This window comes from Phragmites australis, chromosome 21 (genome assembly GCF_958298935.1).
Source record: "Phragmites australis chromosome 21, lpPhrAust1.1, whole genome shotgun sequence".
NCBI lineage: Eukaryota > Viridiplantae > Streptophyta > Magnoliopsida > Poales > Poaceae > Phragmites > Phragmites australis.
In genome coordinates this window covers 24329040-24400847 of record NC_084941.1, presented here as the reverse complement: position 1 = coordinate 24400847, position 71808 = coordinate 24329040, and the positions used below count along the sequence as shown (strand labels likewise).

Below are 71808 nucleotides of genomic sequence, written 5' to 3'. Positions count from 1 at the left end.
GTCGATTGAAAACTTGCATTTATCTCAATTAACATTTTATACCGTTCGATCTGCATCCAACCATCCAGATCCATCCACTCCTTTAACCTTATCCCCAACCTACGTGCCCACTCCCCACGTCTCTTGTTTCCTCGTCATCCCCGACGTGCGCCGCCTCCAGCCGCCGCCTCGCCGGCGCACCTCCTCCCTTCCAAGGTGCTCCTCTTCCCTTCTATCTCACCGGCAAGCCCTTCTTCGTCACCTCCGGCGAGGCTCCCCGCCCCGTACTCCTCGTCCGCCGCCTCGTAAACCACAGCGATGTTCGACGCCCCCGCCGACCTTCACCGCCTCACCATCCCACCCGCCACCACCGTCGGCCCGCGAACCTCCCCGGCGACCCCTCTAAGCCCACCGGCACAGGTAATCCGCGCCTCCAAACCCCAAATCCCCAAACCCCAAACCCAAACCCAAACCCTCTAACTCTAACCCCTAAATCCTATGGAATCTAGTTCAAATTTATTTGACTGAGACATTTATTTGTCGTTATATGCTGGCTTTTACTGTGAAATTACTTCGTTTGAGCTATCAAAGTTGGTCGGGCACCCCCCGGGGGTAGGGATTTATAGTTTGGCTTGTTTTTGGTCAATATGGTGTCCCTAAGTGTGATGTATTGACTCTCATAGATTGTGTTTCATCAACTTCAGGGTTGGAAAGATGCAGAAAACCAAGGGCGTGTTTGGTTTTCGCCCAAGGCAGCCCCGCCAAATCAAAGGTGATCCAATTTTTTGGCGGAGGAATTGGCCGCTGATGTTTTCGCCCAGCCTGGGTGTGAAAATGAACTGGGCTCGCGCGTGGGCTCGAGGGCACGCCAAACCTTGGCTACGATCCAAACGAAACGCCAGCGCGTGGTCAATGGCCAAAAAATTGGCAGGGTTGCCATCGGATGCAATCCAAACGCGCCCCAAGTGCAAGCGAAGAGGCAAGGACACAGGACGCTTGAATGAAGAGAAAAAGGCTTTCAAAGTAGCACTTAGGCTAAGTGAGTCATTGATACCAAATTTCCCATGCTAGTTCTTCCTCCTTTCTTTTCCCTGCAAGTATTTACAAAGCTGTATTGTTGTTGATTGTAACATGCTTCTTTAATTAACTAGGCCTTGGATTTGGTAACTTGAGTAAACTTGGTGAAAGTTCCTCCAGTGAACTCAGCAAACAAGTTGCTTCAGGAGTATCTGAAAGTGTTGTCTCCATTGCCTCATTAATTGGTAATTATACTGTTATATGCCCATTAATTTTCATATTTGTATTTAATTGTCGGCAATTTATGGTGGAAATTATGGTCATCTGTAGGAGATACAGTGATATACGAATGCACAGGCATATTTATTGAAAACTCATGTGCTGATGCCACAAGTATTCTGACTGTAGCTAGTTTTGTTGGAACTCCAGAAATGGCGATCACTGATGACTTGACGGTTGGTGCTGCCAACTTCTCTGTACTTCTTTTCTTGCTTAATATATCATCCTGTTCACATGTTCTTGACTTACTGTTGCAGATTAAAGTGCGCCTTCCCAATGATCGAGTTGTCATTGGCTGGTTACACAATCGCTATTTAAATTACGATCTTGCTGTTGTCAACATCAGGCATGCCCGTGGTTTTCAGACAGTACATCTCAGTCCTAGCCATCACGTGCAGTTTGAGTCCAATCATAAGGTAGTAGCTGTGGGGCGTTGTTTTAACTCAGGCATGTTAAAGTCCACAAATGGGATAGTGATTAGCAGTCCAACCGATGGACACTCTGAGCTTATGAGAGCCACATGTAAAATCAATCAGGTGAGCTGTTGATTTTTATCTTACTTTTCTGCATGGTGGAAATGATTAACCCTATGACAGTAGGAATGGCTTAACCATCATATGCACACTGAACTATATCAATTGAGGCGTTATTAGTTCCATTTTTCCCGTGTAACTATCTTCATTGTCACTTCAATTTGGTGCTAGGCTTGGATTGGTGGTCCTCTTGTTGATTTTGAGGGGAACTTTGTTGGAATGAACTTCCGATGTGGCGAAAGTACTGCATTCCTACCAAAGAATAAAATTCTTAAATGCTTGGGGCTTTTGAGGTTTGTATTTCTCGATTCTAGTGTTCCCTTGGCATATCTGCACTGATTGGCTTTTCCATACTTGTCCTCCCACTGTCCTATCCTGCACCCCCTCTTAAAAACTACTGGTATTTGAATGTCAAACAGATTTCAAGGTTAATTTGTTTAACCTAGTGGCCCATGTGATATCCTATGCTATTTGGTATTTCTTATATTTCTGGTGTTTCTAGTTACTTTGCATTTGTGAAGTTTCTCCCTGTAGCCCAATAAGTGTGGTACTACCTGGACATGTATTGTAGACTAGAGCTCACACTTCACATGATTTCAATCATCTTCCTCATGGGGTGTTTGTCCTTGCTCTAGTTTATACCCCATCGGCTTACAAATACTTATGTTTTGGACATGTGAAACTTTGCCTATCAATAGCTTTTAAAATATTTCATTTCGAAACATTAAAATCATGCATGTAGATTTGTCTTGAAAAATACTTCCACTTCCATAATCTCATAAATTTGTTGGATTTTATAAATATATTACAATAGAAAATAATGGTCAAAGTACTTGTTGGAGATCATGTCATGTCCAAAATGCAATTATTTTTGACTGGAGGGAGTTTGTTAACTTAGGGGCTCATTATAGAGCCTGCCTTGTGGCCTCAAACCTCAAATTGTGATGTACACCTTACTGAGTATTATAAGCCATAGGTAATTGAAACGCAGGAGTATGAGAAGCACAGGAGTGTTACGTTCTAGCTAGTGAAATAAAGAATTGATTAAATGTGGAAAAGCTTAAGAAATTTAAAGGAAAATGCATCTTAAAGTCAAGTGGAGACAATGTGAAATTGGTGTAATGCATCTTAAATGAAGGATTTCTATAGGAAACTTTGGAGCCCATTCCAGCAATTCAAATGGCTTCCTAGGAAAAATTTCTCTAGGGTTCCAATCCTGTGATATTTCTAAAATTCTATGGCCCTTGATAGTTGGAAGCTAAAGCCATTTGTTGAAATATTGTTTTTTTAGGAACGATGCTGCTGTCACTGTTGATAATGGTGCTTTGAACAGGTTTGGGCACATTTCAATACTGTTTCTTTACATGGTTTCATGCAAATTTACTCAAATTACTTATTATTATTTTTTATAGATTGTTCCATGAAAGTTGGCCTCCGCCAGGTGGTATGACTGCCGATGTTATGAATGCTGTTAAGAAGAAGTTCTTGGATTCGATTTTTCAGGTAGAATGATTTGAAGCTGATTGATGCTGAACAACCTCCTCTTTGGTTTACTAATGCTTTTAGCCTATGTAATGTAAATTGTACTGCTTTGTATCCCATGTTTTGGTGATACATGAATTGCGATATTGTGTTATCCTGGGCAATGCTAGGCATTTTCACTTCATGGTAGTCCAACACACACACATTTCAGTTGTATTTCGTTGTCCCTATGTTTTTTCTGTTGTTCCTTCCATCCTCGGGATATCCGGATACATATTATTCGCAGACCTCATCGTCACAGTATCGTTCTGAAATCAAATCCTCGTAGTTAGGGTGTGTTTGGTTTAGGGGATGGAATGGGAGGGAGCGATATTTGATATTTGTTTTTTTTTTAACAGGGATGAGCCTATCTCTTTTAGGAAGGGATGAGCCTATCTCTTTTAGGGAATATTCTCTTAATATACTGAATGAAGCTATAAATTAGTAGGATGAAGCTATTCACTTTACTAATTATATTCATTAGTAAAATAATTAGTGATATTAGTATGTTGTATTACTAATTAGTATATATTACTGTGATATTAGAGTTTGTAAGTATTAATGTGCTAATTAGTATCAATTAATGAGCAAATTAGAGTATGATTAGTGTTAACTAGCATATATTGTTGTTAATTAGTAATGACTAGGTAAGAGTAGCATTAATATGCACTAGTGTGTGAGTGTATTATCAATTATTATTATTTAAAATTGAAATAATTCTATTTTACTCTCAAACTATCATGTTTGTCCAGATAACTTTATGAATTTTTAAATTGTCCTATTTACTCTCCTGAACTATCAATACTGTCTATTTTACCTCTCGGATTGGTTTTTCTCGATGATTTTGATAACGTGGTGACGATTTCGTCACGTGGCAGCCCTAGTCACCGTGTCCAGTCAGCGTGCTGACATCAATGTTGCACAGTAATTCAATTTTTCTTTAGAAAAATAATTCATGAAAATAGATTATTATAAAAAATAGGTTTTATGTTTAGAAAAAAATCAAAATAATATAAAATGATTTAGATAAATGTTTTAATATGTTTTTATCTCTGTTTTTACTTTTGTAAATAATATTTAATGTTTTTCTAGTGTAAAAAATATTCCAAAATGTTAGAATAAATGTTTTAATTTGAAGAATAGTTTAAAAATATAGATTAATTTTGATGAAGTTTAAATTTTTTTCTTTGATAAAATAAATGCTCTGACTATAGCTTAGTTGTAACACCTTTTATTACATATAGGAACAACTATTATGTGCGACAATAGATCTTACCGTAGTAACATATGCAACAAGGACACATATCAAATATGTTACTATAAATCTCAATAACACATTTATTAATATATAGTAACACATACGTGTGTTACTACATTCATGTCCTGACGTAGTGTCCCCAGTAGAATAGTCTCTGACAGAGGTACCCAATTTACCTCAAGGTTTTGGAAGAGTTTGCACACAGCCTTGGGAACCAAGCTGAACTTCAGCATTGCTTACCACCCTAAGACTGATGGCCAGACAAAAAGAGTCAATCAAATCCTTGAAGACATGTTGAGAGCTTGTGCCTTAACCTATGGAAAGGATTGGGAGGCAAGCCTAGCCTATGCAGAGTTTTCGTACAACAACAGTTATCAAACCAGCTTGAAGATGTCCTCGTTTGAAGCTCTTTATGGCAGAAAGTGCAAAACACCCTTAATGTGGTCAAAAGTTGGAGAACGTACCTTGCTTGGGCCAGCCGTCATAAAAAAAGCAGAAGACCGTGTTGCAGAAATAAGAGAAAAGCTAAAGGCAGCTCAATCCCGTCAGAAGAGCTATGTAGACAAAAGAAGAAGAGATTTGGACTTCAAAGTTGGATAGTTTGTGTACCTTAAGGTCTCACCAATACAGGAAACCCAAAGGTTCAGGGTTCATGGAAAGTTGGCTCCCTGGTATATTTGACCTTATGAAGTTCTGAGAAAAGTCGGTACAGTGGCCTACCAGATACAGTTACCACAAGAGTTGGCAGATGTTCATAATGTCTTCCATGTCTCCCAGCTCAAGAAGTGTTTGAGAGTACTGGAAGAATATGTCGCAGTGGAAACACTGGATCTACAAGATGACCTCCGGTATCAAGAAGTTCTAGTGAAGATCTTAGATGTTGTCTCCCGTTAGACTAGAGGATCAACAGTTCATCTATGCCGTGCGCGGTGGAGCAGGCACACCGAAGCAGAAGCTACCTGGGAACGTGAGGATGCCCTGAGGAAAGAGTTTCCCTTTCTGTTCGAGGAAGATCCCAAATCTCGAGGATGAGATTCTTTCTAAGTGGGGTAGGTTTGTAACATCCCAGTTTAGAAAAAAATTGAATTTCAAAATCTTCTTAAAAATATGTTCAAACCTATATTCAAAACTATTTCAAATATATCTTCAAATCCATTTCCAAAAGTCTAAATCTTTTTCTCCTTCTTGGGCTCAATCTTCTTTTTCTTCCTTCCGGTCCGACTCTCTCTTTTCCTTTTCTCCGACCCGGTTCCTTTTTCTCTCTCTCTCTCTCTCTGGGTTGCTCCCTCCCCGACCCACTCTCTCTTTCTCTTTTGCTCTACCACACTGTGCGCCAGCCCAGCCCACCTCTCGCTCTCCTTCTTCCTCCTCGCGCACGCGCATGCATGCCCAAGCACGCACGACAGCCGTACCCTGCCGATCCCATGCCTCTGCCGCCTCCTACCGCGCGTCGTCCTCACCGCCCTATCTCCTTTGCCCCTCCCCGCTCTGCCAGTTGCCGCGCGCTACACTGGCGATGACCGCGCAGGGTAAGGCCAACCGCCGGTTATCTCCAACCATCGCCATGTCTTCCCCTCTCTCCACCCTTCTCTCTCATGCTCCCTTCGTACCTGCACACCTCCACGAAGCCACTATGGCCATTAACGCCAGAAGCCTACATTTACACCACCTGAGTCGAGCCATTCCTCGCCGCACGTCACCGTCCCCACCGCTACACCGGTGATGTCCTTCCTCCTCCGCTTATAAAAGCCAGTGCCCGAGCTCCGTCGCACTCCACCGCGGTCCACTCGAGCTTAAGGTGCTCAGTTCCCTCTCTCCCTTGCTCTGCTCGCTACCTCACTCCTTCCGCCGATGGCGCTTGCCGTTGATCCACTAGCCAGAGCCGCCGCTGGTCAAATTGACCTCACAGCGAACTCCACATGACCCTACTCTACTTCCCTAGCCCAACGGCCTAGCCTTTCCATCTCTAGCCTGAGCCCTCACCGAGCCACCATGGCAGCCGGAGCTCCGCCTCCATCGCTAGCCACCGTCGGTGCCCCACCGGCCAAATTGAGCACAAGGACAGTTTCCCCGTACCACATATAAGCCTCCAGTGCCCCCAAACCTGAGCCAAACAGCGTCCTCGCACGTAACCCGTGTCGATCGTCGTCCTCTCCAATGTTGGCATGCAATTAGCATTGCTCTGGCCACCGCCATCGACAACGTGCCACACCACCACCTTCGCCGAGTCGTGAGGATCACCAAGAGCCCTTTCCCATCCCAAACTGAGGCCAGAAGCTGTTGGCGGCGAACTTCCGCCGAGGGACCCCTCGGCGCCGCTGTCTTGCACCGCCCTGACAATTCTGCCGCCTCACGCCGTCAGCCCGAGCTGCCATTGTCATCCCTCTCTCTCTGTGTAAACCTGACTTGCAGGCCCGGCCGCTGACGCTGTCGCCCCCCTATTACTGCCCTCGCCCGGGCTGAACTGGGCCATCTCAGCCCACAAGTGGGCCCAATGGCCGAAGCCCGCTTCCTCAGTAGCCAGCCCACATACGCAGTAGCCTTTCTCTTTTTCCTGTGAACCAAAATTTCCAGAGAATATTCCAGGAATATTCCCCCTTTTCCTTTTCCGATTTATTTTGCCGATCAACTTCCAAAGCCCATATCTCCTTTGTTTCAACTCCATTTTTGACGATTCTTCCATCGATATTCATCTAAATTCAAACTCTATCTATTCATACAAGTTTCATATTTATTTCAAATTTATTTATATTATATTTATATTTATATTTATTTGTGTGTCTATTTTGTTATGGGTCGTGTTTCGAAACCATGAGTTCGTTGAGGAGGAGGGGGAGGTGCCAGGAACGCAAGAGTTCGAGCAGGATCCTCTCGAGGACTTCAACGAAGACAAGTCTCAATTCGTTTCCTTTTTGATCATATTGAACCCAGATTTATCACCACGACCCGTAGCAGTCGTTTTCCACCAAATGTTTGCATGATATATTACTAGCTGGCATTATTTCAAACTGTTGATCTAGTTATGACCTAATGTTGATTCACTAGCCAATTTGTGATATCCTGGATATATCTTGGTAACCCTAGGACTTTCCTCTTGGCTACTCGATTTACGCTGAGACAATTACCTTGTTACTAGTGTGCTTTGGATGATAATCTTCACTGATACTTCATGCTTAATCACATTTAGCTTTTTTGAAATGTGTAAAGCTTGGTGCTCGGTGCTGCGTGAATTGTGGGATGGGAAAACCTTGTCGGATAATAATAAACAGCTGAGATCGGGTTAGAGCTAGGGCAAATCAGGATTCTGTTGGGAATGCCTGGGGAGTCTAAGTGCTGCCTGTGTGGTAGGCTTAGTGGTTGGAGCGCTGCCTGTGTGGCAGGCTTCATGTGTAGATGTTTGCCTTGGCTCGATTAAGGACCAAGCTGATGTGACATCCTACCTAGTCTTTACAGTACAATCACTCGACCCTGTATGGGCAGGGCTTAGTCTAAACCCCGCCAGCTGGTCTAGTGATCGCCCAGAGGCAGGTGTGAAATGAGAAGCCATGGAGCAGGTGCAGGCAGATGTAGGCTTGGCGACCCGGTTCGAGGCCTAGTTAAAGGTCTGGAACCCTTGGTTAGCTCCCTTGGGCGATTAGTGAGAGGATATTGTGATGGGTAACAGCTTTGTTGAGTCGCACTGCTACGACCATGGTATGTTGCTGAACTCAGCTTGTGGGTTAAGTGTACCACTCTGCAGAGGTAAATCTATTCGAATAGCTGTGTCCATAGTCATGGACGAACTACGGTTCAGTCATAGGAACTAGCATGGGTTGTGTGTGTTTCTTTGGAGTATGAGTGGGCAAGTGTGCCTGTTTTTGGAAGATAGGTCCGGTAGAGCCGCGTGGGTTTCCATGGATGGGGTGTCCGGCAACATTAAAACTTGAGCCTTGGTGACTTTCCACCATAGCGGAAACCTCCCTTCATTTAATAATAATGTTAAGATATTTTGTATAAACCTTGCCTTATGAAAATAAAACCTTGCATGTGTAGACTTGGCATTTCCGTAAAGTTAACCTTACAGCTTATCCCTTGTTGTTATCATGTGCATGTATTCGTACCCCTGCCATAGGGCAAGGGTTGGGACTTGCTGAGTACTTTTGTATTCACCCTTGCTTGTACTTTCAGAGGACGACCCTGATTTCATCGACGCAGACGGTGAGGCCGACAAGTAGGCTTGGTCGTGCCACACCCGAGTTGCCTATGGAGTGGCATGTTCATCATGTTGTCCTTGCTGTGCACTCTGATGTCGTGGACCTTGTTGTTCATGCACTGTTGCTTAGTGCTCTATATTTTATTAGCTTGGTGGAGCTATTTCACCACTCCCTTTGTTGTATGACTATGGTATCATCTGTTGTAATACTTTTATTTACCATCGATTGATCCAGGGACTGGTATAATAAAGGTTTTAAGCACCAAGGACGGGGGTGCTTCAGGAAGTCTAAGAACGCCTCGATTGGACTCTGTATGCGAAAGTTATGCTAGTTTTATTGATGTGCTGTCCTGAGACTCCAAACTGTATTTGGAGTCTGACTGGAGCTCAACTTTGAGTTCGAGTAGACTTGGCCTTCGAGGGATGACATCCAGGTGAGCTTGTGATGCTTTTCTCCCATATTCCTAAGCCACAAATCATCACAATAATTTAGTAGCAACCCATCCAAGAAAGCATGAACAATGAGTAACGAGTTCATCTGGTGGTTTAATTTTCACGCACGTGCTCTTGTAATTAGTCCTTGTATATCTTGACAAGTAGTGTTGCAGTATGTTGATGACGTGGTCATAAAAAGCAGCACCAGGGACAACCTGGTCACAAACCTCCAAGAGACGTTCGACAATCCGGAGAAGTGCACGTTCAGAGTTGGAGGCCACCAAGAACCAGTTGATATTACCAGTCACGATGTCCCCGAGAGTTGGGCGAACTTGAACACCGTCAGATCGAAGTAGCGAGTCAAAGGGAGAAAACGCCCGACTGAGGCAATCTCAAAATGCGACCGTCGCTGGTCGTTCCAGGTCTTTTTGCACTGCCAGCAGCTCCTCCCAACAATCTGATCTTGGAAAATAGGTCACAAAACACGCATGAGTCAACTGGTCGAGTCTTACTTGGCTAGCCTAAGACTACACGTGGCTAAATCTGTAGCGAAACTGGCGCACTTCAGAGATCACTTTGCAAGTTCTCTCGCTCAACCAGAAACATAAGCTCGCTCTCAGCCACCGCTTCCCGACCACGCTGGTCGTTGGTGTCGTCGGTAGGTGTGGTTAGGAGTTTGAAGCGAGCAAGAGGGTCAGGCAACCCAGGTGCTCTACGACCACAACAACGACGCAAACTCATCAGAGAAATGACAAGCTTCATTCAGCCTCGCCTTGGCTTCGGGACTGGCTAACTCAATTCCCTCCTGAACAATCGCAAGGTTGAAGTTTGGGTCACGGCTACGGTAGCAGTGGAGAACGTGCCCCGCCACGGTTTTCACCGCCTTTGCCATGTCCTCCACTGCCGTAGCTGCCAGGATGCCCAGGAGCTGAGTGAACTTCTCCACCAGGACGCTGATGGCGTATGCCCAACTTTGCGTGGAATCTTCCGTTCGACTCATTGGCCTCCAACCTGACGCTTCGCAAGGGCCCTCGCATCGCCGTGAAGGCACTCTGAAGAAAAATGCAGGTCACTCGCTCATCGTCCATCAGTTTGGAATGCCAAGCGACGAGTCCGTCCTTCTCCTTTTAGAGCGCAGCATTCTCCCACTGAAGCGTGCACCTTTCCTCCTTCTCCTCGGCCACCAGCCGCTCTAGCTCGCGCACCTACGCTCTGCGGCCTCCTTCTTGGTGATCAGCATGTTGTGGGAGGCAGGGAGACTGGCGACCAGGGAGAGCAGGTTAACGGCAGGAGCGGGTTCCACAGTAGGCTCTTCAGGTGCAGGGGGCCAAAGCATGTGCTGCCAGCATCAGGGTCACTGTGGACTCGATGGCTGGAGCATCCTACCAGGGCGCCTGGGGAGTTAGGGCATGGTCGTTGACAGGATCGCAGGCCTGCAGCACCAACAAAGGTGTGGAGTCAAGGAAAGAACTCAAAGTATCTACACTTAACCAAAGAACTCACCGCGTGGTTGGCGGGGTGACCATGACTCCCGCCCTCGAGAAGCCACTAAGTTGACCAGGCAAAGAGGAGGTCGATGTTCCACGGGCGCATTTGGACGCTTTCGCGGAAGCCAAATCCTTCGCTGGTCTCTTCTCCCCATGCGCGATGGCTTGGTGACTAGCGGTCCAGTCATCCCCGGCCAGCTCAGGGTGAGGCGGCTCTCCCCCCTGTGGGCTGATGTCGCTCAAAGAGCCTCCCTCCATGGTCAACGGACAGCTGGAGGCCACCGGGTCACCCCCGATTGGTCTAGGGCGAGGCTGGTCACCCCTCTGCTCTCTGACGCCACTCATTGGATCCCCGCCCATGGTTGATGTTCAGTCCCGGGCAACTTGGCCATCGCCAGGATGGCTGGGGACGCGACCAAATGGGTCAGGATTAGATGAGGTCGCACCCTGTTAGACACCAGTATGGAGGTCGCATTGAACCTCTCCTCCTGAGGGGCCCTGGTAGGTGACCTTCATAACCTCGTTGATGATCAGGCGCGGGACGTCGACCTCAGGGAGACCCTGCAATGGCGCCAACCGTAAGAATTTAACTAAAAAAAGGCTCGAAAGTGGAATTTTTGGAAAATGCCAAACCTACCCTTCCGAGTCGTGCCCTCTCTGACGGGGTAAGATTGCACAGCGGAAGTGTGCATGCAGAAGGACCATCCTTCCTCGGGGCCATCAACATTAGGAGTTGGATCTGCAATTCGACGGCCTCGTTGGTGAGATCTGGATAACGATGGAGGTGTGAGAGGCCTCACACCAAACTGAAAAAATAGCACCAAGGAAACAACGGCGGTGTTACCTGCAGAGCTCTCCCGGGTGACGTCGCCTGGCCTGGATTACTCGAACGCTGAGTGTGCTCTCCTCAGCAGGGGGCACAACCGGCACTTGATGAAGTTGCGGATGACGTCCAACCCCCTCAGCTCAGGTTTTTGGAGCTGGCCGATCCGCTGGGCCGAGGTCCGCAGATCCAGGGTGGTTGTGGGCGAACTCCCCCAATTCTCCGTAACCCACGTCGGCGCGCTCGACACACAGATATTGTCCAAGGAGTTGTCCATCGAAAGGTAGAATCACTCCTCCCTCTTGCTGGATCGCGATTACTTGAGGCCCACCTCAATGTAGGAGTCTGCAGCGCCGTCGTGGAGACGGAATCTGCAGCTTTCGGTGGCCAGCTCGATCATCAACCGACATGTATAGAAGAACCGGAACAAGTCAAGGAACTACGTGACCTTGACAAAATTCTCACACAAATGAGCAAATATGCTCAGCATGAGAATGGAATTGGGATTGAGATGGAGGTGGAATATCTCATAGAAGGTGATGATATGGTGAAGAACTCGGAGAAGGGCGGCACGAGGCCGGCGAGGAAAAAAGAGACGAATATCACAATCTACCCCTGCCGAGGAGTAGCTATGATCTCCCCATCATGGTACCCGGACAGACAGCGGGGGAGTTGGCCAATGTCGTGCATCTGTCGCAACCTTGCCGCGTCGCACTTCGACTTGGGGAAAGTGGGCTTGAGACCGGTGCGCGCCATCAGACGACGGAGGACGATGCTGCGGGAGTGAAAACCTAGACAGAAGCAAAAATCTTGGAGCACAAAAAGCTTGGAGACTAAGATACAGAGGCAAAAGGATTCGTGGGGAACCATTGGCACTCCAATTTATAGGATCGCGACGGTATCTCAACCGCCGCGGGGGCTGGATCGCCCAAAATTTGAATGGCCGCGCGTGGGGAACTGAAATTACCTCAGGTTTGGAAGCAATTGATTTTCTCTCTCCCAAGTTCTCTCTCTCTCTCTCTCTCTCTCTCCCCCGGACGTTTAACATCCCCTTGGGATGCAGTTTCCTAAGTCGACCACAAAAGTGGGCTGCGTCGATGACCATTCCCTGGGCAAGCTTATGCTCACCTGGGGCCCAAGTGGTGAGACCAGGCCCGAGCACGACCACAAGGCGCACCGCGACCACGGACCCTTGTGGTGAACCACTTAGTCCACAGCATCCACGATGAAGCTTAGGGGCTACTGTAGGTGTAATGTGTAAGGGGTGCTCTATTCAAGGGGCCCCACTCCGCAAACATAAGCTGGCTGGAGATATTTTCAAGATCCACTACCTCCGTGCGACCAGGGCGGGACTCCTGCGACCAGCCCCCCGGTCACCGTGGGAGACATTTGCTGGTCGCAGGGTGGGTATTCACCTAACCTGCTAGATCTCATTTAATGTCGTTCACTTGAGTGTTTTTTTCCCAGACACTCCCTTTCGACGAGCTCGGTCGTGGCAGGTGTGGAGCTCTCACGCGAGTGTGACAACGGTCGATGGACGGGACATGACCTGCACGATGACCAAAGTAGGATGGGCATGCTTACCTCCCAATGATGGCATAGGGGTAGTTGGTTCCGTTAGAGATAGGTCTGTCACAGGCTTGGCACGGTCCGTTTGTTCAATATTCTCCATCTTCTCTGGTATATAAAGGGGAGGATCCGGAGAGCAAGAACATAGCAAGTTTGTTTGTAAGAATTAGTTCATCCATAACAAAATACACAGAATGTAAGGCTATTATCCTACGGGAGGTCTGAACCTGGATAACTCCTTGTGTTCTTGAGCACATACGCACACCCACTAGAAAACGTAGATCAATGCACCTGTCGTCCTGTATACCCTGGACACATTGTCAGAAATCATCCCCGACAGTTGCCTTCTTGCAGCAGCAATACCTTCTGCTCAAGCAGAGGGCAAAAAAGAAACCACAACTAGATCAAGCGCTCCTATTGAAGAAAAGCCCACCAGTTGCTGTTAATCATTATAGCTAAGTTACAGGAAGAATTAAATATGTAGCCCATTCTTTTCCTAGAGAGAATGTGCAGCACAAACCGATTCTTTTCTTAGAAAGAATCATAAGTACAGCACAAATCTCCAGTACAAACACAACAGAGTAACATACCAAAAATATTTCAGCAGCTACTAACAGGCAACACATTGTGTTTGGTTTCTCGTATAGAAGACGATCATGTATGCGATAGTTCAGCTGGATGGGTTGATCCTGGATGGGCTGGTACATGTCTGATGTTTGGTTAGCTGTATAGGATGATACATGTTTCTGTTTTGTTGGTTATATGGAATAGGACCTGTTTGGTTAACTGAACTTGTGGAGTGATCCCATCAAATTGAATTAAAAGAAAAATATAATATGAAATGATAAAAATGTATATAAATAGAGCATTATAAAGCAACTCACTTTTTCATCATTTAACCTAGGGGTAGAAATAGTTTTAGAAATTATTCCATCACATAAGAAGAATATTAGTGAATTTTTCTAGATTTGTAGGAATTTATTTGAGACCTTAACAATTGTTAAAAGTTATAAAAGTAGCCTTTTTGGAGAATTTTAGTTTAAATTCTACACATGTTTTTTGAGTGAATCAAATTAAAATGAGTTGCACATGGATTATAGAACATGTACAAAAGTTCTACGATTTTTTGAGCAATAGAAAACAATTGTTTTGAAGAGAAGATGAAAAAGGGAAATTCAAACTGTCGAGTACTATTCATAGCTGGACGACTCGGTCCTGACGGTGTGGTGCCACCGATTTTGGCACACCGGCTCGTTCAAGATCTGGCTAGAATATGCTGGGAATCTGAGAATCGATACCACTCCGTCTGGGATGGTTTGGTTCAATCCAACCAACTAAACACAGAAACGAGGTCTCATCCTAGTACCACTCTGTCTGGGATTGTTTGGTTCAATCCAACCAACCAAATGCAGGAACGAGACCATATGCTGCACGATCTCATGCAGGCTTGCGCTCGTACGTCTAACAAAACAGACGGTAAGTGAACGAGTTTGAATACGGAAATTTAACAACATAAGCCCATCAAAAACTTGAAGATGAATTTTACCGTCACACAGTTGTTCAACAGTTATCGATTACTTCAACCATATAAGAATAACCATAGGTTCCATTCCTAATATATAAATGCATATCATTTCAAGTCTAACAGCAGAGTTCAACAATAGCATATAGCATACATAGCTTCTTACAAAACACTACGAGTAAACAAACCATCATGTGTGGCTCTACCATCACCTTTAACATCAGCTAGCACAAGTACTTAAACTGAAGGACACCAGTCTGACACAATGCTACCCAGTCAATGCTTTCAAAGGAGATAATATGCTGTCATGATGCTGCCTGTCCCATGCAATTATTCTACCTGATGCATGCGGTGTATATAAGCTCAGCATCCTTCTTCTCATCAACTTTGTTAATAAGTTCAGCAGCTTTAAAGTCCCATCGAGGGTCGAAATAGACCAAATCAACCTCCGGTAACCAACCCATAAGCTCAGTTCTGCTCGTCCCACAACTGATAAGTTCTCTGTTGGTGATGGTGAGTCCTTCTCCACAAGCCATTTCCTCAAAGTCCGTCTCACACCCACGGTATGTTCCAAAAGATGGATGCACAACTTTGGTCCCTTTATACTCGCAGTGAAAGCAACGACCTTTTCTCAAATGAAATGAAAAGGCATCGAAGCAGTCAGTTAGTGCCGGCGATAAGACTAACAAAAAAACCTTACCTCATGACATCATAGCTAACAACTACGAATATGATCGAGGGTATGAATAAAATGGTTTGAGAACCTAGCACCGCATTTCATACCTAACATCATGACTCGAGCATCATAAGTGTAGCCCGAAAGCAGCATATATCCAGGAAAAAACAATGCAGTGCTAACCGGAATATCACAAGTAACTAACAAGTAGTGAACTGAGTCTCTGGCTAAGCCACTGTTAGAACATTGATATCTTTTTTGTGGCAACTAAACATAAAAAAGAAGAAAGGAACATTAAAGCTATATTGATTTGCTTTTATATAAGAGAACAGATTATAACAAATTTTGCATCCTAAAGATCCCTTGAACGTCAACAAAAAATGGGCATCCATTATCCATACACAGCACAACTAGGACTGAGCGTGTGCGTAAAATCACATAAAAGGCTCCACCTAACCAAGTCTATCATGAGGATGTTGAACCTAAGCAGCTAATCATATTAATAAGTGATGTTTTGTGGTTCGTAAGGATAAAAACTGGAGAATAAGTAGCATTGAAGACTATATAACATAGTTGGCCAGAGGATTTTTTTTTTTTTGCTTTGTTTTGTTTCATCAATGTTTTGCAGCATTTCAAAGCACTCTTAAGTTCAAAGTGGTGTATGTAACAGGGGGTGCACTAGAAACTTAATGGTATGCATGCCAAATCACTAAAGCAACATTGGTTAATATACCAGCATCTGTTGACGGATCTACGACACAGCAACGGAGCACCTCAGTGTCCTCATCATCATTGCTGCATTCAACGAAAAACAGCTTGGGGGCTGTTCCTGCTGCAGAAGGTGAACCCCTTGGTCTTGCCCAGAAGTTGATATGACAGTATGGGTGCCCATCTCTGATATCATAGTAACCATGCTTCCCATTCTCGGCTACCTGTGCATTCACACCGCAGATAACATGGAGCTGATACTGAGGTCCCTGCATCCAGAAAGACAAGGCAGAGGATGGATCAAATCAGCAGGAATATTAAAGTAGTAAGCAGTTGAAAGTAGCATATATAGTCTAGTAATTGGTCTTTGAAAAAAAAAAACACCCACCGCAGATTGCAGTGCAGCCTCAACAATGCCTCGAAAGAAGAACTGGTCATCGTCGAATTTATCCTGGCGGCGTGCGACCAAATCGGCAGCCAGGGTGCTCAATTTCGGTACTTGGGGCATCGACCGGCGACCGCAGGAGGAAGGAGATCCTAGCGCCGCCGCCAAGGATGCAGAGATGGCTTCAACATCCTCACCAGAGAGTGAGCGGTCCCTGGTCCTCAGGTGCGACAGCACTGCGGGTGGCACCATTGGCACAGTTGATAGGGCAAATTCTGCTAGTGCTTCTTGGTCAGGATGCCATGCCTGGAGAGCGGCCACCCTGTAGGCCTCCTCCAATGATCCAGATGCATCATGGCCTTCACGCTGAGCCCTGGAAATGGCCTTATCAAGGTTGGCATCTGCCTGGAGCAGGAACACGATGGCGTCATGCCTTGAGAGGTCAGGGAAGCGGGTGCCGAGGAAGCTGATAAGGCCAGCTGCTGAGCGGGCTTGGACGCGGGCGAGGCTCCTGGTGCAGAGCATGTCCACCAGGAACTCCTGTTGAGGCGGGAACGCAGTGTCGTACCAGATGGTATTGAGTAGGATGTTGGAGACAGGGTCATCCATGGGACCAAAGCAGTGGCCGGCCTTGAGGAGGCCGCGGTGGTGGCGCACGCGCAAGGCGTCCCTCGGGAGGCCGGCGATCGCCCTGAGGTAGATGCGGTGGATCATGTCAAGGAGCTGACGGATGAGGGATACCGTCAGCCCAGGAGGCACCTCCTTCTTCGCGCGGTCCCTGTTCCGCTTCTTGTGGTACTGCCGCAGAGCTTTGAGCTGACGAGGCTTGTGAAGGTGGCCGAGCCCCACGGGCAGAGGGAGCGTGAGGAGCAGATCCTGAAGGCGTGGGTGCGAGGTGAGCTGGAGGAGCTGGTGCTGCTGGTCCGGAAGAGGAGACGTAGCCAAGGATAGCCAAATGTCGGCGAGGGTGGCAGGGCAGGGGTGCTTGGCGGAGATGGCGGCGCACTTGAGGGCCACCTTGAAGCTGGTGGAGCTGGGATCAGTGGAGGAGAAGGACGACGACGTCACACAGCGATCTAGGTCGATGAGGCGTGCGGCGACGAGGAGGTCGGCCTTAGCGAGGCAGAGGTAGCGCAGGGCTTCCCATGTGTGCAGGTACCTGAAGTGGCAGACAAGGAAGGTGAGGAGACCGTCCAGCGATAGCTTGGCCATGCCGCGGGCGAGCTGGTCCAGAACCTTCTCCTTGTCCATCTCCTCCTCCATTATCTTCTGCGATCTCTTCCGCTTCCTCCTATTCTTCCTCGCCCATGGCGTGCTCTCCTCCTTGCCGGCGGTTGTGGTGTTGACGATGATGTTAGAGACGGGGTCGAGGAGCCCGAAGCAGGCGCCGGAGGTGAGGAGAGAGGGGAATTCCTCCACCGGCAGCTGCTCGATCGCTTCCCTGTAGTACCCACGGATGTGACGCAGGACCTTGGAGGTCAAGCCGTCGTTGTCGCCGCCGCAGCCCATCGGAGCGCGCTCTGGATCGGGAGGCGAGCGAGGAGGAGAGGATTCGCGGCGGCGGATGGAATTGTGGGCGGATCTGTAGGCTAGGGTTTCCGCTCCGAGGAGGGCTGGTTGATGCATGCGAGCGAGCGGTTCATCGAGTTTTTTTTATATATTTTTTTAACATAAATAATTAAATAAATGTATTTCAGAAGAAAAAATTGGCAAGTTCTCATAGGGCGGTTAGACCATGTGCTACCGTGGCTTACCGACTTCTCAGATGGCGGTTATGGTACGGGTGAATACTGTATCACCAAAAGTACTGTTCACATGACTATTTTTTATAAACCAGTGGTATTCTATTACTCCAAAAATTTTAGAATTGTTTTAGGTGTTTCATAATCCATGTGTAACCCATTTTAATTGGATCACCAAAAAACATGCGTAAAATTTAAACTAAAATTCTAAAAAAAATGCTAATTTTATAACTTCTAACAATTGTCAGTGCTCAAATAAATTTCCAAAAATCTGAAAAAATTCACTAATATTCTTCTTATATAATGGACTAAGTTTTAAAATTATTTGCAGCCATATGTTATATGGTGAAAAAGTGAGTTCATTTGTAATACTCTATTTATATGTATTTTTATCATTTAATGTGACATTATTCTTTTAATTAATTTTGAATTCAAACATATACACCCATTAACTGCATGGTACAAAGAAATATTATATAAGACTAAGACAGTACATCGGGATACATTGCTTCTAGTCATACTGAATTGACAACACCCTCACAAACTGTAACTACGACGGTACGATACACATAGCATACAGCACATGAATACCTTACGTGAAATACATTGATAGTAACAAACTCAATGGTCTGCACTTGTTGAACCACTCTTCCCGCGAGATGTCTTCAACCTCTCCTTCTTCTCCTCGGCCTTTAGAGTACCAGCTGCCTCTTTCTTTCGAGAGCTACCTCAACACATGTATGTCTAACACAATCCCTTCCATGGTAACCGGGTCCGAGTCCGAATCAAATTGAATTAAAAGAAGAATATCACATAAAATGATAAAAATGCATATAAATAGAACATTAAAAAAATCATTTTTTCACCATATAACCTATGGCTTAAAATAATTTTGGAAATTAGTCCATCACATAAGAAGAATATTAGTGAATTTTTACAAATTTTTGGAAATTTATTTGAGATCCTAACTTATAAAAGTAGTATTTTTTGGAGAATTTTAGTTTAAATTATACACATAATTTTTTAGGGAATCTAATTAAAATGGGTTGCACATGGATTATAAAACACGTAAAAAAAATTCTAGGATTTTTAAAGCAACAGAAGACTACTATTTTATACAGAGAATGGACGTGAACAGTACTTTTGGCGCTGGACTGTTCACCGGAGAGCGAAGTACATTTATTTAATTATTTATTTTATGTTAGAAAATATTAAAAAAAAGGAGTTTGACCCTGCCAGACCCGGCCCAATTAGTTGTAACTTAGGCCACCAACTTGCCTCTATTTCCTTTCCTCAAGAATAAAAGAAAAATAAAACTTGTTCTATGTTTTCCTTTCCTTTTTTTTTTCTTTATATGAGAACATATGTGTGTATATATATGCATATGCCAATAGTTTTTTGATTGGTTGCTTGATTGTTTAAATGATATAATACAAATATATGTTTAGTGTATACATTGTATATGTATATGTAAATACATGTATACACAAAAGAATACAAGAAATGGTATAAGAAAGAAAATAGAAATGGAAAAGCCGTCTAGGCCAAAACCCAGCCCGCAGCCGCTTCCACCTCTCGTCCTCTTCTCTCTCTTTCTCGGCCTGGTCGCCAGCCGGCCTGGTCTTTCTCTTCTCCTCTCTATCTCTCGCTGGGCCGTAAGTGTATCACCCTTCCCGGCCCATCTCCACCGCGCAGCTGAGCCGCCCCGCGCGTATACGAGGGTATGAATAAAATGGTTTGAGAACCTAGCTAGCACTGCATTTCGTACCTAACATCATGAGTCGAGCAGCATATATCCAGGAAAAACTATGAAGTGCTAACCGGAATATCACAAGTAACTAACAGGTGGTGAACTGAGTCTTTGACTAAGCAATAGTAAAAATATTGATATCCTTTTTGTGTCCACTCAACATAAAAAAAGAACAGTAAAGCTATATTGATTTGCTTTTATATAAGACATAAGAGTATAACAATTAATATTGCATTCCAAAGACCCCTTGAACGTCAACAAAAAATGGCGATCCATTATCCATACACAGCACAAGTCTATCATGAAAGACAAGGCAGAGGATGTATGGATCGAATATCAGCGGGAATATTAATATTAAAGCAGTAAGTAGTTGAAAGTAGCAGCATCATGGTCTTCACGCTGAGCCCTGGAAATGGCCTTATCAAGGTCAGGGAAGTGGGTGCAAAGGAAGCTGATAAGGCCAGCTGCTGAGCGGGCTTGGACGCGGGCGAGGCTCCTAGTGCAGAGCATGTCCACCAGGAACTCCTGTTGAGCCGGGAACACCAGATGGTATTGAGTAGGATGTTGGAGACAGGGTCATCCATGGGACCAAAGCAGTGGCCGGCTTTGAGGAGGCCACGGTGGTGGCGCACGCGCAAGGTGTCCCTTGGGAGGCCGACGATTGGCCTGAGGTAGATGCGGTGGATCATGTCAAGGAGCCGATGAAGGAGGGACACTGTCAGCCCAGGACGCACCTCCTTCGCGCGGTCCCTGCTCCACTTTTTTTTTTTTTTTTAGCGCCGGATCCCCTTGCCTCGGGGTCTTTGTTGGAGACCTTTTAAGGCTCGTTTGGCAACTGGGGTGACACAATCTAAGTGGGGATTGGATTAATCCCCTCCCACCCGTGGGGATCAATCCATGGACAGCTTTCTACCATTTGGGAGGCTTTGAAGTGGTTTGAATCTTAGTAAACTATACAACAAGCTACGATTACAGAGATGCAACGGAAAAAGCATGCCTATCAAAACTAATACACATTAACAACATCTGATCATATTACACTGCATACAAAAACAATTTGGAGGCTAAATCTACTAATACATCTTAGCATCACTTAACAACATCTGATCATTCTTAAATGCATTCCAACTAGTCCAATTCATAATTGATAGGTACAGAGACTAAATTTCCATATAGACCACCTCGTATGCTGGCACCACAGAAAAAGAAAGAACTTGCAACAATAACCCATGTCTGCATCTTCAATCAGCACACACAACTCCTAGATACCTGTGAACATCTCACAAATGAGTGAACTGCATCATATAAAATTCAAACCAAGCACAAAACAAGCTATCGATATGATATCGAGCTAGGTAACCAAGCTATTAAATTGAAAATTGTAGTGGCAACAATCCAATAGCAAGTACAATCATTAAATATGCTAGAAACAAGCTACTGATACTTTCCCAATATATATGAATCAGTTGACAATGAAATCAATTCAATACTATTGAGCTACATGCAGCATTTTTGTCTGGAATTTGTTTATCATGGTGTCAATTTGGCAAATCTTATGATGCACTTCATTTGAAAAAGAATAGCAAAAAATAATTCATTACTTTCTTATTTCTCGGGCCATGAAGTTGACAACGAGATTAAACAATAAGAAGAACACAAGATGACATTATGGCATTGAAAATTTTCCAAGCCAAACCAACCTTGTCATGAATTCCAGCCTATGTTTTAGTCACCACCACTAAAAATATAGTACTATGACATGATATATACTACCTCCGTACAAACATACACAGAGGGAGTTAGTCATAAACCTAAATTTCTCAGAGGGAATCAAACACCTAATCTTTTACCCAAATAGATGTCAGGCACTCAGACTTACATAGCCCAAACTACTGACTTATGTATATGCATGTATATGAAGAACCCATCTTGCTACAGAATATACTAGTCTATTTGAGAATCTGATCAGAAGTACATGACCACACTAACAACCTATCACCAACCCTAAATACAACATTGCTATGGAAGAAAAAGCAAGCAAATACCAGGATTTTACCTATTTAATTCCAGAAGTCCATAAACACCAACCATCTCAAGCAAAAGCGAGTGCAGCGTGTTATGGAAGGAACATAATCAATGATAAGAAGGTAACTAGAAGAAGACATAAAAAAAATGAAATAATCCTTCCACTTACTATTTTTTCTCTTAGCCAAATTAACCGCGAGGTAGCTTCTGCATTCATGAATATGTCTCTATGCTGGGCATCCTTGAAAACATCAAAAGCATCAGCCTTCTCATCAGTTGACAGTTCTTGCATTGTGTTCACAATGGCAATGCAAGCTTTGATGGAGAAATCATCCTCTTGTGCCTTAGCTTTAGCCCTAGCTTGTTCTGTAGCCTCTTCCTCCACTTGGTTTGTTTCAGCTTTCAGGTACTCCCCCATCATATTAGCCATATTTGCAGTTTGCTTGCACTTTTGTCCAACCTTTCCTCCTTTGTCTCTTGGGGCAGCAACATATCTCTCTCTCTTGGAGTAGGCCTTCTTGAGGAAGAAGCAACACTTCTGAATTCTAATTGATGAAATACCATCAACTCCTCCTCCTCCTCATCATTATCATCATGTACACCATGAGAAGGGTCATTCTCCATTTCTTGTGCCTCATAATTATCACTCTAAAGATATTGGGTTCATACAGAATGCAACAAGACAATTCTTCTCATATTCCTCAAGTATTTCCTTTAGATGCTCCTTGCCAGGCAACCTAGATGTATGCCTTTGTCTTTTCTCTCTCCCTCCACTAGTACCCAACAGATGCAAAGCAGGCAAAAGAAATAATATTATCTCCTCATCGTCTTCCTCCATGTTCCTAGTTAGATGAAACCCTTTTTTCTAAAAAATAAATATCAATTAAAATTTAACCTAAATCAAGATTGCTCAGGGAAAAAGCGCACTCCTAAGCCTTAACACGGTGATGCTGGTCATGGTAAAAACAAAAACCTACGCGAGTGATATTGAACCATTCAAATAAAACACGAAGCGATAATTCAATGGCAGACAAGTTTTTGTTACCCTGCTCCATGAGGTTAGAGGCAAACCTTTCCCGCAAAAAAAGGTTATAGGCAAACCCACCTTTAACTCCTAAAAATCTTAGATTACCAGGCGATTAAAATCTAAACTAGATACAAAAATCCGGTTGATTTTATTATCTATCAAAGCAGAAACGCACAAATATATACATTAGAATTGGAGTTGATGATACAAAAAAAAAAAAAAAGCGTGAGGTCACGTGGAGATGAAAGCAAATAGCTCAGCTCATTTTGTCCCCAACAGTACACTGGTAGCGTGAAACAAATGATACAACACCACAACTGCAAAGATTTTCCTACCCATGAATAGCATCGACGAGAAATCACGGATCCACCGGCTGGAACACAATCGGACCAAGATCCGCCACATCTAAGCCTACCGAATGAAGCATGGATGGATCTAGGACGCGAGCATGAGCACGACAGATTTGTACGTTGCTATTGGACTACTAGTAGAACAGAACGCGCGAGGTGGCTCGACGAGGATGGCAGATGATATGGGATCGGTACAGTACCTTGCCAAGGAAGGCGGACAAGTCACCGAGCTTGGAGATGGCGCATGCGACGTTGGCGGGTGCGCCGCTGGGGACCTTGACGAAGCCACCGGAGTCGGCCAGCGAGAGGTCGACCACATCCAGCATGAAGTCGAGTAAGCTGCCAAAGTTGAGGAGATCAGGAGTAGCACCATAGCCGCCGGATCGAGGAGGAGAGCAGCGGGGCCGTGACCTCCGGTGCCAGACGCGAGAGCCTTCCCGTTCCATGCCTCGATGGGGATTTTTATTTTTCCCTGGATTCAGCATGGATTGGCGTGGGTTGTGCCGATCCAAATACAATTTCTGCACACCCCCGTGATTTGGATCACACATGTATAAAATTTCCTAGCAGGCCAGAATGAGGGCTCGATCCACTCCAATAGATGGGCTTCCAAACGAGGCCTTAACGAGAGGTGAAAACCCAGGGTTCAAACCCCGGACCGGTGAAGATGTGCCCTTGCGTCTTACCGGTGAGCCACGCGCTCGTTTTCCCCTACTCTGCTTCTTGTGATACTACCGTAGAGCTTTGACCTAACAAGGCTTGTGAAGGTGGCCGAGCCCCACGGGCAGAGGGAGCGTGAGGAGCAGATCCTGAAGGAGTGAGTGGGACTGAGCTGGAGGACCTGGTGCTAGTAGTCCGGAGGAGGAGACGTGGCCAAGGATAGTCGGATGGCGGCGAGGGTGGCAGGGTAGGGGTGCTTGGCGAAGATGGCAGCACATTGAGGGTCACCATGAAGCTGGTGTAGCTGGGATCAGTGGAGGAGAAGGATGACGAAGTCACATAGGGGTCAAGGTCGATGAGGCATGCGGCAACGAGGAGGTCGGCCTTGGCGAGGCGGAGGTAGCGCAGGGCTTCCCATGTCTGCAGCTACCGGAAGTGGCAGATGAGGAAGCTGAGGAGGCCGTCCAGCGATCATTTGGCGGTGCCGCGGGCGACCTGGTCCAGACCTTCTCCTTGTCCATCTCCTCCTCCATTATCTTCTGTGATCTCTTCCTCTTATTCTTCCTCGCCCATGGCGTGCTCTCCTCCTTGCCGGTAGTTGTGGTGTTGAGGATGATGTTGGAGACAGGGTCGAGGAGACCGAAGCAGGCGCCGGCAGTGAGGAGAGACGGGAATTCCTCCAATGGCAGCTGCTCGATCGTTTCCCTGTAGTACCCATGGCTGTGGTGTAGGACCTTGGAGGCGAGCGAGGAGGATAGGATTCGTGGTGGTGGATCCCTAGGATCGAGCGAGTGAGCAAGCGGTTCAGCTGGGTTCCACCACGAGTACGGCTCGGCTCGGCCTTGACCGGCCCAATTAGTTGTAACTTGGGCCACCAACTTGTCTCTGTTTCCTTCCCTCAAGAACAAAAGGAAAAATAACTTCTTCTCTGTTTTTCTTTCCTTTTTTTTCTTTGAGAAGAAGAAAATACATCCTCTTTTCGTTTGTCAAAATATAACTTCACTTCACTTTGGCTAAATACTGACATTTTTGGACTTCTGCGAAATAGCCTTCGCTTTCCTCCAAACCACAACCATGCTATATATGAGAGCACATTGTTCCATATTTCTGCCACCAGGCGCCATAATGCATGATATGCAGAAGCACAGCAAGAATATCAACAACACCGATAAAACCAATCATATATATGACTACAAATTAAATTACAGCTCGATCCAACAACTTTGGTCATTCCTCTGCATATGCCACTCACACATAGGGGTGAAATCGGCTCCAAATCAGATGGATATCCGTCTATTTGAATCCTAATTTATATTTTTTCTCTCAAAATTACAGTCGGAAAGGGATAGTGTTGGATATGAATGCGTCATCGATAGTATCAGTGTGGAATACGAATAAAATACATATCGAAAATGGTGCGATAACGAATATTTATTTGTCGGGTAGCACGTGAAAACAACTATAGCATATCTTATACTCATTCAGCCATGCCACATCCAAAAATTTAATATTAGGGATTCCAATAAGCAAAGTAACAATATATCGCATATGATAAGGAGTTTAACTAGAAAATAGTCACATGGTTAGTGGCCTAGTGACACTAGAGTAATTGATATGCTGACATTACATATAAACAATCGCACACATTAACTAGAAGCACTAATACAAATATTAAGTCATTGACAAGTGAGCCAAAAAAACATGGACCCTACCAGTCAGACACACTAGCTATTTGTCCTTAGGGTGTGATATGTATAGACTGAGTTGTTGGCCATGAAAACAAGATCTAGCGAGAATTGCTATCCAGAACTATCTGAGAAATGCTCTGGTATATCTTGATCTCACAGATAGTGCCTTGCCGAATTCATAGCCGAATCTGATAAACTATCCAAAGCTGATGTGGAAACCAACAAGTATCCAAAATTTCTAGCCGAATTTGATCAGAACATGTTTGGTCAACAAGTATCCAATCCAATTTCACCCGTACTCACACATGATAAGGGAAGTAACAGTTTCTCACTCTCTCTAGTTATGTAGTTTGGATCCGAGTATCAGCTTATCAATGTTAGAGTCCTTGTATATATCAGGCACGAAATTCTCATCTTGAAGCCATCTACTGCACTTTCCCTACCATTTCCACTGTGCAAAAGCTAGTTGGCAAACCATGGATTGCCATAGGCCCTCATATTATGAACAAGTCTTGGTAGGAGTTTATATGCCAGTTTATCCTTGTAATAATAAAGTGAGTCATAACAAATCCTTTACAGAACAGTCTTACTATAGGCGTAAAATGTTACAAGAAGCTACAAATGAAGAATAAATGGAGCCGATACATCTCTCTATACACCTTCAACAACAGTAAATTTTACAGGACGAACCAATTAGGGACATTGATAGGTGAAGTCAAGAACAAACAAGGCTAGTTGCCTCTGATATATTTAGTCTCTCGGCACAACTTGCCTGTGCCGTAGCAAACTAGGCTTAAACACAAATTGGACTAGCATGTATATGAATGGATTCAAATTGGTACAAAATTTGTGTTATGTTCACTAGGTAATAGCATGCCTGAAATCATCAAAATGAGTTGGTACAAATTTGAAATGTTCATCGACATCATGCATCATTTAGTCCCATGTGGGAATATATATAACGAAAAACATTCCAAGTTCTAACCATATGCCTCATCAATAAAATTGAGTAGAGAAACGACTTATTTCAAAATTTTACTGCAATTTTATCAGGAATAAAAAAGTATAAATTCAAGTAAATTATTTATTTCCTCTGCTAATGCTACTTCTAAAATTAAACAGAGATCCTCTAAAAAAATGAATTCAGATCTCTAAGAAGGAAATGTTAGATGGGCTACATAATCTAAAATCAGTAAGCTACATTAAATGAAGACAAATAGCATCATATCTAGTCACCTTTTCAATTATTAGTTTGCCTAAATGCAAAGAATTTAGCTCTCGCATATAAGCACCAAGACACTTATTATATAATATTGTACGTATAAGAGAAAGAAAGATTAGAGGTGGATCTTAAGACACCTGTTGAAAAAGGAGGGGTGGTGGAGGTAGGGATATTTATAAAAATAAAGTGCTAAATAATGAAAGGTAGCTTCTGGAATATTAGAGGGTTGAATAAGCCTGGAAAAAGCTATATATAAGAAGTATTTGTATATGTTTCAGGTTACCATATCAAAAAGATTAGATTAGCAATAGTGTTAAACACAAGAAGCTATAAAAATGATCTATAGCAAAATATTTTTTGAATCATGCAAGACATTAGAAGTATACCATCTTTGAAAGCATTAGGATGGAGAAAACTGAAAAATAAGTGATATAAACTAAATACTCAGTATACATTACGAATTAGGATAGTTCAAGAATACCAACTACAATTACTCTATAGGATCCAGAGAACATAAATAGATCTGTATGAGAGTCTGGCAAACTGAATTTTGAACGGTTAATGAGACCAATAGACCATAATATACACTAGGTAACATAATATCTCAGAAAGTCTCATGACAGGAGATAGAGCCAAAACAAAAAGGATAACGAAGAAACATGAGACAATAGTGATTTGAACCTTCAAATTTTCAATTTAGTCTAGGAGACATATTAGTTTCTACCTGAATAACACTAAGTAATAGATTGTTACCAAATCAACAATATTCCCTACTGACAAGTCATGCCTAGGTACCCAGAATTTATTAGGAGCAATAGGATATGGGTATCTTAGAAATTCCACCAGTGAAAGAAGCATATCTTTTGCATGTACTTTGTCGAATCCACCAAAAAAAGTTATTTGCCTTCCCGCTACGTAGACCTTCATATAAGTCACTTCGCCAGAAACCTTCTTAGTTTTACAAACAAACTGGCAAAATAGCTCTCTATAAAAGTTGAGGATATGGTAAAAATGACATCCTCTTCTCTTACTTGCCTCAATAAAGACAATCACATGTAAGCCAACCAACTTCCTGAGACAGCACTAAAGGACATTTTGGTGGTTTATAGATCTGCTCATTCTTTAGGTGTCCAATTTTGTTCCCAGTATTGATGACAGTGATTAGAGGGGCCTTGGCAAGCTTCTTTAATAGTTCCGCAAAACGAAGATCAATTTTACTCTTTCTAGGTACTTTATGCACTCGAGTCATTGTTTCCTACAATTGAAAATAGTGAAAACAGTATAGTAACCCAAAACTATGCTAAGGAATAACTTAAAAAATAGCAATTGCAATGCACATATGTTTGCACCATCGAGATATTGGATGCCTTCAAACACCTCAATATCTCAGGTTGCCAACAAGGTAGTACGTAGAGTTGAATTTCATGTCACCCCATACTTTGTTGATATCATGCAAACACCTCATTTGTTCATATGTTCTAAGCAAGTCTTTTATGCTAAGAACTGGCTCTTCATTGTATTTTTTTTCAGGTGCTTTTCCTAGCAGTATATTTGACATTTCTGTCAGTGATTTCCAAGGCCTTGTACGTAATGTAGAGCATGCACTTATCCGCAATTTAACAAACAAAAAAGATCATTATGGGTTTTATGACTGCTAACTGGTGTTAATGGCCACATGAGAGAGGAAACACATATCAAATTCATATTGATCTTTAATGTTTCCGATCGGGCAGGAACCGTTTACAAGTGCTCTTGACATTGTGAATGAAAATTCCTAATCTTCTTGAAATACGTTAAACATTTAAGCATTATATACCTAAGTACATATGACTATGTCGAACATGAGACCTAGGAGGAGAAGAAATGACTTACATTATTGAGTGGTCCCTTGCACTTTGTGTTCGTGCATCAGAACAAAGGAAAATTATCTATGAGATGCCTCACTGGTTGATTGACCTAGTTGTAAGTCCAAGATTTAGCTTCTATTTTGTGACGGGTAGCATACTTGATAAGCCGTATTGTGTCAAGATGAAGTTCCATCCTTGGACCGATATTTGGCACAATTACACGCCGATGGAGATTAGGGTGCACTTGTTTTTCACCACACATGTCCCCACAGGCTCACGCACAGTTGCATTGCTCTTCCTCTTCCTCCCGGCAAGAATAATCATCGCGGCAACCAACAAGCCCTCTGAAATCTGCAATGCATACACAAAATTAATGACAACCATTTCTAGGCACATAATAATGCAGGAAGCTTTTCTGGAGCCATTGAGGAATTATACCTTTTAACTTGATGACCAGTCATTGACGATTGCTCTGAATCATATGTTCACGAAGATTCCATGTTTGGGAACTCAATGAGGTAATGCTGCCCATGCTACTCTCCCTGTCTCCCTCACTTAGGCATGAAGAGCTGTCCAAACTGGTCAAGTTTGCAATCCTACCAGAATGTGCTTTGCTTCTTCCTCTCTCTCTCTCTCTCTCTCTCTCATTTGATCTCAGTCTTGACCTTAATCTCATTGGTTTATTCTGATCCGATCATCTCTATTTTGGGATTGCAATCCTACCAGAATGTGCTTTGCTTCTTCCTCTCTCTCTCTCTCTCTCTCTCTCTCTCTCTCTCTCTCTCTCTCTCTCTCTCTCTCTCTCTCTCTCTCTCTCTCTCTCTCTCTCTCTCTCTCTCTCTCTCTCTCTCTCTCTCTCTCTCTCTCTCATTTGATCTCAGTCTTGACCTTAATCTCATTGGTTTTGGGATCACATTGTAAAGGCTCGGTTGGAAATCAAGCAGGTGTCAATTTGAACATATCCCGAAGTGTGTCATGGTGGTACTCTTTCAACATTCAGCAACAGGGAGTGAAGTGTCTTTCTCAGGGGTCAGTTCAAACACAATCCCATTTTTTGTAGCCAAAATAGTGTTTATATCGTAATATTAGGCATCTACTGCAAAGAGAGCAAAATGATGCGTGTAGGTTCAAAATATCAAGTTCCATCTGCTTGTTTTATTCTTGTTCTGATCCGATTAGTGATCTGGCACAAGCCTCGTTATTTTTTATTGTTACAACCTGTCATCTGCTTGTGATGGATGGAATGTGTTACTCTTAAAGTTTGTAGTGTGTAAAGCATCAACACCTTTTTATGTATGCATGATTATTAAGATTATCCACTGCATGTAATGTTGCTGCGTTATTGCCAGGGCCATTCATGTTGTTTATGTGTTTTTGTCTTCAGATCAGGTGTTATTGAAATGAGCTACAGATCGAAACGGATGACTGGAAGTTTGAATGGTTAGCCCCCTGTTTCAAATACGACCCCCAATCTTATTCTGTGCGTGTAATGTTTAGACATTCAGTAGTCTTAAGAGATTTTTTTTCAAAACATCTCTAATGTGATTCGGTAGGTATATACTGATACCATAATCTATATCCATCAGAATGGAGTAGAGGTATGATCCAATCTCTTTTTTAATTAATTGATGTTTCTTATGCATGATATAATAGTTAGTTAGAACTCGGTGAAAAATATTATTTTTTCTCAACAAATTATGTTCTATTAGTGTCACACCCGGTTTTTAAGAAAATAAACCAGATGTATTCCACATGTATGCTAAGATCAAGTTTCTATACATGTAGTGATATTATCAGTGATAACATAAACTGTGTCATTAATAACGAAAACATTCCTTACAAAAGGACCCGTAGGTCTAAAAGAAAACACTAAAAAATCTTCAAGCGGCAGCAGGACTCCCATCCATCCACAGATGTTGTCCGGGGGAAACACCAGCCTATGACATGGTCTTCAGAGCGACGCCTTCCTCCTTCTAGAATTCAGCACCATCGTCCGGAAAGTCTTCGAAAGCTTCATCTTTTGAGCAGCATCTGAAAGTTTGGGAAAAGGCAAGCGTGAGTACACAGAGTACTCAGCAAGTGAGGAAAAAAGTATGACATGCAAACTTATGACAAGGAAAAGCTTGACTTGGAATAACTGCGACTAAGCCCAACTAAACAAGACTCACATGACTTAGCAACCTAATTACTAGATTATAACTCCAACAAATAAAGAACACAGCTTATCGGATTCCATCCGACTACCAGACTCACCAGATGTCCCATATCCGGCTACCGACACATCGGGAGTTCCACCACCCGACTACCCAAACCAACCCTTCAGAAACCCCACTAATTATGAAGAAGTCCAAGCCCGCTCGTAACCGCGAGCACGGCTGATCGATCAGTTTTATTACTCTGCAGAGTTTGCACACTTTACCCACGAGTTGTGATTCCCGTTTTGCTTTACACTTCCGGGGTGTAGCCGGGGTCTCACTACAAGGCCGTTACAAAGCGCCTCCAAATCTATGAGCACCCAATAAGGTTTCACCGCTAACAGGGATTCCATCCACTGCAGAGGCCCCCTCTTGTGCCACTTAACCGACCATTGGTGCGTATAGAATATGAAGGGCACTAATTACTTAGCCAGGCCGTACCCATATACGCCTCATGGTTGTACTGTTATCCCGGGTAACAGGCTTCACAAACTGGTCCTTAGGATCCCACACAGGAACATACACAATCCCTGCTGTGTAGCTCCACCTCATACTAGCCATCCAGTTGGGATCTCTATTCCAAGTTACTACAAGATTATCACACCCTAAATTCTTGTTACATAGACATTAGTCAAAATTAATATTTACTCCAACCCTGACTGCACTAGCATAGCTACCCATTTCATATCCCATGACCCAACAGAGACTACAAGGAATTGTCACACAAATTCTAGTAAAACCCTACTCATAGGATTCCATATTTAAACAAGTATGCAGCTAAGGAAAGTAAAACTACAATGTCCTACAATGGTATCAAAGTGGTCAAGAACACTTGCCTTCAAATGCAGGTTGCTCGGAGTCTTCGAATGCTTGGTCTTGAAGGCTAACACATTGCTCGTCTCCTAAAGCCAAAGCGCACACCAGAAAGTAAACAAACATAAAAGCTAAGTACAGCACACAAAACAGGGGCAAATAACTCTAAAAAGGCTACTAAAAGACAGTACACGTTGCTACGATCTCGGGAACGCGAAATCATCTAAATCGGAGCTCGTATGAAAAAGTTATGCTAGTTTTACTCTATAGGGACTTTTTTGAAATATTACAGGGACTAATTTGTAAAAATAGAAGGCTCTAGAGACTTATATGTAAAGTTCAGGGACCTATCTGCAATTATCCAAAAGTTCAGGGGCCTAAAAGCATAAAACAGAACTATCCAGGTGTTTTTTTTGTGAAAATAGAAAAATCTAAGGGCCTAAATGTAAGTTTACCTATTTTCTGGGAATTAAGGAATTATTTTTGCACTGAAAAATCCATTTAATGCGTCAGCAGGCTGACTGGGCTCAGAGGCTGACGTGGCTAACACGCGGGCGACATGTGGCGCTGACATGGATCACTTAATCCGACTGGGCTAAAGAGGACACGTGGCGGCTTCCTACTGGTTGGAGAAAGGGTATGGGGCGTTCTAATCCGGGCCACTCACAGATGATCGGACGGCCGACTGCGACCGAAGGTCGGCGGCGCCGCGTCGGGCTTCGCCGGAATCTCGCCGGAGACGCGCTAAAACGCGCTACGGGCCACTAGAATCTACGGCGAGCGGCGAAAATCAAAGAGGGGTGCACGGGGAGTCTCACCGAGAGCTTGTCAATGGCCGAGGAAGTCCTGACGGTGGTCGGCAATGGCAAAAGCGGACGACGGAGCTCGGACTTGGTGAACTCTCGACTGCGGCGACAGGGAGTTGAAATCGACGGTCGGGAAAGGTTCCTGGGAAGCATGTGGTGCCGGAGAAGGGGTCAATTGACTGCGGGAGGCTTCGGAATAAGCTGATGATGGTGAGGGGGCGGCAGTGCTTACCAGCGTTCGGTGAAGGCTCGGTTCCTGCGGCGGGGAGACGTCGGCGGACGGTGAAATGAGCTCCATGGGCTTCGGCGAAACCAGTGGTGGGCTCAGACGCGGAGGGGGGAGCTCGGGTGCGGCGAATTGGGCTCGGCGAGCTTGGCGGTGGCAGCTATGGCGATCGGGTTTTCGGTGAATTGAGGAGATGGGGCAGCGGCGCACTGCAGGGGGCTTTATAGGCGAGGGGGAAGCGCTGCCATTGCGTGGACGTGGGCTCGTGGGGCAGGGCGTGCCGACGAAATTGGGCGGCGGTTGCGGGAGCGGGCGCAGGTGCGGGTGCGGGCGTGGCGCGGTGTGGAGAAGAAAGCGCTGACGGGTGGGGTCCGGCTGTCAGCGAGTGAGCGCGGGTGAAGTCGGGCTGGGCTGCGCTGCGCTGGGCTGGGCCGGGACCGAGGTTTTGGGCTGGGCTGCACAACAGTTTTGAACGGGCGTCACAATTAGTCTAGTAAGTATGTTCTATTTGGTAAACTGTGAAGCTATGTGTCACCGATATGAGATACTGATACAGTGTCATGGATCCGACCATCCCCATGTGCATAGCTGAGTGAGGAGGATGCCAGGGGGTCGCAACGGTTTGGAAGAGCCTCAGCCGTTATATCTCTTGGTCACTTGCTATACTCTATTGATATGCTTTGACATTTGTACCAATTTTCCAATATACAGCTTCAAATTTGCCTAGCGAAAGATATTAAATTGCTTTTCAATTTTAATTGCAAATAACCTAATTTTGTTTCTCAAAATCATCTAATTTGCATGCAAATGCTGTGTTGATTTTGTTTGCATAATCTAGAGTATGTTGCAGAATATTTAGTCTACTACACCACTATAGTAATTTTATAACATTTTCCTTCTCACAGTGATATGGAAATCATTTATTTTATGAATTTTAGAATTTAGGCAATTTTGTGCACACTTGTCAAGCATTTTATATCAAAATTGGAAGCAATTCTACTTAAGTCGCTATGCAATTTAGTTAAGCAACTGGGGTGGTCTAGTTTACAGTTCATGAAATTCAATGCCAAGCATTTTATATCAATGTTGGAAGCAATTATATTCAACTCATTATGGGTGGTATAGTTTAGAATTTAGGCAATGTTACGGATCCGGCCATCCCCACACGCATCGCTGGGCGGGGAGGATGCTACAGGGTCCCGACAGTTTGGAAGGGCTTCAGCCATCATATCTCTCGGTCACTTGCTATACTCTACTAATCTGCTTAAAATCTAGGCATTTGTACTCTGCCGATCTAGTTTAGGATTTTAGACAATTTAGTGTATGCATGCCAAGCAGTTTATATCAAAGTTGGAAGCATTTCTGTTTAACTCACTATGCAGTTTAGTTATATGCACCTGACGTGGTCTAGTTTTTCTTTTGCTGTTGTATCTAAATGATTTTTTTGCTCCAAGTTTGGACATGTGGAAGACGGTGAGCACCTTGTGATTAGTCATATATAAAAATGTTAAGTACCCTGCTTCTGTTGCCACTATATTGTTCTGCAATAGTACCACTCAAATGCAAAAAAGTATCTCATACAGTAACACCATTATTTAACTAGACTCCCTCAGCATTATTGCTTTTGCTCTAGGTGAGTACACTCTAGGAAAATATGTAGTTATGACACGGTAGGTGAATATTAGATCTTTCTTTGTTCAGTTTCTCTACCTCAAACTAGGTATGCTTATTACTAATATTTTCTCTGCCTAGCTGAGTAAGGAACACTGGGTTCAAAGTTTCAGATACTAGACCATATGCGGCTGAGACGCCATTAATATCAAGATGTGGTAAATTGAGATCCATCTGGAAAAGCAAAAGGGAGCAACTTTATGTTCATTATAGAACAATACTTCAAAAACTTTCAACCATCTTTATTTGTCAAATTGCACTTTCATGATATGTTACATGCATCAGTACATTTTTTTACACTTTTTGTTTAGTCAAATTTGTATACCTTGATTCTGAAATGTTTAATGTTTTTTTAGGTTCATGAATTGGATGAGCAGCATTCTATATATCCATATAATCTGGAGAATACTAACCAAAGTAATGCAAAATAAAGGTGAAATTACATGAAATCCATGTGTTGTGTAATGTAAAGTGTTTTGGAAGAGGCAAAAGCAATTCCGGAGACTAACCTAGAGTAAAGCTAGTGCAAGCATCTAGTTGATACTTGATAATGTTTTACTTCTTCTAGTGGGATCTAGTTGATACTTGATAATGTTTTACTTCTTCTAGTGGGGTGAGGTATGTAACTGTGGAAATGGATGATTATCAACCGCCTCTAAAAATAGTTTTTGTAGTAGTGAAAAACAGTCATCTACTTCTGCACAAGATGTTGCTTGAGGTGTCAAAAACAATTCTGCAGATATCTAGTATAGATAGAAACATCACTGTTCATCTTTCTTTGATTTGTCTTTTTTAAAATTTCTGAAATGAGGCATGTGATTTCTGCAATTCTGTACACAATTGGTAGCAAGCTATAACATTGGTAGCACGCTATAACAGGATGTGATCTGTGTTTAGCTGTATCTGAAATGCACAAATAGCATATCTTATTCCTCAGTAGCAACACCTAACAGGTGATTAATCAGTGATGTCGGTTCAGAAAAAGAAATAAAGTGCTTAACTATTCAGGTGAGAATTGAAAAACAACAAGTATTATTTCCAGTGGGGAATTACACATGAAATGGTAAATCCTTAGTCTTGTTCACCTTTCAGTCCTCAGAAATCATTTGAACACAAGCTGGTAACAAAATGCTCGAGCTAATATAGCCATTGAAAGCCATCAAAGATCTCAATCAGAAACCTAGCAGAAATGCTGCAGGTGTTCAGTTTATTTCTTCAGACACTAGTCACAAGCATAGTTGAAGTTCTACAGTGTAAAAGTGTAAATCTTAGACAAGAATACGCAAATGGTTTACAACAAAAAGACCTTATAATAGATTACTGCAAATTCCAAGCAGAAGTAACACAACTAACATATTGCCCGCACGAGGTTTGAGCGGCAACGGCGTGTTGGAGGTAGGCAAGGACAGCAGTGGGGACGTTGGCCCAGTGGCCACGCCACATACAAGTTGATAAGAAACCCAACACAGCCCATGAGCCCTGTACTCGTGAACCATTGATTTGATTCTTGAATCAATGATTGTCATTGCTCGTAGAGAGGGAGTAGCAACAAGAAAAATAGTTCCATTTTGCCTTAGCGTCCGTTGAGACCTGTGGGGTTGAAACAATGCAAGAAGTAACCTCATAGAAGAGAGAAAGAAGAAGAAGAGAAAGTCTCTCCAAATTGGTGGCACGTGGCCGACCATATTCAAGCTAATAGTCGGAGGCTCAAGCTCAAACGTAGCTGGATCATCACCAAACATTGTGGGCTTGTTCTATGCTTAGACTACTTCAATTTGGTTAGTCATTTGAGGAGTTAGTGAGGGGGCTTTTTGCACTAGCAAGGATAAAGGTGGCCTTGGGTGCTCCGGGTTGCTTTTCAAAGTTGTTGCTACAACAATCATTAGGGATGGATGGAGGTTTGTTTGTCCACATAATGTGGTGGGGGTTTGTATCCAGGTGGTCTCCATATAACTTGCTGTTAGTGGTTAGCAATGCCGCTCACACACTCCTATAAGCCCGCAGTTGGTAGCTCCCGGCTAACTACCTTAAAAATACTGACCGAACTCCTCACCATCCCTACTTGCTTGTGTGTCGTTGCAACAAATTGGGATCCTCTGACTTCAGCTGGAGAAGTGACTTTATTCCACTGTGAGCCATTCAATCGTAAGTAGATGTACAAGATTTGGTGCTACAGTTCACCCTATCACTCGGCTGCATATTACTGTAGCACCCTCACATATCCACAGTTCACCCTGACTTTGCACTTGTTAGATTTCCGTGAAGTGAAATTGCTACAGTATTTTGTGAAATCAGGAGATCCAAATCCTGTTGCAACTAGGTGAAATGAAGATTTACCTCAAGCAATAGCAAATATCCTATTGGGTTCCATGTATCTCATGGCATGACTTATCATATTTGTTGTGACCTTGGGCGCTGGGGTTGGTACATAAGTTATTGCTACTATTGCTGGGGACTCAGTAAGGCATGGTTGGTTAAGTGGCTGGAGGTTTTTGAAATGCATGCCCTTAAAAGCATGCCCCACCTTCCTGGTGGCAAGTTGATGTCCTTGGCCCCTTGTCCATGGCTAGGGGTGGACTAAAATCTCGAAGCTTGCGAGCTTGCTTGGCTTGATTGGAGCTCAGCTCAGCTCGACTCGACTCAGTTCATTAATGACTCGAGCTGAGCCAAGTTTTTAGTTCATTTGTTTAACAAGTCGAGTTGAGTTGGCTCGCCGGCTACTCATGAGTCAAACAAGCCAAGAAGGAGTGCAAAAGACAGTCCAACAGCGCAAAAAAAAAACAGCCATCGCACATCTGCACTAGTATTGTTTGTTCCCTAGGACTGTGCACATTTGGACCGAACCAAACTGAACCTGTCAACTCGGTTTGACCGGTTTTCAGTTCGGGTAATAGGAATAATGGTTTTTCCATATTCAGTTTTTTGGCATTAGCCAATTGAAAATCGATATAACTGAATAAACTAATTTGTGTTGGATACTTGGGCTGTCGTGCTGAATCCAGAGTGCTAAGCCCCATAGAATGCTGAGTCCTGAGTGCTAAGCCCAATTGACTATTAGGCAAGGACGGCAGTGGGAACGTCGACCCAGCGGCTGCGCCACATACAGGTTGATAAGAAACCCAACACATCCCACGAGCCCTGTACTCGTGAACCCTCACATATCCACATTGTAGCACCCTCACATATCCACTGTACACCCTGACTTCGCACTTGTCAGATTTCCGTGAAGTGGAATTGCTACAGTATTTCATGAAATCAGGGGATCCAAATCCTGTTGCAACTAGGTGAAATGAAGACTTACCTCAAGCAATAGCAAATATTCTATTGGGTTCCATGTACCTAATGGCATGAGTTTTCAGATTTGCTGTGGCCTTGGGCACTGGGGTTGGTACATAAGTTGTTGCCACTGTTGCTAGGGACTTAGTAAGGCATGGTTGGTTAAGTGGCCAGAGGTTTTTGGAATACACGACCCTAAAAGCATGCCCCACCTCCCCCACCTTCCTGATGGCAAGTTGATGTCCTTAGCCCCTTGTCCATGGCTAGGGTTGAACTAAAATCTCGAAGCTTGCGAGCTGGCTCGGCTTGATTGGAACTCGGCTCAGGTCGACTCGACTCGACTCAGTTCATTAATGGCTGGAGCCAAGCCAAGTTTTTAGTTTATTTGTTTAACGAGCTGAGTCGAGTTGGCTCGCCGGCTACTCATGAGCCGAACAAGCCAAGAAGGAGTGCAAAAGACGGTCCAATAGCCAATGCACATCTGCACTAGTATTGTTTGTCCCCTAGGACTGTGCACATTTGGACCGAACCGATCAACTCGGTTTGACTGGTTTTTGGTTCGGGTAATAGGAGTAATGGTTTTTCCATATTCGGTTTTTTCGGCATTAGCCGATTGAAAACCGATATAACCGAATAAACTAATTTGTGTTGGATATTTGGGTTCAGCCAAATTGACTATTGGGTCGTTGGCCAGCATGGCCGACTCCTAGCAAACTGAGGCACTGCACTGCTGCTGCAGTGCTACTCGTTGGCAAGCCATAATATCCAACATTCAATAGCAAGGCTATATGCTTCTCGTTGTTGTGTTATATTTTCTCAATTTACATCAACTTTAGTAGGAATGGTATTAACCGACACCGAACCGAAATGAAGTAGTATTAACCGTTCCCGAGTCATATTTTATAAAATACCATATTATACCGAAATACCATATACATCAAACTGAATTAACCAATTTAATTGAACGAACAGTCCTATTGTTCCCCCAATCCCAATCTAGGGTTTAGCACAATTACATATATTTGTTTATCTATATTTGTAATGTTCCAAGTCCAATGCATGTACTAAACTAACCCATTAACTTTTTGTAGGGAGAGAAAGTTCAACAAACGCTTAATTATCCATATGGCTATTTGTTTTGTATCTAGATTTCATGATATTAATATATTATGCCCTGCTGGTGGAAATGTAGTGCACTAATGCCTTTATTTGGAACTTATCATGAACTTGGAATATATTTGAACTATTTTCTAAAGGTTTTATTAAATATTTGAGCTATTTTAGAACCTGTAATATTTATGTTAGTTCGAAACTGCAATGTTTGAGTTGTTTAAACTCGTGAGCCTAATAAGCTAGCTCAAGTTTTTAAGTTGAGCCAAACCAAGCCTGATTTTTAGCTTGTTTGCTTATCGAGCCAAGGTATCCCAATATTTCAACGAGTTGGCATGAGCCGAGCCAAGCCAGCCTATCCACCTCACTACAAGGTTTTTGGACTCACCTATCATACTCTCATTGCCTATAATTACGTGGCTACATCAGCCCCCTGCTTGCTCCTAACTTGTTGGGCGTTACTTTGACCCTTTTTGTGTGCAATCTTGACCATTAAGAACTTGGTACAGTCTCTTCCATTCATATAACATCCAGAGGACCACCACAAGCCCAAAGTGCTACAAAACTAACCTACAATCATGTCGAAACCTTAAAAAAATCGGCAGCACGCCCTCTATATTTTGAGGTTTAAGTGACACATCACCATAGATAGATGGATAGATAGAATATCACCCTAACAATATATCAAGCATCCTAGCAAAAGAGGACATGTCTCCAACATACATGATCACCACACAAAACACTCATACAACATAAACGAATAAAGTTTGTTAATCTCAAACCACAGCATAGCTAATCAAAAGATGGAGGTGAACGTGCAACATACGTGCTGCTACCCATCCCGTATGCTCATCATCACCTCAAAGCGTACTTGGAAAGATAGCAAGTGTGAGATTGAAATAATATGAACAAGTAAAGTAATTTAATAAACTATTTAGCTACAGTTGATTAGGCATTCATTTTTAACAAAAACAAGAGAACTTATAAATTAACATCATCCGAACCCTTAACTAAATATGATGATACGACAACACTAACAAGTTATCAACAACTAGCTTAATTTCAACAAAACATATATCATCCAAACCGACACTAAATACTTTCTTGCACCTAAAACATCACATTCGGTCGCGGGTTTTTAACCGTTTGGCCATAGAAATCCACGATGGAACAACAAATTTTCTAGATCGGCCCGTCTAGCTAAGCCCTCAAGGACATCACACCATCCGAAGTCCACCGACTGGTAGAGGACTCAACCCGACTAGGTACCTCAACCCACCGGCCAATCGAAATTTGAATTTTATATTTCAGAAATAAAAAATTGCAGAACGCCTATTTTTACAATATTTTGATTTTCAAAATATAAAAGTAAAAAAGGTCCTGGTCGGTCTCGGTCTTTTTTTTAGAAAGCTCGGTCTCGGTCTTGGTACAAGAACGCATGCTTCTTTGAGGCAAGAATCAAGGCATCCCCGACCGGCCGACTTTCATGCCCGGCCGATCTACCTTCAAGAAGGCTACAGTTGGCACATTTGGCACAAGAAGTCCAGCCCAGCCGGCCTACTTTTAGGACTGGCAGGCCTCAATCCAGCAAGCTGTCCGGCTCGATAGGCCCATTCTCTGTGGGCTAAAATCCAACAGGCCAGTCAAACTTGGCAAACCAGCTGGGCTGTATTTCAACATGCCACGTGGGCATATTTTGTCTCACAAGAACTGACACTAGCCGGCCTATATCTTCTACTAGGCGGCCTACTCTTCTAGCTGCTATAAAAGGCCTCAACCGGGCTCTTAACCACCTTGATTGTAATGTTTCATGTCCAGGGATTGGCACACTAATATCCCTATAATTATAAGTGCAACTCTTCTGATGGTTGTTTCATGTCCAAGAATCACCACATGATTCACCAAATAGGCCGAGATTGATCAACCTTTTCGTTCGGAAGTGTGTTTCCCTGGGTACTACATGTTCAGACTATGTCGTACCACGCTGCCATTTTCATCAAAGAACTACCTACTTGTACCATTACTGAATTCAGATCTAACTTGGACGTCTGTGTTGGCAATGTTCGAACTATTGGGTGGGGTGGTTCTTACACTACTCTTTTAGTTACCCCACACACATTCATATTATAGATTTACATTTTAATCGTATGTTCATATTAGTTGCACATTTACATTAGTCTTGGTGGACTATATATGTAACATTTTGTGACATTATAATCACTGAGTCCGTGTGATTATCCCTCCTTAGTTACCGCACATACGCATATTATGGATTCATATTTTAATCACATGTTCATTTTAATGATACATTTACATTAGACCATTTTCTCTTCATTTCGTTGTGTTCCCGATTCCCTTCTCCATTCTCATTCTCTTTATTTTCTCTCATCTTCAACAGTTTCTCTTTGAGGGGAATCGCGAAAGGAAAAGAGAGAATCTTGTCCTGAAAGGAATAACTTTGAGAATCCCTTCGTGAAGGGAACTGTAAAAGAAAATCGTTGGAGCGAACGAAAATTCTTTCACGATAAAATTTTCGTCCCCGAAAAAAACCCGTTAGACGTAGCCTTAGCCTTGGTAGACTATATATATGTAATATTTTGTGACATATTATAATCAATGAGTCCATCTGATTATCCCTGCTTATCACGACATTCATGGCTCCGTGCTTGTGTTGTTTTATTGTGCGTGTGCAGTGGCGTGGGAAATTGCTGTGTCCTTGAGATAAGCTTATTGGGAAGACAAGGGCAGGCAATAATAGATGAGAGAGAAGGAGATGGAATCAAACAAGGAAAGTGATTTGGATGGAGATTAATTAAGCTATGTGTCAGTGTTATTTAAACAAAGGATGGAGGTGTTATCGGGGGCAGGTGCGGCCGGCAATGGGAAAAGGACTGAACACGAGGCCGTTTGGTGCGGCTGCTTCGCAGTTGCATGAACGTGCTAGCCAGTTGCTCGTCACGGTCTTTGTCCCTTGAATGCGCTACACGATCCGCAAAATACTCTCTCTAATGGTAAATATGGATGTTTTAATCTTTTTAACTATTCTCTAAATATAAATTATTCTTAAATTTTTATATATTTTTTCTTTTTTATCTTTGTTCAATAAATATTATCACTCTCATAAATAAATGAGTTATTTTTTTCAATACAGAATAAATAAGAGACAATAATATTATTTAATTAATTTTCTTAATTCTTATATATAAATCTAAGGATTACGAGATTGTATTCACCTACGTCTGAGTACTATTTATACGGTGATTCACGTCCTCTGTACTTTCTTTACTATTTCAGCGGTGGATGGGGCGCCGTCTCCTCTCCTAAAACTATTGTCTAGTAATTTTGTAGTCTTTCAGCGGTAGGGGTGACGTCCATCTCATCTCCAAAAAGTATTGTCCAGTTTTATGCCTTTTAGCAGTGGGTGGGGTGCTCTGTCTCGTCTCAAAAAAACGTATTGTTTAATTTCAGCGGTGGATGGAGGTGCTAGTCTGAAACTGTCTTACTCGTATTTTTTAGGCTATCTTCAGCAGATCCTCTAAAAATTCATTCTTTATAATACTATTACAGCATTTCTTAATACTATTAAAGTATCCATTATTTTTTCATCTCCAGCAGTTACCCTATTTCTTACCTTTCATTACTCTCCTCCTCCCTTCGGATCCACGTGCATTCGCTGTGAACAGTATTAGGGGATGCCGTATTCTGCGGCAAATATGCCGAACTCCAGCTGCATACCGAATCTCTGTAGCTTTGAAAAAGCTAGTTTGCGGATTTTGTTGGAGCTGTTTGCGGCAGCTGCGATCGGCAATTGTGTCAGGCACATGGATACGGAGCGCGGAAGCCTCCTCCGCTGGAGATGGCCTTAGAGTAGACTTCGATATCATCTCAGAGGTCCATGGGGCGCCCATCTCCTCCATAGCCCCCGATAGAGCAACACCATCCCGTTCCCAATCTAGCTAGGTAGCCACCAGCCAGAGAGATCGAGCAAGGCATCCATGGAGCTCGCGACGGCGGCGGTGGGCAGCCTCCTCCCCAAGCTGGGCACCCTCCTCACCGAGGAATACAAGATGCAGAAGGGCGTCAGGGGGGAGATCAAGTTCCTGCAAGCCGAAATGGAGAGCATGCAGGCTGCCCTCAAGAAGCTGTCCAAGCTGCCGGCTCATCAGATTGACGATGATGTCAAGATCTGGGCGAGGAACCTGAAGGAGCTGTCCTATGACATCGAGGACAGCGTTGACATTTTCATGGTGCGCATCGATGCTCCTGTGGATGCCGAGCCGCATAGCTTCCGAAGGTTCTTCGATAGGACCATCGGCTTGTTAACAAAGGCCAATACTCGCCGTCATATCGCCAATGACATCAAAGACATCAAGCGCCGCCTCCATGAGGTCGCTGCTAGGCGAGAAAGGTACAAGTTTGAAGATATTGCAGCGCAGCCTGACACGTCGACGGTCATCGATCCTCGCGTGCCTGCTCTCTTTGAAGAAGCAGCAAAGCTTGTTGGCACAGATGGCCCTGCAGAGAAGATCTCCAACTTGCTAACCCAAGGGAAGGATGTGAAGCTAATGGTTGTCTCAATTGTTGGAGTTGGAGGCCTAGGTAAAACGACTGTTGCCAATTTGGTGTATGAAAGGCTTAGGGGCCAATTTGACTGTCAAGCTTTCGTCTCGGTGTCGCTGAAGCCAAACATGAAGCAGATTCTCAGCAGCATACTACGGCAAGTTAGCAAAGACACATGCACCAATGCTGCAGAAAAGGAACTGGATGAACTTATAAGGAGCATCAGGGAATTCCTCAACGATAAGAGGTACATGCATGCTATTATATGCCTAATATATGAATTTGTTTTTCAAGGAAGTATTAGTTGTTCTAATTAACTAGTGTAATACAGTGTTAAATGACAGAAGCATCGCGTTCTTCATTACACCAAATGACCTCCCATCATAACTCCATCACATCACGGTAGTTCTGTGTTTAACATATTTTTAATTAGTTAATTGAAGTTTAACCTTGTTTTGCTGGTCAAACGTAAATATTTCCAGTTTAAACTTCATATCAAGCCGAAGCCACATTCAATCGATCTAGCTAACACTCGCGCCCTCAAGGATCATCTTCAAATAAACCATGTCGTTGGCTATATTGCTACTTAATTCGCAGCATTAGTTATCACGGGATAATTATAAAGAAAATATTCTAAGTGAGGCTTAAATGCGGGGCTTAACATATTACAATTTTATTTCAAATTTTCTCCTATAGACGAAAACTAAAGTGGGTGAGTTCTGTATAGAGACCTTGTTTTAATTAGTTATTTGAAATTTAACCCTGTTTTGTTGGTTAAAGAAAATATTATGATTAACTAATTAATCAGAGATTAATACTAAGCTGGGGCGAAGCTATGGTTTATCACTGGGGTCAGCTGACCCCAACGATTTAAAAAAAATTCAATGGAAAATTACTGTATATAGTTGTTAATAGCTCTTAATGACCCCATCCTCTGATAGACAAGACCCCGGTGATCTTCTGGCCTGGTTCCGCCCCTGATACTAAGCATACTTTTAATCATCTTAAATGCTGGCGCAACAGCTCGTACACATAGAAGCTACATACAAGTACCATATATGGTGCTTGGATCCATGATCTTAATCGTGCAACAAGTTAGGCCTTACCAAGCCCAAGGGAGTCCCGGGCAGATTCCCGTCGTGAAGGGATTCCCGTTCCCTTCAGCGCTCCCAACGGTTTCCCTTCACGGTTCCCTTCACGACGGGATTCCCAGGGTCATTCCCTTCAGGACGGGATTCTCTCTCTGTTCCCTTCGCGATTCCTCTCGAAGGGAAACTGTTAAAGATGAGAGAAAATAAAGGGAATGGGAACGGGGAAGGGAATCGGGAAGGGAACGAAATGAAGGGAAAATGGTTGGGGATAGTCTTATGGGCAACGAAAACGATGCAATTAAGGCCAAAAAGAGAAAACAGAGTAGTCATGGGCTCATGGCCGCAAGGAGAGCGGTGGCAGCCATCTGCAAGCACCACGATGGGAATGATAAGGAAGACGAGGGAGAGGTGGCGTCGTGTGAGTATCATGTCCGGTGTGGCGCGTCCTGAGCAGGTCTTCCCGGTTGCCAATCGAATTTGTCCATTTGACTCCAGAACTTCACATCAATGATGTTTGAGTGTGTTCAATCATAAATCCTAAATTTTTAATGCTATAAGTTATCATAACAAGTATTTTTACTGTTTTATACTGTAGCTCTATTATAATTGTTTTAGATGAAGAGCTCTACTATAATTGTAGGATTGTATTAACTTTTACTAAACATGCATCTGATGCTCTTGCAAAACCATAGGTACTTCATTGTAATTGATGACGTATGGAATGAAGAAGCATGGAAATTCATCAAATGTGCTTTGATTGACAACAATCTTGGTAGCAAAGTTATTGTGACAACCCGTAATGTTGATGTGGCAAATTTGTGTTCTGTTGATGGCGCTATGTATGAATTAGATCCTCTCTCTGATGCGGACTCCAAGAGGTTGCTTTGTAAAAGGATATTTAATGAGGTAGAGGGAATGCATTCTGAACTGGAGGAGGTAGCAGAGAAAATTTTGAAGAAGTGTGGTGGGGTACCATTAGCTATCATTACTATAGCTAGTATGTTGGCTAGTTTACCAAACCAAACAAAGTATGAATGGTACGGCGTATACAATTCCATGGGTTCTGGACTCGAAAAAGACAATACTCTGGAGAGCATGCGAGGGATATTATCTCTTAGTTATAATGATCTACCTTACTATCTTAAGCCTTGCTTACTGTATCTGAGCATGTTTCCCGAGGATTTTGTGATCCCAAGAGATGTGTTGGTACAGATGTGGGCAGCGGAAGGTTTCATTATTGAAGAAAAGGGGAGAAATTTGTATGAAATTGGAGAGAGATATTTCAGTGAGCTTGTTAATAGAAGCATGATTCAGCCAGCATACAATAATGAAGATTGCAGGGAAATAGCTTGCCGTGTACATGATATGATACTTGATCTCATCATTTCCCTTTCGGCTCAAGAAAATTTTGCCATCATATCACAAGGCCCACAACTCATGTCTCCAGAGTGCACGATTCGGCGACTATCACTGCAAGGTAGCCAGGTAGATACTGATGAAGAAGATAGCAAGGAAGAGCAAGTCATACTGCCAGCAAAGGTGAACATGTCCCATGTGAGGTCACTCATTGCATTTAATGATGATGCTTTCCAATGGATGCCACCTCTGTCAACCTTTTCAGTTCTCCGTGTTTTGTATTTGAAATATTTTCTCAAAAAGAATAATCATCCTAAGGATCTAGGGAGTTTGCGCCACTTGAGATATCTGGCACTACGAGGTGAGCCTGAAACAGAGCTGCTGGAAGAAATTGGAAACCTACAACTTCTGAAGACATTGGATTTGTTTTCCACCAACAGAATAAAAGAACTGCCAGCAAGTATTACTCGGCTAAGACAACTTGAGAATCTGATTATTCCTAGTTGGGTGAAATTTCCAGATGGGATTGGGAATTTAATGTCCCTGCAAGAGTTGGGACGGCTTGATGTGGAATTATGACCAAACGCTCTGGCTGAGCTAGGCAATCTTACAGAACTGAGGGTGCTGACAATATGCAGATTAAATAATATTATTAAGGTGAAGACATTTCTCCAGAGCCTATCGAATCTACACAACATTCGCACTCTATTTCTGAGAAGCAGTAATGGGCTACGCTCCCTAGATTTAGATTGCATGTCAGATCAATGGAGGGTCCCTGCACATCTACAAAACTTTAATGCAAACTGGGTATCCATCTTCTCTCGGTTGCCACGGTGGTTTTCCACCCTCTCTGAACTCTCCTGCTTATCCATCTACGTTACGGTGCTAAGAAAGGATGATCTTCAACTGCTTGGAGCTTTACCTGTGCTACGCTTTCTTAAACTACAAGTACCTCAGGAAGGTATGAGTCAAGTACCTTTAGGTGGTACTATCATTGAAGAACGGCTGGTGATTGGTATTGATGAGCCCTTCCGCTCTCTAGCAGAGTTTGAGTTTAAGCACTTTTCACGATGTTGGTTGGTGTTTGGTCAAGGAGTGATGCCAAGGCTTCAAAGGCTTGAGTTATACTTTCTGGTACAGAAGAGAGAAGGTGGTGGATTTGATATTGGCTTGGAGAACCTGACTTCCCTTAAACATCTCACTGTCAGAGTTGACTGTCGGTGCGCCCGGATCAGGGAGGTGGAGGATGTAGAGACCAAGATCAGGGATGTGATTGAGATCCATCCCAACCATCCAACTCTTGAGCTGTCAATAGAACAGACCCATTGTATGGTACATGATGAGAACAAAGGTGACCGTGAGGCTCCGGAGCAGCGAAGGTAAAAATTTCGCCTCCCCATTTAATTGCCATGTATACTAGCTCATTTTTTGCTGACATATCCTCACTTTTCCAATTGCTGATATGCCTGGCGATCAGTAGCGACGATGAAAGCGACATGCTGGCTGCTGACGATGAAAGCGACAATGGTAGTGAGGCTTCAAAGCGAAGGTAACAAGTTCGTCTCCCATAAATTTTCATGTATAGTTGCTTCTTTCTTTCCTTTAATTTGATGACTTATCCTTGCTTCTCCTTTTGCAGTGAAGCCTGACGAACAATTGGGACTGGCAGACTTCTGAATTTTATTCAATTTCTGGCATTAAAACATTAGCTAATAAATAATCTTCCTTGGATTGCATCACTTCAATTATTGGGATTGTTTGTGCTATCCTGCCCTGTTTCTATTGCCCCAGCACCAATCTGTTTTGGTTGCGCATTTCACTTCATCTCATTGTTTTCATCCATATTTCGTTTCTTTTTATCTAGCACCAAACACCTTGATCCTTTTATATAAAAAAACTCCATTACGGTTGAAAAATGTTCATCCCCTTCCATCCTTAAAAAACTCGTGTTTTTGAAAAAAACTGCTCCTTTGCTAAGTTTCAAAAATGATTCATTCCATTGCTATCCTTAAAAAAAACTCCTACTTTGTTATTCTTGAAAAATAAATCCCTCCTTTGTTGTCCTTTAAAAAGAAAAAAACTAGTCCTTTAATTGTTATGGTACTCCGACATCTCTCTGTCTCTCTCTCAAAATTATGCTTCACCTGCACCATGTTCAGCTGATTCTTCAGTCCAACATCGCCTGCACAATTGTTCAGTAAGTTCCACCATATTCATCTTAGTATTGTTACAGTTGTAGCTCAATTCCTCCATGATAGTTTTGTTATTTGCAAAAAGTACCCCTGATTCATTTCATTGTTTCTTGCTATCTGCTATGGCCCTGTGGGTGAACATGAATTGTTAAATTAGCTGTCCATTTGTGTCATAAGATAACTAGTTTACCGTGCTCCTCATGTGGTTATATTAAATGAGATCTTGATTTAAAATCCATATAAATGTAATGTATTCACGAAAGTTATGGGAATAAAAGAAAAATTACAAGTAACTACACAACGCGGTACCAAAAACTTTTTTTGTGTGGAGTCAAACTACAATTTATTTCCATTTTTTTTTATAGTTTACTTTGTTTGTCCATTTGAAGAGACTCGTTATACTTTTGAATACATTAGGCATGTACCCCTATCTCTAGCAAGGTATCTATATGATGGATGCAGATGCATTACTTTGCTAATATATGTTTGATTAGTTATATGTATTTTATAGAATATGTAAAACTGATAGCCACACTTGTATACATTAAGAACTTGAGTACTATTATAGGCAACCTTAGTCAAACTCTGTTATTTCAACTTGGTGGTTTAATTTTCACGATTTATGGTAGTATATGACTAAGGATACATTTTTTCTTTGACTAACTAAGGATATATTTGAATACGGCAAAATGGAGTAACAGTGATCATACTTATGTCTCTGGCATCGTCTTGACTGGGACAATATATGATAGTGAAGTTCGATCACATGTGATATTTCGATTAGTACTATCTTATAGTCATGTTGACTCTATTTTTATATTCATTGCATGTTTTGCAGGAAGAGATAAGTATGGGTCAATTTATGGCTTATCAATGGTTTGTGGGCCAGAGATTTGTATCATCTTCCAAGAGATCTATTTACTTTGTTTGAAACTTTGACAATTTACTATCACTATGTATTTCCAAATGTTGGCCTGAACTTGTTTGTTTAACGAACATGTAATTGTAGATGATGTTTTTGGTCTACTTTTGACAACTTTGAATTCTTTGTTTGTATGGAGAATCATTTACATATTGAAAGTATGGCTTGTCCCATGTGAAAATGACACTTAGATGTGATGGCGGGGAAACGGGTAGGAACCCGCCTCTGCATCAAAAGAGACAAGTTTGATTTTAATTTGAATTTAACATAGACGAGAATAAAAGAAAATCAGGTATTGCGAGTACATTACTTCTTGAATTCATATATTTACATATAAATTCAGTTAATTACATCTCCGTAGAGAAAGCCACCGATTAAGAGTTCCAACATAAAGACATAAAAGGAAAATTACAACATATGACTATTACAAAGATATATAAGAAAATTGGTCTTTAATATTGGTGTCGATGAAGAATGCTTGATCACTTGGAGAGAGTTTAACACTGCCATGCAGATGCTAGCATCACAAAGAATGCATAGCGTGCATGAATATCGACATCTGCATATAGTGTAACCAAAAGCAAAGATGCCCCCCTAAGTATTTATTTCATTGCCAGCGTAGCATATTATTTGTACGCTAGTGTATTTGAGACAAAGTATTTATTTCATATTTCAGTTCATGACATGCATGACGCTTATTTAGGACATAGCATTCCATTAATCTCTTTTACATGATTTCAACATGTGAATTACTTTGTTTGAATTACTAAAGGTGTGACATACACATAGAGCAACCAACCAAATATGATCCTATTACGATGTATAGAGGATATCCAACATTATTCAGAACATGGTAATTAATATAGCATATAATTACCCATGCACTGAGCAAAGCCTAAAGAAAATGCATCTGATTAAATAAAATATATGTGATGTGCTTTATTATGTATGCAACATTTATTTCTTTTCTTTTGGATCAACTTTTATCACAGACGAACACTATGTGGTACTAACGAAAATGGAGCCCACACGCGTAGCGTAACCGAGGAGAGCATTTGTTTATTCTCTTATTAGTATTACTACCGACGTGCCATCGAGTTGAACAAGTCGCATAACCAAATGAAGATGCTCTATTGACCACTACCACAGAATCAGTGAAAAGAATTGGAGTGTCACAGACAGTTTTTGAGGACCCATCACTGACAAAATACACACAGACGGTTGCTAAGACAGACATGTCTATAACATGGCCACCGTCTGGGTGTGCCACAACTCACAGATGGTTTTTACAAACCCATCTGTTTCTATCATATGGACACAAACAGATTTTCTAAAAAAAATTATCTGTGATGTTGTCACAGACGGGTTCTGTTAAGGTCCGTCTGTGTCTCTATGTCCGACACAGACGGAGTTTCTGAAAAACTGTATGTACTTAAAGACCCGAGAACTATTATAAATTTGACCCCTCGCTATTTGGCTTCCCATACACACAATTCTCTCGTCTCCTTGGCTTCCCATACATACAAACCGCTCATCTCGTTGGCTACCCAGACACAAACCACTCGTTTCCCCTTGCTCACTGAAGATAAAGCGACGAGACCTCACTCTCCTCGTTGCCATTTGGGCCCATTATGTGATGGTTAGCTAGGGTTTTTTCTACGTCGGAGGAGCGAGATCTGGGTGCCAAATCCCCTTCCTTGCATTGAGGTAAGTAACGTAGGGTTTTCATCATGTTTTGTTAGGGTTTGATTCGATCTATGTAACTTAGGTAATGTGGTGTTTGTGTGCCCCAGATTTGCAATGGCTACATTCACTTCTATTAGGTGCTGACAGGATGTGGTTGTCCCTATGCCTGCTTCCATGGTGCTGGTGCTTGGCACAGATTTCGGTCGTGTGGACTATGTGTTCTTTGCTGCTATGAAGGGCACCACCATGGACCTTATTTTTGCTGTCATGCGTTCTACATTCTATTTTTCCAGATGAAAATTTCTCTATTGTTGTTCGTCACAATGGAGATAATTTCATGAACTGCAAGACTGGTTTGAACGCGCATTTTTTTTGCTTAACAATGGCTGGCGATTTGGTAGCAATGCAGTTTGGTTATGGCACATGACTAAGTTAGTTAGGATGGAGCCTGATCCAGATGACAGTGAGATGATGATTGTAGATGATGCTTGGGTTGATATTGTGCTGAAATGCAGGTGGTTGAGATGATGTCAATCATTTGTCCTTTTGGAAGACAGCATCGGCCAACAACCTCGTGTATAGCTAGCTAGGTTTATGTTTTGAACAATGTGTGATGTGTTGAACAATGTGTGAAGTTCTTATTGTTTGTGATATGTAAATGCCTGTGATGATTTTCTGAACAATATGTGATGTTCTTATTATTTGTGATATGTAAATATCTGTGTTGATGTTCTGAACAATGTGTGATGTTCTTATTATTTGTGATATGGAAATGCATGTGATATTATACAGACGAGTTTTAACAAAAACCGTTTGTAACCCTTACTACTCATCGACAATTTTTTTAGAAAATCCGTCTATGTGTATCTCTATTACAGACAGAGTTGTTACCGTCTATAATAAGGTCGATCCACAGGTATTTTTGCAGATACGAAACCCATAACCGTATGTGATAGGGTTTTAAATCCATGTGTGATTGACCATTATGAGGTAGTGAACTTTTTTTTTTATGTATGGTGCAATTTGTAGAATGGTATTCACATGTCTAAGCACAGAACTCAAGCACAAGTGTAGCCAATATGTAATTTTGGTGATGCAATCGTTATGCTCGGACCTTAGTTTGTATCATCATAGGGACTGAATGAAGATTTCAAGACTAAAGCGTCTCTTCAGCCCATATCCACTGACTAGAACAAATAAAGGGGCATAACATACTTTATGAATATGAATGTATAACAATATTATATATGCATATGAATACATAGAGCATGAACAATATTGAACATCCTAGACTTGTATCCAACATAGAGGACCAAGCCTAGGTGATGAAATCATTATGATTGGGCCTAGGTGCACTTTTTGTTTGTATCGCGATGACCAAACCAATGGCATGAAGCGAATGGGGTTTCTGACCTTCGTAGAACCTCCCGTGTGGCAAGCTTTGCGCTTCGTGACACCTTCCTGCTATAGGCCTTGCGCTGATGGTGCTCGTTGATGGAGCTCCATATTGATTGCTTGCCGATGAGTCCCATGTAGGTGGCCTCGGTGACGAGGAACACTCGTGCGTGCATGCAGGTGGGAAAGGGAGCATGTGGCTGCCAAGCGCCGATGCACTCGAAGGGAGAGAAGAGATTGGAGACGTTTCGATGGCCGATGTGTATCTTATCTGATTATGGAGGGGTGGGAGGGGTATCCGATTTGTATAGGCTATTATATGATTACGTGGGATTACAGCCAGTTCTCAAACAAAGGAATTTGAACGGTATCGGTCAACACTGCGATCCGGTTACGTTACAAACACTCGAACCAAACACTAGTTGTACCGATTAAGGAAACAATTATTTATTTGTCGGCCGGCATGCAACCATGTCTCATGCATGTGCTATTTATTCCCTTAGCAATGTGAGAGCACGATTTTATTGTCTTGACTTTGATCAATCACACGCATGTGTTTTAGGACGCATGGCCCACATGTGGGCCATGCTTGAGTTTGAATGGCTATGTCGATTTTTTTTAACATAATATGAATGTGTACACTACGTGGGCTAGTAAGGTATCTTTTTCATTAATATGCTTTCTCATTTCTTTTATTTTATTTTCACCTGATAGACAATTGTGCCATTGCCATCACTTTTGTTGGGTTTGACCACCAATCAAACTTTAAAATACACATTCTACCCCTCCTCTTCTTCTTCCCTAGACAAACATGAAATGTTTGGCCTACGACCATCGAGTATTTAACTGTACCACATTGCTTATGTGACATCACCTTTCTGCTCATGCTTTGCAATCAAAGTACCCCAGGGGACCTTGTTCGTCCTAGGCATTGCATCAAGAACCCGTCGAGTTCCCTCAACTCAGGATACACATCAAGTAATGCAGTCCATGAGACAACATCCCTCACCTCCATCTCATCGAACACCCTGCGTGCTGTAGCTGCATCTCATAGTGAAGAAGTTGACCGAGTAGAGTAGGCACCCCTCATACAACTCAATCACGTCCCTCATAGACCCGAGCTTCATGAGTGCGTCGACCATTCTGGTGTAGTGGTGTACGATACTACACTCCTCCCGAGCATTCTGTTGAACAACCTGCGAGCCGATGCAATGTCCCTGGTCTTGACGCACTCTGACACCATGAAGTCATAGCCGAAGTAGGAGGCCGCACCAGCAGCAACACAATCTCGGAAGACCTAGTTGCGGTCCCTTGTGTGGGCGAAGGCAGCATAGGCGCTGAGGACATTTGATGTGACAGAGTGGTCGGCGGTGAGACCAGAGTGGAGGGCGTACGAGAGCAAAGAGAGGACAAGAGGCAAGATAGAGGAGGCCAGTGAAGCAAACACATTTCTAGAGATGGTGCTAGTTGCATGGTAGAGGTCTTAGCGTAGGATTTGAAGGCCTTCGCCATGGGGCACAAGCAGCATGCCGTTGGTCAAAGTGCATAAGTGGCAATGCAGAGCCGGTGGGTAGGGCTCTCTTCTTCATTCTCCTTTGTCTCCACCTCCTCTTCTTTCTTTTGTTTTTTCCTCCTTCTTATTTCCCCACCTCCACCTCTTCTCCCTAATGGAGTTCCAGCCGGTAAGGGGGCTAGAGCCCCTAGGACCCCCCTAAGATTTGTCCCTGCATCTAAACACCTTGAGCTTGTATGAGGTGGTCAATGGTGTCTGTGTGGCATAGGATGGAGTAGAAGAGGGAGGACTTTTGCTTTTGGGACAAGACAATGTAGATCTTGGTCCATCATTTCTCGTATGCATTATGTGGAGACTTTGTAGCAACCACTACTACAGAAAATGTCATCACTGCCAGTTACAGAATAGGTTACAGAAAGTCATCCTCTCTCAAAAGCAAAAGTCCTCTCTCTTCTTAGAAAAGGTCATCCATGATTATCCTCTCTCTCAAAAGCAAAAGTCCTACTACATAAAAGGTCATCCATGATTATCATTACCGGTTGCAGAACTGGCAGTGATTGTACATATCAATGCCGGTTCGTAACACGTACCGACAGTTATACAAGCTATCACTGCCGGTTCTTGATCTTATTCTAATGATTTGTATATTTATCACTACCGGTTCTAGCTACGAACTGGTAGTGATACTCAATCCATGACAAAAAATAAAAAATAAGCATTCATGTGTTAATTTAAACAAGATTAATACCACTAATCACTATATTCATAGAATTTATATTCCACTAATCCTACTATACACCAAAAGAGCTGCCATCATGCATATGATAGCGTGCAAAACCCTAAATCACACGCGCAAAAACCCTAAACACGCGTGTCTAACTACCCATGGTCGAGATGAAACTCGATCCATGACCGGAAGTCATCGTCCTCGTCATCACCAGCGCCATCGGTGTCTTCATCATTAGCATCGTCGCCGTCACCGAGGTCATCCGCAACCTCCTCCTCCTCTTCCTCCTCTTATGACCTTGTCCGAGGCTTCTTCTCCTTTGGCTCATCGTGGAAAAAATCCCACACCTCATCGTCCCACAAGGGGGACCCAGACGAGTCACCGGAGTCCAAGGTCGGGGCGCCTCATTGGACGATGGCATCAGCGGGGCCTCCTCCTCCTCCCCGAATGACACGGGTGTGGTAAGCATCCTCAGAGAAGGCGGTGGAGGCGGTGGTGGAGGAGAAGGCGGTGGTGGATCCATGGAGAAGGTGGTGGAGGCGGCGGTGGAGGAGCCGGTGGAAGGCAGTGGTGAGAGAGCGAGGGCATGAGCGAGCGAGAGTGATCGAGCAACATTTAAAGATGTTGGGAGAAGTCTGAGCAGGCAGGCGTGTGAAGCTGAGTAGTTGCACGTGTGAAGATGAATGGATTTTTTAGTATCACTGCCAATTCGTAAACACAACCGGCATGAGGAGGTCACTGATCGAGCACTCTTGCGCTGACGAATCCGGTCTTAGCCATTATCACTGTCGGTTATAAATGACACGTCTTTTGATGAGCTAATATCACTGTCGGTTCATGTTATGAATTGGCAGTGATACATCACTGCCGGTTCTAAGCTAAAACCAGTAGTGCTAATTTTAATATCACTGCCAATTTGTAACAAGAACTAGCAGTGATATATCACTACCGGTTCATGTAACTAACTGGCAATGATAATCATCATCATTACCGGTTCTTACTGGCTTGGCTTTTTATATACGCCTGAAACTTGCGAACCGGCATTTCATATCATTGCCGGTTGTTTTGGAACTAGCAGTGAAGAGGGAGCACGGATGACCCTTTCTGTAGTAGTGCACTCAAATTTTACTATGATTTGAAAGGCTAAAAATGGATCTGGTAGCAACTATAGTACTATCTTATGTGGATTCATGAGGTGCATTCGTCATTCTGGAGGATCTACTAGAATGCGACCAAGATCATGAAGATGCTCTCTTGTGGCACCAGTTTTATTGTTGTTACTACACTGCCCATTGTTCAGACTGCCACTCGATGTTGACGTCCACTATTCAGCCTCGTCACCCCTCCTCGACATTCACAGCTCAGCCTCCCACGACCCCACATCCTATGTACGTTTTCAAATTTGGTGCCAATTCCTTTAGGCTATTTTACACAGATTCCAGTGGGTCATCATCGTGCACCCCTCCCCTAGACATAGGTAATTCCGTCAACAATAGATTCTATAATTCGTAAAGTTCATAGTTGCATGTTCGTATTCTCTCAATTATTACTCTATCAGTAAGCTTATGAACAGATAGTGTTAATCCTTTTCACTGTCACTGTGATGGGCACTGTGATGGAGTTAGTGCCACTGTGATGGGCTTTCGCCATCACAGTGATGGGCTCTATCATGTTCTTATAGCCTACAAGGTGCAGAGTTAGTGCCACTGTGATGGGCTTTTACCACCGTCGTGGGCTTTTTGAGGCATCTTCAGTTGTGCAATGGGTCACATAGCGATTGATTGCATTATAAAGTACAAGTACCCAGCAGTCGATACATAAACATGTCAAATTAATATGCGAGTAATGCAGTTTATCGAGGCCATCCATATCATTGGAAATACGATAGACTATCGGAGCCGTCTAACCAGTAGTCAAGCAATATTAACACATGAGATGCTAAATGTCCACAGGTGTATGTAAAGACAAAAGGCCTCTTCCTCGCATCATGCGAGCATGAAAGAATTTGCAAGCATGTGTACTGTGGTCTGCAGGGCCAGTTGCGATGATGATTAGTTCACAAGCCATGTTAAATGATAAAGTCCGTTGATAATCTCACACTACCTAGTGCAGCTATTGCCTTCATTTCCCTGTGGGTATCAATGACCATAAAGCTAGCTGTGAGTTTACCCAACTAGGTCTGCAACAGCTTCTACACGTACTACGTGTTTTTGGCCAAGTGGTAATCAGTTAGCAGTAGTGCAGAAGTATGTAATCAAGGACTATGTCAACTGGGCACCAAGCCAAGCAAGGGCCTGGTGGCTTGCCAGAGCAAGCTAGTGCATGCGAGCCAGATCAGGGGTTCAACTCGTGCCAGCCGCAAGAACCTTTTCGCAATTTAACTGGTGGTATAAGCACCTGGAGTGGAAGGTGTCCCAAAGTGTGTCGTGGCTGGTGCAGAGGTGGCCCGAGGCGAGGAGGGGGCCTCCTCGGGCCACCATTGCGGAGGCGCCCCAATTCCATTATGGAGATGGCCCTAGGTGTGGAGGTAGGCTCTGGGTGGCCTCCAGGGGCCTTCGTTACGGAGGCGGCCCGTGGGCCTCTGATGTGAAGTGCGACGAGTAGAGCATCCTGAAGCCCAGCAGCCCCCTCGCGTGTGGTCGTGTTGCCACACATGGCCTTCATTCGATAGTAGCTCGAAGGACGGTGGTGAGCCCATCGTATGGGTTGAGGTTGCCGCTGGCTGGATGTCTACCAAGCAGCCTCTGCACCAAAGCTTTTTGAAGGTGCTACTATCTACATAGTACACAAGAAGGGGAGCAAGTGTACATACCACTATGGGTACGACTATGCAGTGGTCATGTGGGTGGCTGCCCGCAAGCTAAGCAGGGTATGCGGAGGTGGCCTCACGAAGCCCGGAGCCATGCTGTGAGGACAACGAAGCTAGTCGTGCTTGGGGGCCAGTGTGTTGATGACGAAGGCCCAAAGCTCAAAGCTGCACGGACCCGTGCCCACGGTAGTCGCACGAAACCCATCCGCTGCGTGCAGACGTGGCTTGGTTTGCCGGTGGAGGCGCATGGTCCAGGGGTAGCTGCTTGCATGCAACGGCACATAATAACTTGTGGATGTTACCCTCGCGTGCTTGTCCCAGCCAGGGCTCGCAGAGTTGCGGTTTGCGAGGGCCATTTCTGCATTCTAGTAGAGTCGAAGGTCATCAAAGTCGTCTGCAGCTGATGCTAAACTGGAGCCTATGGAACTGGGGTCTATTGGTGCACCCGAGTGGAGCTGCACGAAGCCGGCGCTAGGCCAGAATCTAGCAGAGTCGGGGTCCATTCGTGGGCCCAGGCGAAGGAGCACGAAGCCGGTGGTAGGCTAGAGTCTAGGAGACCGCCCTCGCGTGAGACAAAGCTACTCGAACCCTCCTGTCATGGTACGTTTGAAGCCCTTCCTCGAGTAGGAGTGGGTTGTTGCCCAGGTCTCGCCCTCCACGCGGAGGTTGGCCCTGGGTATTTACGGCCTTGACGATCGAAGCTGTGTGGGTGGAAGCCCTGCGAGGCCTTGGGACGGAGCAGATAGCTTTGCTTTGAGCTGGAGGCATGTAACGAGGAGAGGAGGTGTAGCACCCTTGCACAGTAGCAGGGAGCCCTTGTGTGCCTTTGGCGGGCTACGTCCTTGCAGCGACCCAGCAAACAACCATGCTGATGTGATTGGAGCTGGTCGTGTGAAAGCTGAGCATGTGCTCGAGGTCGCCCTCGGCTAGCTGTATGCATGGTTAGAATATGAATATATTAGTATAACAACCCTCTAGGTGCTAGTGGTGATAGTACAGGAACATTAATGTTCTAATAAGCTGCTGACACCAGTACTATAGCCATACTGGTTCGTGTACAAAGATGACACTACTACAGCCATACCTTTGGGCTTGAGATCGTGTTGCTACTATAGCCATATGGCCTGTTAGCGCTGGACCGTCCTATCTTTAACTGCTCATGGGAGTGAGCAATAGGATTGCCCAGCTGATCTGACCACACTTGTGGTATGGGCGTTGCACGCCTTTTGAACAGCTCCTTTTCTTTCTTCTTTCCCTCTTTTTTTTTAATGCTAGAAGTGACCTCTATTGAATAAATGAACTACTAAGTCAACAAGCCTAGCAGCCTACACGTGCTATAGCCATGTGGCTTGGCACCGTCCATCGGACAACACCAGAAGTCACAAGGCTAATGGTATGGTCACTATTTTTTATCTATGCTGCTGTGACTCGATGGTTTTCACACAGCGCGCAAGCCACGCATACTACCGAGGACTTGTGAGTCTAGCACATGGTATAGTGAATACGTCCTTGCAAACAAAGGAAACAATGGAGTGCATAGACTAATACTCTGGCCTTGCCTCTAGTGGGCTTTCATGGTGACATGATGTACTAGCTGGTGACGGGAGCAGCTATCCAACTCGTGATGGGTCACAAGCGTGTCAGGCCGCTGTGATAGGTACCATCACATTGCGTACCTCACCTGCTCGACACTGTTTCCTTTCAAATGCTTCCACAAGAAGTCAAAGCATACCAGGATGCGTACCTAGCACCTAGCAGGAGGGGTAAAGGAGGTCCTCACATTCCATCCAGAGAGCATGCGAGGACGTGCTCCGGCTCGCGCTCACAGACTTGGCCAGGTGCGAGCTAGCACGCATTCGCATGGTCAAGCCACACTTCGCTCACCTGGTCGACAGCACGCCGGGGCTGTTGATGGCCACAACGATGCGTTGCCTCCTGGTGATCTGTCCACTCGCGGCTGATATGCCTTGCTCGTGGTGCTTGGTGTCGTTCTCATGAAAAGAGAGATGCATGGATGATATGATTGCAAGAAAACAACGAATGTGCAGAGCAGGAAGAAGTACTTCCCCCTACACTCTTGCTCCCTCCTTCCAACAAAGCTCTTTGTTTGATCCCCATAGACGGCGCCATTTGTTGTAGCACGAAAACAAGGCCCCAAGCATATCACGGTGAGAGCCTTTCTCACTGGAGAGGACTCAAGCTTGGAGATAAAGTCGAGAGTCAAGAGGAGAAGAAGAGAGAGTTGTGAGAATGAGAGAGTCCAAGAATCCCCCTTCCTTGACATCTGGGAGCTTCTTTTATACATGAGGCTCGCGGCGAATGCCACTTTTGCCCCTAGGATTTCACATTGAGGCCAGCTCTGCAACATGACTAGAGGGCATTATAGTCAATTACCCTTGGATCACATGGGCAATCGATGTCTTTGTCTTATTACATTATTCCTTAGGCATTGCATTTAATTGACACCCTAGGGATAGGGCATTTTCCCCAACACACACAGAGCTTCTTACAAAATAATACGAGTAAACAAACCATCATGTGCGGCTCTACCTTCACCTTAACATCAGCTAGCACAAGTATTTAAACTAAATTAAGACATTAGTCTGGCACAATGCTATATATCCAGTCAAAGCTTTCAAAGGAGACAATATATGCAGTCATGCATGATGCTGCCTGTCCCATGCATGCAATTATTCTAGCTAGCTGATGCATGCAATGTATATAAGGCCACTCCCAATGCTAGTTTCTTAGACATTAAGTAGGTGTTCACATAAGCAAAAAGATGATGTGGCAAGTAATTTAAAGATGAAAGAGAAAGAGCTTGCTTTTTATAGAAGAAACTAGCTCTTTGCAATCCTAGATGATTATGAGATAATAAATTGCTTTGGGAGACCTCAACAAACTAGCAAGGCACATGCATTCATTCACTACTACAAAACGGCATATCAGTGCCGGTTGAAAAATGGCTTCACTGCTAGTTTTTCAATCGGCACTCTTTACTCGGCACTATTACTATTTCTAGAGAATAAAAAAAGAAAAAATTGGCGGTGACGGGAGCGGCATCCGAGCTGGGAGCCGGCTCGGAAGCCGCTCCCGCGGCCGCTCCCCCGCCGCCACTGCCTCCACCGAGCTCAAATCTAACACATCTCATCTATACAATACATGTCACAATCAAATTCAATACAACAGCGCAAGAATCAACTAATCTCGTTCATACAACACATCTTACAATCAAATCCAATACAACACATCTCGCAATCTTTCTGCAATTCTTGGCGCGCGCGCTGCATGAACGATTAGAGCTAACCTTGTGGCACCCGATGTAGACGGAGAGGAGGGAAGGGTAGCATGGGTGTTCGGTGATCTGCGCCTTCACCAGCTCCGTCAGATCCGCCGAAGGTGGGGGAGGCGGCGCTGCCGGGGAAGAGCCCGCTCCACTGGTGACCCCAGACGCTTCGCTGGCCGCAGCGGCGGCGCCCCTGGCCCACGAGATCCCCGGGTGGATGCTGTACAAATCCTCCATGCCCACCACTCCTGCGAGCATGAAGGGATCCAAGTGGTCAGAGAAGCAGTGAAGAGTGAGGGAGATAGAGAGAGGAAGAGATAAGGTGGAGAGGGAGAGAGAGAGGGGCGGAGCGGCAGGGGTCGGTGGGGGAGGAGGCTGCTGTGCGCGCACTGAGGAGAGAGTGCTAAGGAGAGTGGCGGAGGTGGGAGGGAGGAGCTGAGGAGAGAGAGAGAGAGAGAGAGAGAGAGAGAGAGTTGCGCGTGATCGGATAAGATCGAGAGAGCGAGCTGTGCCAGACATCAGGCATGAGCCAAAACTATAATTCATCAAAAATTCGGGTCTAAAAGTAGTATTAGTGCTGGTTAGTATTAAAAACCGGCACTGATACTGCACTGATACTACTTATCAGTACTGATTTTTGTCTGAATGGATAGGTGGTTGCCTAGTTTTGCTACAAACAGGCATTGATACCCTATCAGTGTTAGTTTTGGCTGAACCGATACTGATAAGTCGGCACTTATGACTAGTTCTGTAGTAGTGATTAGAAGCTTGTTTCTTAACATCAATTTCTTACTCTCTCCCTCATTTTAGACATCACCTAAGAAATAAAGCATTGGGAGTAGCCTAAGTTCAGCATCCTTCTTCTCATCAACTTTGTTCATAAATTCAGCAGCTTTAAAGTCCCATCCAGGGTCGAAATAGATGGAATCATCCTCCAGTAACCAACCCATAAACTCAATTCTGCTTGTCCCACAACTGGTAAGTTATCTGTTGGTGATGGTGAGTCCTTCTCCACAAGCCATTTCCTCAATGTCCGTATCACACCCACGGTATGTTCCAAAAGATGGATGCAAAATTTTGATCCCTTTATACTTGCAGTGAAAGCAATGACCTTTTTTCAAAAGAAAAAAGTAAAGAAGCATACCATTAGTGCCGGCGACAAGACTAACAAAAAAATACCTTAATTATCTCACGATTATAGTTAACAACTACGAATACGAGGGTATGAATAAAATGGTTTGAGAACCTAGCTAGCACTGCATTTCGTACCTAATATCATGAGTCGTGCAGCATATATCCAGGAAAAACTATGCAGTGCTAACCGGAATATCACAAGTAACTAACAGGTGGTGAACTGAGTCTCTGACTAAGCAACAGTAAAAATATTGATATCCTTTTTGTGTCCACTCAACATAAAAAAAAGAACAGTAAAGCTATATTGATTTGCTTTTATATAAGACATAAGATTATAACAATTAATATTGCATTCCAAAGACCCCTTGAACGTCAACAAAAGATGGCGATCCATTATCCATACACAGCACAAGTCTATCATGAGGGTGTTTAACCTAAGCAGCTAATCATATTAATAAGTGATGTTTTGTGGTTTTGTAAGGATAAAAACTGAATAATAAGTAGATAGAAACTTAAATTCAAAGTTGTGTATATATGAAACAAGGGGTGCACTAGAAACTTCATGGTAGGCATGCCAAATCACTAAATCGAGCAACGTTAGTTAATATACCAGCATCTGTTGACGGATCTACGACACAGAAACTGAGCACCTCGGTGTTGTCATCATCATTGCTGCATTCGACGAAGAACAGCTTGGGGGCTGTTCCTGCTGAAGAAGGTGAAGCCCTTTGTCTTGCCAAGAAGTTGATATGACAGTGTGGGTGCCCATCTCTGAGATCATAGTAACCATGCTTCCCATTCTCGGCTACCTGTGCATTCACACTGCAGATAACCTGGAGCTGATACTGAGGTCGTCCCTGCATCGATCCAGAAAGACAAGGCAGAGGATGCATGGATCGAATATCAGCGGGAATATTAATATTAAAGCAGTAAGTAGTTGAAAGTAGCAGCATATCTAGTGAGTGATTGGTTTTTGAAATAAAAAAAAACACCCACCGCAGACTGCAGTGCAGCCTCAACAATGCCTCGAAAGAAGAACTGGTCACCGTCGAATTTATCAACATCCTCGGCGGAGAGTGAGCTATCACTGGTCCTCAGGTGCGACAGTAGACAGGGCAAACTCTGCTAGTGCTTCGGGGTGCCTCGCGAGCGGCCACCCTGTAGGCCTCCTCCAATGATCCAGATGCATCATAGCCTTCACGCTGAGCCCTGGAAATGGCCTTATCAAGGTTGGCATCCGTCTCGAGCAGGAACACGATGGCGTCATGCCTTGAGAGGTCAGGGAAGCGGGTGCAAAGGAAGCTGATAAGGCCAACTGCTGAGCGGGCTTGGACGCGGGCGAGGCTCCTGGTGCAGAGCATGTCCACCAGGAACTCCTGTTGAGCCGGGAACACCAGATGGTATTGAGTAGGATGTTGGAGACAGGGTCATCCATGGGACCAAAGCAGTGGCCGGCTTTGAGGAGGCCGCGGTGGTGGCGCACGCGCAAGGTGTCCCTTGGGAGGCCGACGATTGGCCTGAGGTAGATGCGGTGGATCATGTCAAGGAGCCGATGAAGGAGGGACACTGTCAGCCCAGGAGGCACCTCCTTCTTCGCGCGGTCCCTGCTCCACTTTTTTTATTTATTTAGCGCCGGATCCCCTTGCCTCGGGGTCTTTTGTTGGAGACCTTTTAAGGCTCGTTTGGCAACTGGGGTGACACAATCTAAGTGGGGATTGGGTTAATCCCTTCCCACCCGTGGGGATCAATCCATGGACAGCTTTCTACCATTTGGGAGGCTTTGAAGTGGTTTGAATCTTAGTAAACTATACAACAAGCTACGATTACAGAGATGCAACGGAAAAAGCATGCCTATCAAAACTAATACACATTAACAACATCTGATCATATTACACTGCATACAAAAACAATTTGGAGGCTAAATCTACTAATACATCTTAGCATCACTTAACAACATCTGATCATTCTTAAATGCATTCCAACTAGTCCAATTCATAGTTGATAGGTACAGAGACTAAATTTCCATATAGACCACCTCGTATGCTGGCACCACAGAAAAAGAAAGAACTTGCAACAATAACCCATGTCTGCATCTTCAATCAGCACACACAACTCCTAGATACCTGTGAACATCTCACAAATGAGTGAACTGCATCATATAAAATTCAAACCAAGCACGAAACAAGCTATCGATATGATATCGAGCTAGGTAACCAAGCTATTAAATTTATTGTAGTGGCAACAATCCAATAGCAAGTACAATCATTAATATGCTAGAAACAAGCTACTGATACTTTCCCAATATATATGAATCAGTTGACAATGAAATCAATTCAATACTATTGAGCTACATGCAGCATTTTTGTCTGGAATTTGTTTATCATGGTGTCAATTTGGCAAATCTTATGATGCACTTCATTTGAAAAAGAATAGCAAAAAATAATTCATTACTTTCTTATTTCTCGGGCCATGAAGTTGACAACGAGATTAAACAATAAGAAGAACACAAGATGACATTATGGCATTGAAAATTTTCCAAGCCAAACCAACCTTGTCATGAATTCCAGCCTATGTTTTAGTCACCACCACTAAAAATATAGTACTATGACATGATATATACTACCTCCGTACAAACATACACAGAGGGAGTTAGTCATAAACCTAAATTTCTCAGAGGGAATCAAACACCTAATCTTTTACCCAAATAGATGTCAGGCACTCAGACTTACATAGCCCAAACTACTGACTTATGTATATGCATGTATATGAAGAACCCATCTTGCTACAGAATATACTAGTCTATTTGAGAATCTGATCAGAAGTACATGACCACACTAACAACCTATCACCAACCCTAAATACAACATTGCTATGGAAGAAAAAGCAAGCAAATACCAGGATTTTACCTATTTAATTCCAGAAGTCCATAAACACCAACCATCTCAAGCAAAAGCGAGTGCAGCGTGTTATGGAAGGAACACAATCAATGATAAGAAGGTAACTAGAAGAAGACATAAAAAAATGAAATAATCCTTCCACTTACTATTTTTTTCTCTTAGCCAAATTAACCGCGAGGTAGCTTCTGCATTCATGAATATGTCTCCATGCTGGGCATCCTTGAAAACATCAAAAGCATCAGCCTTCTCATCAGTTGACAGTTCTTGCATTGTGTTCACAATGGCAATGCAAGCTTTGATGGAGAAATCATCCTCTTGTGCCTTAGCTTTAGCCCTAGCTTGTTCTGTAGCCTCTTCCTCCACTTGGTTTGTTTCAGCTTTCAGGTACTCCCCCATCATATTAGCCATATTTGCAGTTTGCTTGCACTTTTGTCCAACCTTTCCTCCTTTGTCTCTTGGGGCAGCAACATATCTCTCTCTCTTGGAGTAGGCCTTCTTGAGGAAGAAGCAACACTTCTGAATTCTAATTGATGAAATACCATCAACTCCTCCTCCTCCTCATCATTATCATCATGTACACCATGAGAAGGGTCATTCTCCATTTCTTGTGCCTCATAATTATCACTCTAAAGATATTGGGTTCATACAGAATGCAACAAGACAATTCTTCTCATATTCCTCAAGTATTTCCTTTAGATGCTCCTTGCCAGGCAACCTAGATGTATGCCTTTGTCTTTTCTCTCTCCCTCCACTAGTACCCAACAGATGCAAAGCAGGCAAAAGAAATAATATTATCTCCTCATCGTCTTCCTCCATGTTCCTAGTTAGATGAAACCCTTTTTTCTAAAAAATAAATATCAATTAAAATTTAACCTAAATCAAGATTGCTCAGGGAAAAAGCGCACTCCTAAGCCTTAACACGGTGATGCTGGTCATGGTAAAAACAAAAACCTACGCGAGTGATATTGAACCATTCAAATAAAACACGAAGCGATAATTCAATGGCAGACAAGTTTTTGTTACCCTGCTCCATGAGGTTAGAGGCAAACCTTTCCCGCAAAAAAAGGTTATAGGCAAACCCACCTTTAACTCCTAAAAATCTTAGATTACCAGGCGATTAAAATCTAAACTAGATACAAAAATTCGGTTGATTTTATTATCTATCAAAGCAGAAACGCACAAATATATACATTAGAATTGGAGTTGATGATACAAAAAAAAAAAAGCGTGAGGTCACGTGGAGATGAAAGCAAATAGCTCAGCTCATTTTGTCCCCAACAGTACACTGGTAGCGTGAAACAAATGATACAACACCACAACTGCAAAGATTTTCCTACCCATGAATAGCATCGACGAGAAATCACGGATCCACCGGCTGGAACACAATCGGACCAAGATCCGCCACATCTAAGCCTACCGAATGAAGCATGGATGGATCTAGGACGCGAGCATGAGCACGACAGATTTGTACGTTGCTATTGGACTACTAGTAGAACAGAACGCGCGAGGTGGCTCGACGAGGATGGCAGATGATATGGGATCGGTACAGTACCTTGCCAAGGAAGGCGGACAAGTCACCGAGCTTGGAGATGGCGCATGCGACGTTGGCGGGTGCGCCGCTGGGGACCTTGACGAAGCCACCGGAGTCGGCCAGCGAGAGGTCGACCACATCCAGCATGAAGTCGAGTAAGCTGCCAAAGTTGAGGAGATCAGGAGTAGCACCATAGCCGCCAGATCGAGGAGGAGAGCAGCGGAGCCGTGACCTCCGGTGCCAGACGCGAGAGCCTTCCCGTTCCATGCCTCGATGGGGATTTTTATTTTTCCCTGGATTCAGCATGGATTGGCGTGGGTTGTGCCGATCCAAATACAATTTCTGCACACCCCCGTGATTTGGATCACACATGTATAAAATTTCCTAGCAGGCCAGAATGAGGGCTCGATCCACTCCAATAGATGGGCTTCCAAACGAGGCCTTAACGAGAGGTGAAAACCCAGGGTTCAAACCCCGGACCGGTGAAGATGTGCCCTTGCGTCTTACCGGTGAGCCACGCGCTCGTTTTCCCCTACTCTGCTTCTTGTGATACTACCGTAGAGCTTTGACCTAACAAGGCTTGTGAAGGTGGCCGAGCCCCACGGGCAGAGGGAGCGTGAGGAGCAGATCCTGAAGGAGTGAGTGGGACTGAGCTGGAGGACCTGGTGCTAGTAGTCCGGAGGAGGAGACGTGGCCAAGGATAGTCGGATGGCGGCGAGGGTGGCAGGGTAGGGGTGCTTGGCGAAGATGGCAGCACATTGAGGGTCACCATGAAGCTGGTGTAGCTGGGATCAGTGGAGGAGAAGGATGACGAAGTCACATAGGGGTCAAGGTCGATGAGGCATGCGGCAACGAGGAGGTCGGCCTTGGCGAGGCGGAGGTAGCGCAGGGCTTCCCATGTCTGCAGCTACCGGAAGTGGCAGATGAGGAAGCTGAGGAGGCCGTCCAGCGATCATTTGGCGGTGCCGCGGGCGACCTGGTCCAGACCTTCTCCTTGTCCATCTCCTCCTCCATTATCTTCTGTGATCTCTTCCTCTTATTCTTCCTCGCCCATGGCGTGCTCTCCTCCTTGCCGGTAGTTGTGGTGTTGAGGATGATGTTGGAGACAGGGTCGAGGAGACCGAAGCAGGTGCCGGCAGTGAGGAGAGACGGGAATTCTTCCAATGGCAGCTGCTCGATCATTTCCCTGTAGTACCCATGGCTGTGGTGTAGGACCTTGGAGGCGAGCGAGGAGGATAGGATTCGTGGTGGTGGATCCCTAGGATCGAGCGAGTGAGCAAGCGGTTCAGCTGGGTTCCACCACGAGTACGGCTCGGCTCGGCCTTGACCGGCCCAATTAGTTGTAACTTGGGCCACCAACTTGTCTCTGTTTCCTTCCCTCAAGAACAAAAGGAAAAATAACTTCTTCTCTGTTTTTCTTTCCTTTTTTTTCTTTGAGAAGAAGAAAATACATCCTCTTTTCGTTTGTCAAAATATAACTTCACTTCACTTTGGCTAAATACTGACATTTTTGGACTTCTGCGAAATAGCCTTCGCTTTCCTCCAAACCACAACCATGCTATATATGAGAGCACATTGTTCCATATTTCTGCCACCAGGCGCCATAATGCATGATATGCAGAAGCACAGCAAGAATATCAACAACACCGATAAAACCAATCATATATATGACTACAAATTAAATTACAGCTCGATCCAACAACTTTGGTCATTCCTCTGCATATGCCACTCACACATAGGGGTGAAATCGGCTCCAAATCAGATGGATATCCGTCTATTTGAATCCTAATTTATATTTTTTCTCTCAAAATTACAGTCGGAAAGGGATAGTGTTGGATATGAATGCGTCATCGATAGTATCAGTGTGGAATACGAATAAAATACATATCGAAAATGGTGCGATAACGAATATTTATTTGTCGGGTAGCACGTGAAAACAACTATAGCATATCTTATACTCATTCAGCCATGCCACATCCAAAAATTTAATATTAGGGATTCCAATAAGCAAAGTAACAATATATCGCATATGATAAGGAGTTTAACTAGAAAATAGTCACATGGTTAGTGGCCTAGTGACACTAGAGTAATTGATATGCTGACATTACATATAAACAATCGCACACATTAACTAGAAGCACTAATACAAATATTAAGTCATTGACAAGTGAGCCAAAAAAACATGGACCCTACCAGTCAGACACACTAGCTATTTGTCCTTAGGGTGTGATATGTATAGACTGAGTTGTTGGCCATGAAAACAAGATCTAGCGAGAATTGCTATCCAGAACTATCTGAGAAATGCTCTGGTATATCTTGATCTCACAGATAGTGCCTTGCCGAATTCATAGCCGAATCTGATAAACTATCCAAAGCTGATGTGGAAACCAACAAGTATCCAAAATTTCTAGCCGAATTTGATCAGAACATGTTTGGTCAACAAGTATCCAATCCAATTTCACCCGTACTCACACATGATAAGGGAAGTAACAGTTTCTCACTCTCTCTAGTTATGTAGTTTGGATCCGAGTATCAGCTTATCAATGTTAGAGTCCTTGTATATATCAGGCACGAAATTCTCATCTTGAAGCCATCTACTGCACTTTCCCTACCATTTCCACTGTGCAAAAGCTAGTTGGCAAACCATGGATTGCCATAGGCCCTCATATTATGAACAAGTCTTGGTAGGAGTTTATATGCCAGTTTATCCTTGTAATAATAAAGTGAGTCATAACAAATCCTTTACAGAACAGTCTTACTATAGGCGTAAAATGTTACAAGAAGCTACAAATGAAGAATAAATGGAGCCGATACATCTCTCTATACACCTTCAACAACAGTAAATTTTACAGGACGAACCAATTAGGGACATTGATAGGTGAAGTCAAGAACAAACAAGGCTAGTTGCCTCTGATATATTTAGTCTCTCGGCACAACTTGCCTGTGCCGTAGCAAACTAGGCTTAAACACAAATTGGACTAGCATGTATATGAATGGATTCAAATTGGTACAAAATTTGTGTTATGTTCACTAGGTAATAGCATGCCTGAAATCATCAAAATGAGTTGGTACAAATTTGAAATGTTCATCGACATCATGCATCATTTAGTCCCATGTGGGAATATATATAACGAAAAACATTCCAAGTTCTAACCATATGCCTCATCAATAAAATTGAGTAGAGAAACTACTTATTTCAAAATTTTACTGCAATTTTATCAGGAATAAAAAAGTATAAATTCAAGTAAATTATTTATTTCCTCTGCTAATGCTACTTCTAAAATTAAACAGAGATCCTCTAAAAAAATGAATTCAGATCTCTAAGAAGGAAATGTTAGATGGGCTACATAATCTAAAATCAGTAAGCTACATTAAATGAAGACAAATAGCATCATATCTAGTCACCTTTTCAATTATTAGTTTGCCTAAATGCAAAGAATTTAGCTCTCGCATATAAGCACCAAGACACTTATTATATAATATTGTACGTATAAGAGAAAGAAAGATTAGAGGTGGATCTTAAGACACCTGTTGAAAAAGGAGGGGTGGTGGAGGTAGGGATATTTATAAAAATAAAGTGCTAAATAATGAAAGGTAGCTTCTGGAATATTAGAGGGTTGAATAAGCCTGGAAAAAGCTATATATAAGAAGTATTTGTATATGTTTCAGGTTACCATATCAAAAAGATTAGATTAGCAATAGTGTTAAACACAAGAAGCTATAAAAATGATCTATAGCAAAATATTTTTTGAATCATGCAAGACATTAGAAGTATACCATCTTTGAAAGCATTAGGATGGAGAAAACTGAAAAATAAGTGATATAAACTAAATACTCAGTATACATTACGAATTAGGATAGTTCAAGAATACCAACTACAATTACTCTATAGGATCCAGAGAACATAAATAGATCTGTATGAGAGTCTGGCAAACTGAATTTTGAACGGTTAATGAGACCAATAGACCATAATATACACTAGGTAACATAATATCTCAGAAAGTCTCATGACAGGAGATAGAGCCAAAACAAAAAGGATAACGAAGAAACATGAGACAATAGTGATTTGAACCTTCAAATTTTCAATTTAGTCTAGGAGACATATTAGTTTCTACCTGAATAACACTAAGTAATAGATTGTTACCAAATCAACAATATTCCCTACTGACAAGTCATGCCTAGGTACCCAGAATTTATTAGGAGCAATAGGATATGGGTATCTTAGAAATTCCACCAGTGAAAGAAGCATATCTTTTGCATGTACTTTGTCGAATCCACCAAAAAAAGTTATTTGCCTTCCCGCTACGTAGACCTTCATATAAGTCACTTCGCCAGAAACCTTCTTAGTTTTACAAACAAACTGGCAAAATAGCTCTCTATAAAAGTTGAGGATATGGTAAAAATGACATCCTCTTCTCTTACTTGCCTCAATAAAGACAATCACATGTAAGCCAACCAACTTCCTGAGACAGCACTAAAGGACATTTTGGTGGTTTATAGATCTGCTCATTCTTTAGGTGTCCAATTTTGTTCCCAGTATTGATGACAGTGATTAGAGGGGCCTTGGCAAGCTTCTTTAATAGTTCCGCAAAACGAAGATCAATTTTACTCTTTCTAGGTACTTTATGCACTCGAGTCATTGTTTCCTACAATTGAAAATAGTGAAAACAGTATAGTAACCCAAAACTATGCTAAGGAATAACTTAAAAAATAGCAATTGCAATGCACATATGTTTGCACCATCGAGATATTGGATGCCTTCAAACACCTCAATATCTCAGGTTGCCAACAAGGTAGTACGTAGAGTTGAATTTCATGTCACCCCATACTTTGTTGATATCATGCAAACACCTCATTTGTTCATATGTTCTAAGCAAGTCTTTTATGCTAAGAACTGGCTCTTCATTGTATTTTTTTTCAGGTGCTTTTCCTAGCAGTATATTTGACATTTCTGTCAGTGATTTCCAAGGCCTTGTACGTAATGTAGAGCATGCACTTATCCGCAATTTAACAAACAAAAAAGATCATTATGGGTTTTATGACTGCTAACTGGTGTTAATGGCCACATGAGAGAGGAAACACATATCAAATTCATATTGATCTTTAATGTTTCCGATCGGGCAGGAACCGTTTACAAGTGCTCTTGACATTGTGAATGAAAATTCCTAATCTTCTTGAAATACGTTAAACATTTAAGCATTATATACCTAAGTACATATGACTATGTCGAACATGAGACCTAGGAGGAGAAGAAATGACTTACATTATTGAGTGGTCCCTTGCACTTTGTGTTCGTGCATCAGAACAAAGGAAAATTATCTATGAGATGCCTCACTGGTTGATTGACCTAGTTGTAAGTCCAAGATTTAGCTTCTATTTTGTGACGGGTAGCATACTTGATAAGCCGTATTGTGTCAAGATGAAGTTCCATCCTTGGACCGATATTTGGCACAATTACACGCCGATGGAGATTAGGGTGCACTTGTTTTTCACCACACATGTCCCCACAGGCTCACGCACAGTTGCATTGCTCTTCCTCTTCCTCCCGGCAAGAATAATCATCGCGGCAACCAACAAGCCCTCTGAAATCTGCAATGCATACACAAAATTAATGACAACCATTTCTAGGCACATAATAATGCAGGAAGCTTTTCTGGAGCCATTGAGGAATTATACCTTTTAACTTGATGACCAGTCATTGACGATTGCTCTGAATCATATGTTCACGAAGATTCCATGTTTGGGAACTCAATGAGGTAATGCTGCCCATGCTACTCTCCCTGTCTCCCTCACTTAGGCATGAAGAGCTGTCCAAACTGGTCAAGTTTGCAATCCTACCAGAATGTGCTTTGCTTCTTCCTCTCTCTCTCTCTCTCTCTCTCTCTCATTTGATCTCAGTCTTGACCTTAATCTCATT

The 71808-nt window shown here is 43.4% G+C and overlaps 4 protein-coding genes across 5 annotated transcripts; 3 read left to right on the top strand and 1 right to left on the bottom strand.

Annotated features, from left to right (window-relative positions):
• The first annotated feature begins 29 nt into the window (after window positions 1-29).
• Window positions 30-3474, top strand: LOC133903621 (uncharacterized). The gene is made up of 8 exons (XM_062345048.1): window positions 30-195; window positions 684-1018; window positions 1131-1241; window positions 1327-1451; window positions 1533-1811; window positions 1980-2101; window positions 3100-3141; window positions 3221-3474. Exons 2-8 carry the CDS (start codon window positions 694-696, stop codon window positions 3318-3320), a joined length of 1104 nt encoding a protein of 367 aa, XP_062201032.1. The 5' UTR covers window positions 30-195; window positions 684-693; the 3' UTR covers window positions 3321-3474.
• Window positions 3475-14667: 11193 nt separating this feature from the next.
• LOC133902959 (uncharacterized) lies at window positions 14668-17974 on the bottom strand. Its single transcript, XM_062344289.1, has 3 exons — window positions 16388-17974; window positions 16025-16268; window positions 14668-15240 (listed from the first exon to the last, which is right to left on the bottom strand). The coding sequence occupies exons 1-3, from the start codon at window positions 17891-17893 to the stop codon at window positions 14951-14953; spliced, it is 2040 nt and encodes a 679-aa protein (XP_062200273.1). The 5' UTR covers window positions 17894-17974; the 3' UTR covers window positions 14668-14950.
• Window positions 17975-42595: 24621 nt separating this feature from the next.
• On the top strand, window positions 42596-46429 carry LOC133902879 (disease resistance protein RGA5-like). The gene is made up of 2 exons (XM_062344197.1): window positions 42596-43599; window positions 45136-46429. Exons 1-2 carry the CDS (start codon window positions 42788-42790, stop codon window positions 46376-46378), a joined length of 2055 nt encoding a protein of 684 aa, XP_062200181.1. The 5' UTR covers window positions 42596-42787; the 3' UTR covers window positions 46379-46429.
• Window positions 46430-46788: 359 nt separating this feature from the next.
• Window positions 46789-49094, top strand: LOC133903733 (uncharacterized). Of its 2 annotated transcripts, none has more exons than XM_062345177.1 (3): window positions 46789-47178; window positions 47280-47348; window positions 47439-49094. In XM_062345177.1, the coding sequence occupies exons 1-3, from the start codon at window positions 46898-46900 to the stop codon at window positions 47446-47448; spliced, it is 360 nt and encodes a 119-aa protein (XP_062201161.1). In that variant the 5' UTR covers window positions 46789-46897; the 3' UTR covers window positions 47449-49094. The 2 variants fall into 2 exon arrangements, with proteins under 2 accessions (XP_062201161.1, XP_062201160.1); XM_062345176.1 differs by having other exon boundaries at window positions 47277-47348.
• Window positions 49095-71808: the final 22714 nt, after the last annotated feature.

Excerpts from the sequence above, each read along its gene's own strand:
- LOC133902879 (XM_062344197.1), top strand. The coding sequence starts at position 42,788 with ATGGAGCTCGCGACGGCGGCGGTGGGCAGCCTCCTCCCCAAGCTGGGC. Across the intron at positions 43,600-45,135 it reads GAATTCCTCAACGATAAGAG|GTACTTCATTGTAATTGATG; the intron begins GTACATGCATGC and ends GCAAAACCATAG.
- LOC133903733 (XM_062345176.1), top strand. The coding sequence starts at position 46,898 with ATGCCAAGGCTTCAAAGGCTTGAGTTATACTTTCTGGTACAGAAGAGA. Across the intron at positions 47,179-47,276 it reads GAGGCTCCGGAGCAGCGAAG|TAGCGACGATGAAAGCGACA; the intron begins GTAAAAATTTCG and ends CCTGGCGATCAG.
- LOC133902959 (XM_062344289.1), bottom strand. The coding sequence starts at position 17,893 with ATGGGCTGCGGCGGCGACAACGACGGCTTGACCTCCAAGGTCCTGCGT. Across the intron at positions 16,269-16,387 it reads AGGCTGCACTGCAATCTGCG|GGACCTCAGTATCAGCTCCA; the intron begins GTGGGTGTTTTT and ends TTCTGGATGCAG. Across the intron at positions 15,241-16,024 it reads AGATCCGTCAACAGATGCTG|GTCGTTGCTTTCACTGCGAG; the intron begins GTATATTAACCA and ends ATTTGAGAAAAG.
- LOC133903621 (XM_062345048.1), top strand. The coding sequence starts at position 694 with ATGCAGAAAACCAAGGGCGTGTTTGGTTTTCGCCCAAGGCAGCCCCGC. Across the intron at positions 1,452-1,532 it reads CGATCACTGATGACTTGACG|ATTAAAGTGCGCCTTCCCAA; the intron begins GTTGGTGCTGCC and ends TTACTGTTGCAG. Across the intron at positions 1,812-1,979 it reads CCACATGTAAAATCAATCAG|GCTTGGATTGGTGGTCCTCT; the intron begins GTGAGCTGTTGA and ends ATTTGGTGCTAG.